Here is a 61,260-nt window from a genome sequence, read left to right on the forward strand (position 1 = left end):
GGATGCTACAGGTGGGTGAAAATAAGGTTGAGAAGTGTGTGATAATGAGCTTCGGTGTGGTGGGTGATCGTGAGCTTCGGTGTGGTGGGTGATAGTGAGCTTCGGTGTGGTGGGTGATAGTGAGCTTCGGTGTGGTGGGTGATCGTGAGCTTCGGTGTGGTGGGTGATAGTGAGCTTCGTGTGTGGTGGGTGTGGTGATAGTGAGCTTCGGTGTGGTGGGTGATAGTGAGCTTGGGTGTGGTGGTTGAAAGTGGAGTTGGGAAAGGTATGCCGGAGTCCGAAAGTAGATTGTAAAATTGAATAAATTCGTTCAGATCAATTAACTACTTGGGAATTGAAACAGATGAGCAGGGCATGCAAACAGAATTTTTTTTTTAAACAAGGATTGAGAAGTTTTGTTATGGTAGTGATTTTTTTTACCAATATAAGGTCAGGTATGATAGCTGTAAGGATGTGTGAATATTACAACTGAATAGATGAGATGCTTGTTTCCATTTACTGATGTAAAACTGGCATTCTTACATTAAAAAAAAGGATGGGACTTCTTAGCAAATATAGTGAATTGATGTAAATCATTGTGATCAGTGTGGAGAATATGTGTTCACCTTGCATAATTTGTAATTAAATTGATATTTCTGCCCTTTTCTTTTCATGCTTTTCTCCCTGTACTGTCCCATACTGTTTTGTCAATTTTTAATGAGGTTTTATCATTCTTGGTTTACAGCCATTTTCCACACTTGAGTGGGTTACCTCTGGTTACCTGATGGCTGCACTCCATGCTGCACCATCTCTTGCAGTCTTTTGTCAGGTTCTGAACTCTAATGTTATATGTCTCAGCCTATCCCCATGTCATTCTTCATTCTTGGCTTACCCCTGGCTTTCCTTCCCTCTACATTTCGGCTCATGCAATTTTTAACCCAATTGATCACGCCCACTCCACAGTTTTCAAATTTTGAAATACATAGCAAAATAATTCAAATAAATGCACACTCAATTAAAATCTCTTACTTTTAGAGGTGTACTGGCACTTGTTTTATACGTGTAACATGCACAAAACTACTTCTTTTAGAAGTCGCCCCAAATTGTGCATAATGGGTGTAAAATAGGCCATCAGTATGGATGTAAGAGTCTGCATTGTGATAGTTTACACAATCATTCCTTTGTAAATACAAATTTTAATTTGTGGGAAGAAATATCAGATACAGTACATACATACATACATACACTAACATACATACATATCTCAACAGTCCATATACATGCTGACTTCCTTATAAAAACAATACCTATCTCGTGAGGTATTGTATATGGAAGTCCGCATGTAGATGGACAGTTGAGATAAATATGTAGCCTCGTGTTTCCCAGCTGGATTCGGTAAAATGATACAACCACCATGTAGTTGGCATGGGTAATCCCTGATGGAGGTTGACGGTGCTTAAAAATAAGACGAATGAACAGGCTATGTGTGAAATAAAACAAAGCCTAGGATTGCTATTGTTGTCCCTGTTTACACGCAGAGGTCCAAGGCTCGATTCCCGACTAGTGAGGTACATAAATACAAACAGTGAGGCCAACACACATAGTAGGTCTCTCCTCTCCTCTCTCCTCTCCTCTTTTCTATCTTCTCTTCTTTTTCAAGGTGAATATTGGTAGCAGCCAGAGATCAGCATCATTGGGCAGACATTATGGTTATGGTATCAGTGAATTGATTGTGCACTACTTGTACATTAAGGGGAAAAAAAGCACATGGGCTGGTATGGTATCAAGTACTCCGTGAGTTTTCTTTGTAGGTTGATCCCAAAATGAATGAAATGGAGAAAGTGCTCAGGGTGGCCAGGTCATACAGGAGAAGGCTATTTGCCTGTATGAACCTCCAATCCTAGCTTCATTGATTTCATGTCTACATGTGCTTATTTTTGTTCATGTTTGTGTATTTTGTGATGGGCAGAGGTGGATGGATGGATGGATGCAGAGAGAGAGAGAAAGAGAAAGAGACCTTGTTATATTAGGTGGCTGATGTCATGGACAGCATATTTTCTTTTCTTTTTTTTTTTTTAGTGGACAACCAGATTTATTCTGTTTTGTTGTTCCCTCTCCATGTCAAGGCATCATGATCTCTAACTGGTTTGTACATCACCCCAGTATCAGACCCCAAAAGTGTCACATCATCTTGCTGTATCAGTCCACTGCTGTTTGGAGGTCTCCTTGTACTTTCATAGTCTTCCATCTTGAACCACTCTTGTCCTCTGAACAATGCTAGATTTTAAATTATCGTTCATCAATTTTATAGTTTGCTTTTTTCTTAGTCTTTTAATTTTCAGTGGAATCTAGAATATTCTTTTCCTACTTGTGGATCGGTTTGTGCATTATTGTTCTTCTGTCACTAACATCTAGCACATTTTTAGACATGCTTATAATTGATGTATTGGAGCAGTGTCTAGATGTGTATAGGTATTTATACTTGAATATATGTAAAGTATGCATTGATAAATTAGTGTAAATGAAATTGCAGCGAGCCCAAAAAATTTGTGAATGGACTTTACATAGATATATGAAGTATGCTTTATTCTTAATCACTAACTCAATTTAACTTGATTAAATCATAAACAACTTCAACTTGAAAGCCCAAGACATCCTTCGCAGATTCGCTAGGTATCATCACCTTGCTTGACGGTCGGAAACAGCCATTATGGTTGAGTGCTATTGATGTGGAAAATCTGAATTATAGGTGTGATGGTTTTTATGCCTTTAGGAAAGATGAGAATTCAGATGACATAGAAGATACCCCTGTATAGTTAATGGAGCACAGTTGTGAATTTCATAGATTGTGACTTGCTATGTAGATTTTCTGAGGTTAAATGTTGCCTTGAAATGTTATGAAGAGGATATGGCATTGGTGGACAAGAAAGAGCAGTGCTAATAGTCTTGGGAAAGTGTTCAGGGACTCATTCTCTTTAGTGTCTCATACCCTTCTTTTGATGTAGGGTGAGTTCCTAGGAAGTAACATGACAGAGTAATGTTATGTAAAAGACAAGTGGATAGTTGTAGTATTGTACTGGTTCTTCTATTCAGTTGGTAATAGTAATAGAGTAACAGTAGTAGTACAGGTATTTATTTTAATGTATTCATTGTTTTTAGTTTTAAAATTTTTGAGGAATTCACAGTTGTCATTGTGTGAAGACAATCACTTTTCAGTGAGAAATTTGACACACACACACATATATATATATATATATATATATATATATATATATATATATATATATATATATATATATATATATATATATATATATATATATATATATATATATATATATATATATATATATATAATTTCTGTATATACTGTATTGTGCAGTGTGCACATTCATGGGTGTCAGGTCAGACATTGCAGCAAAATTGTCTATTTCAGTCTGTATACAATACTTACACATCCCATGAAACCTACAGCCTTCTTGTTTAGGGAACTCTCTTTGGTATGTAATTTTCTCTTTTTTTTCATATTTCTTTTGTTATTATCCATCCTTCCCTTATGTATATACCTCCTAGAACCTGCCTGCAAATTTTTTTTAGTTAAATTTAAAAAAAATGGAGTGGATAAGACTGGAGATTTTTGCGGTTTCTGAAAGTTCCGTTATACAGGTATTATGGATAATTTGATATTGTTTTTTCTGACTCCTTAACACTCGGGTTGGTTTCTACTTTTTGTGGCATCAGTTTGAGCATACATATTTATAAATCCTATATTTTGTATTGATATTGGAGTTTTCTTCATTGCTGAACTCCATATACAGTACTGTACTCATTAGATTTTCCGAGTCATTTGTGGGATGCAATACTTCCCAAGCTGAAACCACCAGACATTTCTCCAGGTCTGAATAGATTTTAGGATTTACATTACCTGTACTTGGTAACCGAGCTCAGTTCTGACTTAAGATTGCCCATTTGTTTTCTTTAAAAAAAAATAAAAATAAATAAATTATTAAAACAAAACAAAAATGTACAGTACAGTACAGTATTTATTTTTCTTCAAATTTTATGAGTTCATATTCCTGTAGAAATCAGTGTTGACTTTTGACTGTATTTATGACTTCATAGATTGATCTCCAAGGTGAATGAAAATAGCTTTATTTAATTTTAAAATTGTTTATTATTCTCATTTTGTGGTACTCTACCAGATTTACTATTCACTCACAAATCATTAAATAATCAGTGATGCATATATCAATTTTTTATTTCTTTGGGAATGACAAGAAGGGATTGTCCTGTTAAGAGAATCCTCATCAAGAATATTAATATGAAATAAAAAAACTCGGGGAAACACAAAAATTCAATGTTGATCTAAAGAACTGTATGGTGATTCCAGAGTTCTGGCTAACATTGTATGCCTCACAGGAGAGTGAGGTAAAATATAATTTAAGAACTCACAATAATGCCTCCCTAGACTTACAGTAAAACCCTCTTAATTTGTACCTCTCTTAATTTGAAATCGCTCATAATTCGTGATTTTTTGCTGTTACGGAACATATATTGCAAATTTTGCAATATCAATATATATATATATATATATATATATATATATATATATATATATATATATATATATATATATATATATATATATATATATATATATATATATATATATATATATACACACACAAACACACAGAGGATTCGAACCCACTAGCCCATGACTGTGGGCTAATGAAATATATATGGATCCTCATGTGTGTGTGTGTGTGTGTTTTTATTTTATTTTTTTTACGGTGTCCCTCATATTTTGTAAATTCGCACAATTCATAAGGGCCAGAGCCCCTATTATTTTCAATTATGGGAGTTTTACTGTATTTCAAAATCACTCGGGTGGAGGTACTGTATAACTAATTATGAGGTATGGAGAGCAAGCACCCAAAATTAGTCACCATAATTGTGCTGAAAATCTGCTAATCAAAAAGGAATTGCCCAATCCTTGTGAGATTCTTTTCTGCTTTCAAAAAATTTGAAAAATTAATAACAAGATACACAAGTGACCTAAACCACTCATGTTTTAGGGAAGATGAGAGAATTGAGGATGCAGAATGGTGTTCAGGCAGCAAACCTTGTGTTTAGTAAGTTGCCTGATGCTCTGACACGGTATTTGTGCACTAGTAATCATAAACATACACTTGTGTTCTGGTACAGAATACTGAATATACAGTACAATAATTCATATTGTTTTCACCTTCGTTATACCCTATTACATAATAATATATACCCTAGTACAATCTCAGCCATCTCACATAAATTAGTTTGAGAACTGATGTGCTTATTTAACACTCGCGCACCATGACTCTACATCTGTGTAAAGTTTTAGTCTCGTCCAATTGGCACTGATGCCATTTGCCCATCCCTCCCCCAAAAAAGTAATTATGACGGGTGAGGTTTGGGCAGGTCGTTCCTTGAACCATTCTCTCTTGGTAATCCAACACGAATTAGATATATGGCAACCCCACCATGCACAAGGATTGAGGACTTTAGTATTCTCCCAGTAGCCACACTAGAATGTGCTGCGCACTTTCCCTTTAGATTTTCTCCCGTTGTCTCGCACACTTCTGCACCTTCATTGTACAGTAATACTCTCCTGTAAAATTGTAAAGTATTGATTAGTTTTTACTCTATTTTATTTTATTTATTTTACATTTCACCGATTCAAATATGTAACTGTTGTTTGTGTGTGAGCTGCTAGGGATGGAATTTTTATTCTAAAATTGCTTACAGCCAAATCGTACATGTTAGCAAAATCTAAAACCACCTTAACATACCTAGACACTTACACTAATCAATGGGAAAAACAGACCAAAACTAAAAAGTAAAAAAAATTTCAGTCTTACTAATACTTATATTCAATTTTTGATTTCACTAATATGAAGCTTAAATGTGTTTGCTTTTTTGTTGTATAAATTTTATTGTGTTTACTTGTTATTTGTTGGGTAAAATATATGTGGTTTGTGTTAAAACTATAATGCATAACTTATGAAAAGTATTTTGTCTTTCTTAATTTTTTTGTTTAAAGTGGAAGACCAATCAGTTTTACTTAGAATGTAGTTGGTTTCATACAAAAAATCGATCTGAATGAAAAGATACAGCTTGGCTCTTCCGTGCCAAAAGGTCACAACTGGCCATGTATGTGAGAGGGATGATACAAATATGGCGGTGCATGAGTGTTAATATTATATTATCTACATATAAAACAGGAGAGCAAACTCAGATTGATTTTTTATTTCTTTAAATACTAATCATTCTGAATGGCTTCTGATATCTATTGTCTCCAGATGCTTTTGAATGACACAGGTCTCATCTTGGGATTGGGCTTTGGTGTTGGCAGAATTATCACATCAGCAAACCAAAGTTGACTTAAATGGTGCTAAGGTTGTGCACTTATGACTACAGCTAGTTATGATAAGCCAGTTTCTTGAGTTGTATGTAGCGTGAATTATTTTTATTGGATTTCTTCCACTGGCCAATGAAGGTTCCTAGGTGTACAGTAGGTTAAAGATAGAGGTACTATTTAAGTTTGTGCTGCAAAAAGTGGAAATCAGCCAGTATGCCTTACCTTGAGACAAATGACTACTCTTGACCCTCTTACCCAGGCATCTGTTTCCCAAGAAATCACATGAATTATATATTGCTTGTAAATCCTGGTGTTTGACTGACTGACAACTGATTTTAATTGTGTATATTTTAGAAATACAGTGTATAGTGTATATAGAACTAAATTAGATTGACATTGTGTCAGGTAAATACTGCAGAAACCTTGTTGATATTGAGAACATGGCAATGATGCAGTACTATTTTTGCTTGACAGTTGGTACAGATGTTATTATTAAGTATACAGTGACCAGACTTGGGAAACATAGTTGTATGGTAACCAGCATGTCTGTGCATGATTCTGAAGGGAGTACAAGTTATCTTGAGTAAAACTTGTGCTGCCTCTTGTGGACTGGTCATCTGTGGTTGTTCATAAAGAGTCTTTGTTTCTTTGCTCATCCTTGTTTGGAAATCAGAGAGATGATCTGGTTCCATAGTTGATGGTCCAAACAGAAGTTGGAGGAGTGTAATCTAGATGAACAGGGTTTAATAATATTTTTGTAGTGTCTATGGGGATGAAAAAAAAACTAAATCAAATCTTTTTTTTCTTCTACCTTTAGACCATATTTTTGTATTGAATATTTAATAAGGATCCTCATTGTCTGAAGTAGTTGACTCTTGGTTTAAATTTTTACTAGTTTCAAGAATTTTAGCTTGAATAGGTTTAGAAGAAAGCTACCTTATTAGTTTTAAAGATAAGGAAGGAGTAAAATGGGAATCATGATATGTGTTGATGTATATGAAACAGGTTTTAGAGGAATTATTGAAATTTTGAAATTTATCTTATTCATTGGTTTTAATTTGTACTCGTTTTACTTCTTTTCTAGGGAACATTGTGTTGTAAGTCAAGATGTAGGTCAAGGGGAGAAAGAATTAGCTACTGGAATTTTCAATTATATTTTTAATTTTAATGGTGTTGGTGTAATTAAAAAGATTTTGTGTCATGTACTTTTAAGTATAAATACAGGTATTGAATGGGGACTAGGTTTTATTAGTCATTATCAGTGCTAATAATGGCTTCTTGGAGGTGAACTTTATTTTTTATTTTTTTAAATTGATAATCTTTTCTTGATGTTTCTTGCTTTGGTTCCTACTTATTTAAAGAAGTTGCCATATTTAACTATTGATATAAAGGTCAGTGTTTTAAGATGTATCTGAAGCAGCTGGAAAATGCCACTTGTCAAGAATTGTATGATGGGGAAGGATTCTCTTTATAGCAGCCTTTGTCATCCAAGCCTGAAGATATTTTTTGCAATTCTTCAAAACTCCTGTGCATGTTGATAAGTGGAATGTTGCTGTGGTCAGAGTGTGAAACAAGTTAATACAGTACAGTATATGAAAAAAAGGCCCTCTGGCCTCCCGTCGAGATTGCATGGTGGTGTTTCCGCTATGTGTTGAAGGTTGCTGCCACATTCCTTGGAGGCTTCGACAGGTCCAGCAAGATTGGTGTCGGGGTGTTGGTCTCGCCTCGAACAAGTTGGACTTCGACTGGTAAGCCACGCTATGTTTTGTAGCTTTGGTCGTGTCTGTTGGGGAAAATTGGAGCCTCAGATTGCAGAGTGGATGCAATATTTTATATTTTTAAATTGTTTTGTGTGGAATGGCATAACAAAAAAGGAGAAAGTTCTGGACTCTGGGTATTGGGATTGGATTTTGTTGTGCTATGCAGTTGGTACTGGGTGAAATACCTTTTCTGTTAACCCTTGCCAGACATTGAATTTATATTACTATCTTTAAAGGTCAGCTTCACTGGAAGCTGCTAGTGGTTTTTCTCTAGCCCATATACATGAGGTAACTCAATATTAGTTTTCCATACGCTGCCATATAAAACCAGATTGGATAAATAGCATTTGAAATTTAATTATTTTGGAAATATGGCTTGTGCTCTATTTGCACAACAAGAGGCCAGGTTTCAGTCTTTGGTGTAAGTGGGAGAGATCATTGCACTAACTTTCATAAAGTTTGGTTACTCTTGTTTTCTGAAAATTGGATCCAGTAAAGTCTTTTCCCCAGGATTAAACCAATCTACGTCATCAGAGATATTCTAATAGGATTTTAGCTATTAGGTGCTGTGACAACAGTTATAAATTAGTACCAGCTTTCCTATAAGTTTAATTTAGCTGAAAATTATTTCATTGCTGATAAGCTGATAGAGTATGAACATGATAAGAGAAGCCTAGAGAGATGTACAGTTTTCTACAGGTATATACAGTACAGGTATTTCAAGGTAACCTACAAGAAGCAGTGAGCTCTTATAATTTTAGCATTTCTCAACCATTTATAGATTATGCAGTAAATAATATTTATAGAAAGTTGATACAGTAGATATGTGAAGTATAGTCCCAATAGTTAATTTTATGAATCTAAAAAAAATCCTCTCCAGAAGATAAAAGAGTATCACCATCTAGGTGAAGTAGGATTCAGAGGCGCTATAGTTTTAATTTTTAAGTAACAATTAAGATACAAGATTTATTAGTAAAGGATGTAGCAGAAAAGGGTATAAAATTTTAAGCATAGTACAACTTAGTCATTGGCATTCTGTACAATAATAGTACTTTAGTTTAAAATGTGTTGATTAAGTCACTGAGTTTAAATAATTTTAAACATGAAAAGATACAGTATAGTGAAATGACATTTGACTGATTTTCAGGTTTAGTTGGTATTGTGAAATGAAGTGAGATAAAAAATTTAGCTTGTCTATGGCAGGTATTTGTGGAATGATTCTGATTTATTTTGAATGTTACAGGAACCTTGATTATATTATTATGATTATGTAATCTTATTATAGTACAAAGTCCCAAATCTGGAAGCCCACAAATCTGATCCAAAACAATGATGAAATTTGGGTAATGTTTTACTTTGCTGTCAAGTTATCAGGAAGACTCGGTCATGTTCAGTTGTGTTAAAAAGTTTGTTTGTATTAGATCCAAATGTTGTAAAGACCAGCTTGTTATATTATGAATAAATTAAAAAAAGTTATAAGACTGTTTAGAGATACAGTAGTAGGATTCTGGGTTAGAAATCAGATAAAATTTGGATGAGTTGCAGGTACAGTTCAGTTGAGGTGGAATGTTTGAAATATCTATCAAGCCGTTACCATGCCAAAATTACTGTAAGCCTAATATTATTAGTTGAGTTTACATTCTTAGGGGTTATGTTTTATGAAAATTTTCTCGTACGAACATTACCCTTCTGTAATACACTTAAAACATACTAAACTTTATTATATGATTTAAATGATGAGGCGAACAGCGATCATGTTTTTTGAGGCCTGCTGGGAATGGGTGGCCAGAAATGATGGTAAACTTTGAGATTTACTCCAAACAAAACTTTTTGAGAATATAAAGGAAAAAGAAATTGAACGAAAAAAAAAAAAAAAGAATTGTATTAAAATGTCAAATACTGAACTACACATCAAGATTTACTTGGAACGAAGCTTTTGATAATTCCTTTGAACAGAATAAAAAATCTAAGTAAGGAAAATGAAAATGTTGAAATTGAGGTTAAACGTGATTTACTTTGAATAAAACTTTTTCGCTGATATATATGAAATTTCATAAATGGTTACATGTTCAGATTTACGTTGAAACATTAGGAATTTTATTGAATGAAAAAATATGAAAGCGTTAGAAATGATGTTAAATGGTGTGAATTACAGTACAGTACACTGTACTAGGAATGAAACTTTTTGGAGTAAATTCTTAAATGATATCCAAACCCCATTCCAACTTTACAAAATTCCATTAACACATCCATTTTCACATGTTTGCTTTGTAAAAAAAAAAATAAATAAATAAATAAACAAACAAAAATAAATGAGACCCCAGCAATCTCAAAGTCATTAGGTTGCTGATTTTGGGACTTTGTACTGTATTTCCCCTTTTAGAATACGTAATGATCGATTTTTACTTATTTGATTTTTGGTTACATTTCATTGCCTCGGCAGATTGACTTCAGACTAAAAACAAATTTGTTGACAAGTTGTGTAATTTTGCATTAGTTTTTGCCTCCTGTCATTAGTACTTGGAACTTTATATTTTATTTAATGTTTTCCTTAGAGTATCTTAATTTCGAGTTGATGACAATAGTATGACTAGTTTACCTGTACTTCAAATTTAAGATATTCTTGCATTAGAATTGTGCCTTTTTTTTTTTTTTACATTCAGCATAGTACAGTGTTCCTTATTTTTTAGAATTAACTTTTTGAGATGACGTGAGAAAAAGGGGTATTTTAGTTTGAAAGAAGATAGAATAAAGGAAGTGAGGTGTTTTTAGATATTTAGGAGTGGATGTATCTGTAAATAGAACATTAGCAAATGAATCACTTAGTTGAGGGAAGCAAAGTACACTATAGCGCCTCTGTATAGTAATAGGGGTATTACAAAATGGAGAGAGGAAATTGTGGCAATGGAGGTAAAATTGGAGGTCTTTAAAGGAATTGTTCAGTTGACATCACAACCTGGGTATGCATATAAAGAGACTTGAGAGCTACATGTGCTGTGAAAAGAATATACATACAGTACTGAGAAATAAAAAATAAAAAAATTACAGTATAGTTGAAGTGCAAATGAAAGAAGTATTTACAGAGATCTGACCAGGGTTTACTAAGGTGTTATGGACCTAGAGAGAAAATAGGAAGTGATATGATGGCAATAAGAATACAGTACTCTGTAAAATTCTCGGGTAGATTGTAGGAGGGAGAGGGGTGAAATAAAATGGGTTGAAAGACTAAAGCCAAAGGGGATGGTGAGCATGGTGTTAAGTGGTGTATGGAATGTTACAGCAGCGAAGAGTGAATGGATGACAGCAAATGAAGTCTTCTCATTTCTGGCCATCCTGTAGTATTAGTGGAACAGGATCACAAAAAGGGGACAGAGGGAATATTTTGTGTAATTCCTCTTATAATGAACATATGGTGATTTTAGGTTAAAATTTATGCAATAATTTTGCTGTTGCAATAAAGATTTCCGGATGTTATCTTTATTTTGTGACAATGAAAAAGGGATAGTGGCCATTTTCTTGTTTGCCTGTCTCTGATTGAATTGTATGTAGTTTATTTATGAGTTCCTTTTCTTTTTCCTGTCTTTCAGAATGTGATGTGATTGGGATGATTTTTATTTATTTATTTAATTTTATTTATTTTTTTTGTCTTGTTGATTGGCTACCAGGATGAGTTTGGTGGTGGTGATCATAATGTGTGGTTGTTGTCCCTATGTGATGGACTGGACTTTGTATCTGTTGTATCCATCATAATATCCTGACTAGCTTTGTGTCTGGTGTTTGAGGGTGGTTTAATGGTATCAATGTATTTATTGGCATGACTACTGTTTACAAATATTTATTTTAAAGATGAGTGTTGGCTTAATTATTATTAGTGAAAGTGGCTGCATTTACAATGGAACCTTTTCTAGTTATTGTTGGCATTGATTTATGGTTATGTCTACAAACAAGCCTGCTTGTAAAATTAGCAATTCAGTGCTCTCAGAAAAAAATTGGCAGCAACAAATGGGGTAGTAATTCTTTTAGAAGTTTGGAAATGTTATACTTATGTCTTGGCTTATTTTGGGTGAATGTGAATCTGATGAATTTATAAGGTTGGGTACAGATTTATTTATTAAGCAGTGATAGGCTGTTACGTATTAAAAATTTTAGAGGACGATAATGGAAAAATTTGAAATATTGTACAAATTTAGGAAACCAGGATTTTAAGATACTGTTTTGAATTGGTATCAAGTATACTTATTAGGAAAAGGTCTATGATAATTCAGATTTTTGCCTGATGTGTCATCTTGTAGGCCATACCATGGGAAAGCCCTGATTAAGGCAGACATTTTTGTTATGGCCACACTAGGTTTGAGGATAGATTTGGATAAGTCAAATGGTACTGTTGTCTAGTATGGTGATACTGATCACAGTGAGGTGCAGCCACTTTATTTTTATCTTTAAAATATTGATGATAAAAGGCAAGTGAAGGTGAATAGCATATTTATATTGTCATGCCAATAATTATTTATGGATTGTTTTACATTCTGATTACTGTATATTACATAACTGGAACTAATTCTATGGTATTATTTCAGGTAAGCTCGGGATGAAGCAGGTGAGTGTGGGCTGAAATGACGTACAGTATAAGCTGCAGGTCGTCTTTTTATCATAGCAGCACAGTGTTTTAACTTTATCCTGTACACTAGTTTCTGGAAATTTATTTTTCATGCTTAAAAGGTCAGCTAGCATAAGGTAAAAGATTTATTAAAATTGTGACTTTACATGGAAAGAAGCACCAAAGTGGCAAATTATAGGTATTGTATCAAGGTTCTTGCACAAACAGCTGCTTTTATGTAATTTTTTTTATCTATATTATATGAATCAACCATAGTGGTAGAGTTATCAAGAATTGTTTTTGTAATTGCAAACCATGACTAAAAGGTATACAGTACAGGATTTACCTGACATATAAAGGAGTTACGTTGCATTCATGGAAATTCATTCATTAAGTGAAAAAACGTACAGTATATCGAATGGTAGAACTCCGGTATTATTGGGGGTTATGTTACGGGGAAGTGAAATTAATTATATATTGAATGGTAGAAACCATGATGTGATTATGTTCTGGGAAGGGAAAATGTTGGTCAGTTAAGGATTTTTTACATAAATTTCACCACTGTACAGTAGCTAAAACAACTATCTGTGCAGGTGGGGGTCGATATGCTCCGAAATTTTACGTGACTAGTGACAGCCCTCATATACCAAAATTTGTCGTCCGTGGTCTCCTGTTGTTTCCCACAAAGTCTGCACAGATAGTTATTTTAGCTACTGTATGTTCCACATGAAAAAGTCAAGAATGAATACATTGGAAATGGGAAACATTGTATGGGCACAGTAGAGCATAAATGTGTTTATGCATCCTGGATGGCAATCATATCCATGTGATCACTAAAAGTTTTCGCATTTTAAAGGTTAATCATTTAATTAACGAAAGTACCATCCTCATATCTGAGGGTTCTCAACCACAGTCCTCCACTCTCAACCTTTTTGGGATGTTTTTACCAATCCTCCACGATTTTGCTGCTCTGGAAACCCAGTTTTTAATTTCATTCGTCCATCTCAGTCTCTGCCTTTCCCTGGCCCTCCTTTAAAATTACAAGGGTGTTAAAATGTGTTTGTTATTTGTTAAAGCAAATATTTGCCTTTAAAAAAAACTTACTTATTTAAAACAAAACAAAAATTATTGGGCAAACATATATTAGGGATACCTGTGTGTTGCTTTGATTAGGATATGGAGGAAGGTAGAACCACTATAGGATTAAAATGTAGATAACATGGAGGATTAAATGATAGAAAACAAGAAAGGAGGAGTAGAAATAAAAAGATTAATAGTTGGTTAAAGTAATGGCAGTTAGCATCCAATAAGGGATTTCAAAGGAGCAAACATCAAGAAAGGGGTCAGAAGGTATAATACTTCAATTGGGAACAGAAGGTAGGTAACATTAAGAAAGGGAATATAATTAGGTAATATAAAGAAAGGGATTAGGTGCAAGTACCATCAAGAAGGGTATGAGAATTGACTAACATAAAAAAAAAGAGGAACATCATAATCTCCTTTACAGTAGAACCTTGATAAATCGGAATAATTGAAACAGACCCCAGTCCGGAAAATGGGAATCTATGGGGGGGGGTTGGATATAACCTTGCTTATCTAAACTGTTAAAAGAAAATCAGATGTTATATTATTACTGCACTTCAACAACTAGGGTCTGTAAGTGTATAACAAGGTTATTAAAACACTTATAACACCAATAAAATAAAATCTGAAACTTTCTGGGTTGAAAATCAGACACAATTCTGTCAACAACTGTTTTCACCAGATGATTGTTATTTACTGTAAAGTGTAAAGCAACCCTGGAATTTGCCTTATGAATTTAGAGAAAACTGTATAGTACTATAAAGATAAAAAATAAGAATTAAGTGTAGGAGTATATTTTATTTGGAAGACGAATGTACATCTGGGAGCAGCAGGCAGAGGGGTAGGGAGGGGGTGTAGCAGGGGTGGGTGGCTGTCTGTCTCCCTCCCTTAAGTTCCTTTTAACATGTCTTTATGCAATTTCACCTTAATGCTCATCATTTAGATTCATTTGGAAACAGGTTGATAAAGTATGTCCTAGAAGAAACATCTTTCCTGTAAAAAAGAATCCCGCACTCAACACCACGAATTGTTTGTTTTCAAGGGTTAAACAGCTGATCGGACTTAGTTCCTTCACCTTATTTCCATTGTAATTTCTCCTGCTATTGGGCAAATTTGAAGCACATTTTATGATTGGAAGCCTTTTTTATAACCAACCCACTTCTGCAGAGTGGGAACTTGGCATTATAGTACAGTACTATACTGTATATGTAGGACTGCCAAGGCTGCTACTTCCTAGGGTGTTAAAGATTAATTGCCTACTTGAAGCAGGTAATCTTTTGATTACCCCTGGGTTTAGAAGTAGATAATATCAAGAAAGGGACGAGACGTAGAATTTATATAAAAAGGGATTTGGAGTAAGTAATATAAGTACAGTATTGTAAATGGACTTGAAATAGGTAACATTAAGAAAGGGATTAGAAGTAGATAACATTAAGATGGGAATTAGTTTAAAATAAATGGTTTGGAAGTAAACATTTGGTTATGGTTTGCAGCTGTAGGAAACAACTTAAAATTTTATGTAAATGCTAATATGACAGTAGGCTAACAGCTGTGCAGGATTATGATACAAATTATGCAATTGAATGATGGAAAAAAAAAGCCATACTTTAAAGTTGTGTTTACAGTAGTTTTATGTTTGACTTAATAATTGTCTGGACTACTCTAATCCCATCATTATGTGGATTGTTTAGCTTCAGGAAACTAGTGCAATGGATGTAGACTACTAGTTATCCATAAGTTTCTGTCTTCTCTTTTGTACTATCTGAATATTCCCCCCCCCCTACACACACTCCTCTCCTCCCTATGTCAATGTATGTAATAAGTCATTTCTATCAACTATATTTTCAGTCTTTGGGCTGCTGAACCTTTTCAATAAATCGGTAATTATTATTACACACACACTCTCACACTCTTTTATTTTGCATATTCATGCAATAAGACTTCTCTGCCCTATCTTCCTGTTTGTCCAATTTAATACATGTTCTAATGAGTTGTGGGTTTGGCCTGTAATTGCCCACGAAGTCATTCATCCCATGCCACCCACCACACCAAGTCATCCATATCATGCCAACCACACCAAGTCATCCACACCATGCCACCCACACCTAGCCATGCCACTCACACCTCGCCATGCCACCCACGCCTCGCCATGCCACCCACACCTCACCATGCCATCCATACCACACCATGCCATTCATACCACATCAAATCATCCACACCATACCACCCATACCACTAGCCACCTATAATATCTCAATTGTATCATACCAACCACTCAGTGATCTCAATACACAACACTTGCATGACTTAAATATGCAGGTACTTTTGGACACATGAGATTTATTTCAATCAATGCATTAAGTTTTTATGAGGTAAAAATGTTATTTGCAGGTTCTTTTAATAAATAAATTGAATATTATTACAAGTTTTTTTTTAATCCTGTTGTAACAGTGAAACTGACATGCTTCATTTAATATACTGTGGTCCCTCGGTTAACGAATTACCCTCCATAAGAATATTAAATTCGGTTAACGAATTCCTCTCAACATGTTTTTGCTTGCTCACCAGCTGGAATATTAGTCCGCCACTATGTAATCGCACACGGCGTGACTGGGTTGATAGGGGTGTTAACCCTTAAGCCCTGGGTTAGGGTGCTGCTGGTGGGAGGGGGGAGGGGGGTAGGCGGACATTCTGGGATGTCACCTGGGTCACGTTGATTGGACATTCTGGCGTTCTGGAACGTCACCCAGGGTCTAAGGGTTAATCAAAGCCGTCCAGTATCACACAACAATGCTTATTCTGTCATACAGGAGTTCTGCTATCACCGATTTATGAATTCGGAACAATATTTGTATAACGCGAACGCTTGTTTGCTATAACGCGATTTTTGCTTACTATTTCTCCAATTTTGTGGTATTAACTGTGAATATGGTAAAGAAGAATATCTCCAAAAAGCGCTCTGATGATAGAATTCCCGGTGATTATCGTAAAAGAAAGGATATAACACTTGAAGAGAAGCTCAATGTTATCAACCTCAAAATCACCCTTCTCCCCCATCAAGTTACATTCATATTTTTTCAAGGTAAAGTGTTAAATTTACTGTATGATTTCATTATTAGATATGAATGTAACATTTATTTAGACTGTGCTATCCTTTGTGTTAGGCTAAATACTAAATTTTTTCGATTTCGAGTAATCTGCACCTAACCCTATTTTCTCCATAAGCCCTGTTATTTCTATTACGCGATTTTCTATAACACGATATTTTACAAGAACACAATTATCTATACCTGGAAATACATGTCCCACCATCAGTTGTAAGTACTAAACACAACAGCACCTATATTTGGTGTATTCAATCACAACATTACTTTAATTAATTTCTTAAATTAGTTTAATCTCATTATCTACTGATGTAGATAGTCTTCACCTTCTTACAGCACATTGTGAGTGACCTTGACATATTCTATCACAACTTACATAATGTTTTTTGGGGCTTATTAGTTAAATCATAGTGTTTGAAATAAAATCCTCCATTCACAGCACCCTCTACTGTTATGATAATGAAATTACTTTCTTGCAAAATAAAACATTAAATGTCTAATAACCTGGAAGAATATGCCACTTCCGGCATCAGCAATACTGTACAAGCTAGACATCCCGAAATAATATCTACTCACGTGTGTCACAGAATGGTGATATATATTACAGGATTTCAAAAATTAGAAGACTTAAAGAAAATGAAAACTGATATATCAACCATCCATTACAATAAAAAATTTGATTGTTAAACATACCTAAATACAAACACCTTAAAAATGTAATGCAAGCATTCAATTACTGTACTACATGAACGACTTGCATCACTACACACAAACCCCACAACTCGCCTTCCTGAGTCTGACCAGACAGTAGAAGACGATGACCTTGAGTGGATAGAATACAGATGGGCGTGTTTAAGGTTGGGTAGCATATGTAGGTGGTGGTGTAGGCTGAAGGAACATACCATCCCATCCATCCACCCACTAACATGCACATCATGACAAACACCCACACCATCCATGACAAAAATAATGTGAACATGGCGAGGCAATACAGTACACTTATTCCTGGAGAGAGAGAGGGATATTGCACAACGATGACTTTATAAGTTCCTAGGAAATGACTAAAACTGTAAAATGCACACAATTCTATTATGGTATACAATTATATAAAAAAAATAAAAATCCAGAAGAGAAAACAGCTGTGAACAGACTGTGGGTACACTAGGTCAGATTGATAACTGACAACTGTCCACACAACACCAACTCTCCATAATCTGGTCGCTCCTCTACCCTTACTTGATAATCCCATGTATGATATTGCTTGCCTCATATGTTCAGAATTCCTGTATGATTGTTTTGCAAATTAGTGAATTCTTTCAGTAGCCTTTTCATCAGTAGCCTAAATGATCAAATATGTGGTCTCAAAATAAGATGTCAGAATCTATAGATAAGTTCTGATTTAGCAATTGACTTGACAAAGGACTAACATGGGTACCTTCCTTCAACACTTGAGTGCTTCCCTACAAGTGTTGGCACTGCTCACTGTTCTCAACATGATATACAAGTACAGTACACTATTTTCTTGATTTACGAACTTACTATTTTCTCGATTTAACGAACTTAATTTGAGCCACCCCTTTCCGTTAAAACAAAATTTCCGCTAAATCGAATTTCCATTATTTTCGCTCGATTTAGCGAATTAGTTTGCAAATGGTGGCTGCATTACACTTTAATTAATTTTTTTTCTAAATGGTTTTAGCTGCATATTTTTACCTAGATGACTTTATTAATACAGTACAGTACCTGTATATTTAATGTGTTAGGTAGTAAATTACAGTACAGGTAGTTTTGTATTATTTATCATTAGCTAGGTAGGTATTTTGTTGTTTGGGAACTGATTTCATGTTTTCGGGGTATGATATTGGGGTTTTCTTGTCATTGGGGAATCGTACCCTATTTTTCCCTATGTTGTTTGATTTGCTCTATGAAAATTCACTTAATGAAGTTTTTTTTTCAGGAACGTAACCTATTTGGCCATTAGTATAGCAAGGGATACCAGTATATGTACATTATTGCAGAGGCGGAAAAGCATTTTGACAATAATGGCAACTGCTAAATAGTAAGACCATTATGACACCCAAAGCATGAGGATCTTAACAATATGGTTTGTAACTTATGGGAAAAATTTATTTACATATTTATCATATAGTTTATACATCATTTCACCTTTTAAGGTCTCAGTGCATCATAATGGTTTGTTGGAAAATTATCTAATCAATCCAGGCAGTACACTGTAACAATTTCCATAAAGTATTACAGTAAACCATCAATAATCTGGATTAACTGATGGAAAGTCAGTTCAGTAGAAGTGAGTGATTCATAACAAGGAGGGAGAGAAAGAGAATTTACAGTCATTTCAAAAATACATTTACAGTTCCCTATTACAGTAGAAGTCCAAAAATCCGGACTGCTTGGGGATTAGGTCGGTCCGGATTCTCAGGCAGTACTTTTAAAATTCAAATTTAAGGAAGAATAAAGAAGAGATGAACAGGTACATTTTGATAGTTTATTCATTAGCAAATATAGTATGCTTCATTTATCAAAACGAGCAGTTTTAAAGAAAAAGCTGTGAATTCAAATTTTATTCTTTGCCTTTTTTATATCATAAATTGTAGACTTTCCAATGTCGTATGTTTCCATTAGAACAGTATTGCTCACACCACGTTCTAGTTTCTTAATTATTTCAAGTTTGTCACTCAATTTCAACGTGTTCTTCTTTCTCTTCACACAACGAAGTTTATCTACTTTAGGAGCCATTATTATGGGCTTGTACAGTACTCTGTAAAAGGAAAGAGTAGGACTCAAAATTACATACATTGTCAGTTTGATTGCTCATTTTAAAGTGGCGACCGCGCGTGGTTGCTTGTTGTCGCTGTGCAGCTGTGGCGCTCACGCATGCGCACATACACACAAAAGCCAGCTAAAAAAATAAATAAATAAATTGAGTTTTCGAAAAGCCCGAATTCTCGGGTGGTCCGGATTTCTGGCATCCGGATTTTTGGACTTTTACTGTACATGTATTTCTATGGTAATTTGACTATTGTTATTGAATGCATTTTTTTTAGGAAAATTTCAACTATGCGAAATAGAAGATATCTTAACTCGAAAAACATTTACAAGTTAACAGGGACTGATAAAGTACAGTACAGTAGATTCGCAACTTACGCAAATTTTTCTTCTCCGGTTTCAACTATACTGTACGCCGATTACCCCGGGGGTTAGGTTACAATTTCCAATTTCAAACAAAAAATTTTCAAAAAAAATTGTCGAGTGCAAACTATAGCATGTTTTAATTCAAATTAATCACTATCTTATAAGAATCCCAGCAATGTAAAGTATATTCTCCCAGGTCAATTCAGTGACATTTTATAAGAGAAAAACTTACTCATCTCTATGACAAATAAATACACACTGGGTAAACCTTGGTGTCGGCTGTCAAAACACTTCACGTCCCCTCCCTCAACCTCCCGGGGTTTTTTGGCCTTACGCAAGGTCCCAGGAACGTAACCTTCGCGTAAATTGCGAGTCTACTGTACTTGTATTTAAAGTATTTGACTGATATGGCATGATGCTTGAGCTTACTGGGAAGAAATGGTTCTAAAACACCTGCTTCCATAAAGTAACCCTTGTACTGTACCTAATCTCCCCCATTTGAGGGCATCGAGGGGTATGGGGAGAGCAGGATGATCAGTAACACTGGTGTAGTGGTCAGATACATAGCCTCCAAGGAGGCATGCAGAATAACAAGTGCTGTCAGACACAGAACCCACTTGGAGGCCTGAACAAATAACAAGTGATGCCTGGCTTAAGGGCATACATTAAAAATACCAAACATACACAGGTGAGTTTTCATGCTAAATTTGTGGGCTTGGCTGTAGTAGTGTCCGAGGAAGTTGTAATGTTGGACTTCAAAGTCAGTCTACGAGAAAACCACTGTGGACGCTCTCTTGCTACCTCAACAACCTGCTTTCCCTGTAAAATTAATTCTTGGTTAAAAGATAATCTGTTCATAGGTATCTAGTGATTTTAAATTTTTGTCAACCCTTTACCCATGAAAATGCTGGGTGTTCAGAATTTATATTAAACACTGCTTTTTCTTCTTTTTAGTTTATATTAAACAATTCTCTCTCATTCTTGGTCTATAATAAATATTGCACTCTTTTATTTTTGATAACACATGCATTAAAGTTTACTTCATTTCATTTGATAACACATGCATTAAAGTTTACTTCATTTCAAGGTGTTTTGTTTTGTCAGGCATCCTGATTAAGTGTAAACTGAGTTACTGACAGAGAAGAGAAAGCATTATCACACAAATCAGAAGGTTAAATAAACCTTTGACTCACATATACCAACTTAACCTCACCAGCTGCTGGGATTTGACCATTATAAGACAGTATGGTAATCTGGAGTACTGTACTGTAGAGTTATAAGTTACTGAAGCTACTGTATCAACAGTCTCCAAATGCTGAGAGTATGATGAACCAAAACATTTGTCAAGTCTCATAAACCATAACATTTATCTTCAGAAAGTGGCTTACATTTCTATGGTACGTATATAATGTGGCTCAGTAATTAAAAAACTTCCCTTTCACTCTATATTAGTGGTGGGCATATTGATAGTTCCAATACCAGCTATATACAGTGAGTTTTGCTATAACGCGTGTTTTGATAACGCAAATTGGCACTAACGCGATTTATGAATAGAGGAACGATATTTGTATAACGCGAACCCTTGTTTGCTGTAACGCGATTTTTGCTTACTATTTCTCCAATTTTGTGGTATTAACTGTGAATATGGTAAAGAAGAATATCTCCAAGAAGCGTTCTGGTGATCGTATTCCGGTGATGATCGTAAAAGAAAGGATATAACACTTGAAGAGAAGCTCGATGTTATCAACCTCAAAATCACCCTTCTCCCCCATCAAGTTATATTCATATTTTTTCAAGGTAAAGTGTTACATTTACTGTATGATTTCATTATTAGATATGAATGTAACATTTATTTAGACTGTGCTATCCTTTGTGTTAGGCTAACTACTAATTTTTTTCGATTTCGAGTAGTAATCTGCACCTAACCCTATTTTCTCCATAAGCCCTGTTATTTCTATTACTCGATTTTCTATAACACGATATTTTACAAGAACACAACTATCGCGTTATAGCAGAACTGACTGTACTTGAAAGCATCGATATTAATTGCTAAGTATCTAGTATTTTGAGTACTTTAGCAGCCAAACATTAAGTACAGTGATTATACTATTACATGTACAATAGAATCCCAGTTATCTGGCACCTATGAGGAGGATTGAGAGGTGCCAGAAAAAGAGATTTTCGAATTATTTGAATGTCACTCTTAAGATTCCCCAATAAATCCTACAATGCTGAGAGTTACAGGTAGACCTCACAAATTTGCATCTCAGAAAACTGGACTTCTTTCGCACTTATTCCACTAGATATAAATGATGTAGCTTAGAAATAAAGAAAATATAATACAAAACTATAAAATAAGAAATATGAAGAACATGGGTGTAAATAGTATACTATATGGGAAGTGAATGTACGTGGAGGCAGTGGGCTATAACTACTTGCCAACTCGCCAGCCCAGCCACCGTGTTTATTGTTACATGTAATGAAACTATAAAAGTTGTTGTAAAATCATTACAATACTCTAGTGGCTTAGAAATGAAGAAAATATAATATAAAACTAAAAAATAAAGAGCATGGGTGTGTACGTGCAGGAATTGAATGTATGTGTAGGCAGTGGGTTACTGGGCTATAACTGCCTGGCCGCGGTCCCTCCCGATGTGACGACATGGGATACACACAACCAACGCAGCAGCCACATGTCTGTGAGTCAGCTGGGTGGCTGCCTGAACTGTGTTATGTTGCCCATAGGATGGTTTGAGTGTAGAAGGATCTAATTTTTTTTCATAATATATGTGCTATTGTATTTTATGATATGCTATGTATCAATTTTATTGTTTATCATAGCAATAAATATGGCAGCTCAACTCCGTTGTGTGCAGTATTCAAACTTACAATTCTAGCTGATTTTGGAGGAATAGAGTGTGTTTATTTTTATTATTTCATTTTGGTGCCCATTAGTTGAATCACCCGGTTGCATGAATACCAGACAACTAGGATTCTACTGTACATGGCTGGGGGGGGAATTGGGAGCAGAGTCGGTGCCCACGTTTGTTGCTGTGACCACTGCTCTGCCGCATACTCCGATTTGTTTTTGTATTTAGTGCTTGCTTAGTGTATTTATCATGGCCTCTAAAGCAAGTAAAGACAAAACAACACCAATGACGACCAATGGGAGAAAAGGAATGGTGCTCAGAACTCTACTAATTGAAGAGAAACAGAAGATATGAGACAGAATTGATACTGGGGTCTCTGTGAATGTTTATCTGTGAGTAGTTAGGGCTGAAGCAAAGTACTTTTTATGATTGGCCAAATTTAAATGCATGCTAGATATAAGTGTAACTAAATATTAAGTGTATTAAATATAAGTGTAAATATAGGTACAGGACTGTAAGTGTAAGCAGATCCCATTGTCCTCCTCCTCAAAATTCATCTGCTACAATGAAAGTACAGTAAGTGCTGTGTAAATGTATATTGTTAACTTTAATTTTGTTTTTGGAAGGGATTTTTCAGCAAAATGGTTGAAAGTACCTGGGGGGGGGGGGGAAATCAGACATAAGTCAGAACTCAATATAAGTTGGACAGTTTCAAGCCTCATACAGTCCTACTTAAGGTTTAACTGTCTATAATTATTATAGATGTTGGCTTAAAGTGGCAACATACTGGGTGCTTTCCTCCAAACATGTTGCCCGTTTTGCTGGCAGTTGGCCTAAACACCCAGCAAGCAGCAGGATTTTGGCCGTTGCTAGAAATGGACAAAAGTTTGGCAGGGATCTTTGCTGGCTGGATTAGTGCTCAAATGAGCTTCATATAATTTCAAGAAAAAATTTAAATAAATCATGAAACAATAATAATTTAAAATATAACACAACGGTGACATATTTCTATTCATTCATCACTTTAAAACTTCTTTAGTATTATTAAATCGTTATTCAGGATCTTCTTTGACCAGTCAGCAGCCGCCACTTTTAAAGAAACTTCACATCGCACCCATTTGTCTTTTCTTTAGCCTTTGCAGATGCCTCACTTGTTTCACCAATTGAAGATCTATAGCTCAATCTTGCAGGCCTCTACTGCAGTAATGGGATCCATGGCAAACCTCGTCTAAACAATTTGTTCTTGTTTTTGTTTCGTGGAGCAGACATGTCAACAAAACATCCCAGTGTGATGCAAATTGTCTCTTTGGTTTGCTGGCTGGACGGTGTTTGCCAAACATGTTAGGAGGAAGTGCCCAGTGTGCTGCCGCCTTTAGTGTTCCATACTACCGGTTTATTTGCCTTGTTTCAAATCTCATCCAGTTCCTCTTTTAATTACAGGTATAAAATTATTACTGTACTGCACTGTATGTTTTCACTTACTCGGTACAAGTATTATTTTAAGGCATTTTGATAGAGGAAGGTTTTCTTAGGAACATATACTGTACAGTACTCGTATTAGCTTTTAAAATGGGGAGTCTATGAGGCAACTGCATCAACTTATGAAAATTAAATTTATGAGAGGCTTTAGATGAATATAACCCTTTCATAAACTGGGTACAGCCTGTGTGTCAAGATTAATACATACTGCAATGCAATTTATATGTGGCTACATTAAAAAAAAATTATGGTGAAGAGAAGTCTAACCCTATTTCAATTTAATTTAACATTGCCCTATTACTCTTTAAGTTAGTACATATATTACCTGAAAAAATCCATCTTTTGTATTGATGTTTTCTCCTTTAAAGACAGGGAGAACCTCATGTTCAATTGGGTTGAGTCCTTGAGTGGAGTTCATTGCCTCCTGCATGGCCTCAGTTATTTCTATATTCTTGGCATAACAGTTAGCTGTAGAGATGACATAACTGTTATATTTTCAAACATGTCATTATCATACTAAGATAATATTTCAGTACATATTTAACTGCAAGAGCAAAATAAGAGGTGAGATTGATGTAAATACAATATCAATGAGGCTACCATCCTCATACCTGGCTTGAGACCACCCCTCTAAATATTCTCGGTCTGTTTTTACCAATCCTCCACGGTTCTGTATCTTTCTGGTGTCTCAGTTTTTAATCTCATTCATCCATCCCAGTCTCTGCCTTCCCCTGGCCCTCCTATCCTCATCTTTGCCCATTAATATTTTTGTTATTATTCCATCATCCTGAATTTCTGTATATGTTTAAAGCATTACTTTACTACCACTAAGAGCAATTGTTTTGTTTCTGTAATACAAAATCCCTCGAAGACAAAATAAATAATGACTTACGGCACAATCGACCAGGTTCATGAACATGACCACAGTCATCACAGGTAAGAAGTTTAAGTATGGGCAGCATCTTCTTATGGCCACTTTCTGACCCAAATTTTCTCAGAAGTCTCCTCTCACGACTTCTTCGACTTTTGGGTACTGCCCACAAAATTCCATCTCCAATCAGTTCTTCTGGAGAATTTTGGGATAAACTGGCTGGTTTTGGCTGCTGTGAAGTCCTCTGATCTACCAGCACTGCTAGTCTTGGATGGGGACCTTAAATTTAGATAAATAACATAAGATTCTTTCAGCTGTATATATGCCATTTTAATAACACAAATTGGTGATTCAGTTACATATCACAAGACAAAAATATTTTAATTATTTATGCAAATTAGTTTCATTATACAATGACAGTAATATTAAGGTCTACACTAGCAATTTGGAGTACTGTATCAACATCCAGTTGGTACTCATACATGTGAGCGAGTAATGCAAAATTAATAAGAGGGTCTCACAAACATGACTGCTCATTAGGGATACTGTAGTATGGATACAGTATAGTAAAGTGAAAATTAAGCCTTTGATACTTATTTTCATATCTGACAACCATGAAAGTAACTTTGTTGAAGCATCATGGTGTGAATTTACATTTTCTGTGGACGTGAAAGTACACCCAGACCGAAAGGGTCAGTTGTAAACAAATGGACAACACATGGCGAACAATGCAAGAATTATATTTGACCGCTGTGAGTCGATCGTTGTGTAGCTGTAAACATGGTTTATATTGACGACTGATGTGCGGGCAAGTTATTCGTTTTGCTGTTATTTTCTTACTCTATTTTCATCAGTGAGTTCTGATATGATAATAATTTCTTGTGAAAATGCTTCTTTTGGTTGATAATTAGGCACCTAGACGCACACTACTTTGTCTTCTTGACGGTAATGCGGCAGTGACGTCTCATCCAAAGATGTAAACAGTTGACATATTTCAAAACAATCCACCACCCAGGCTGGATCAACGGTGATGCTCAGTGTATGCTTATGAACCGTTCGGTACAGACGGCTGCTCTCATGTCCACAAAACACCTAAAATTACACCATATCATAGTAAGTTCTTTCTGTTTAATATACCCAGGGGTCCATCTCCCAGCTAGGTAGGTTTGTTTGGTTAGGTTGGTGAGGTTTTCTAACAATGCATCTGCTGCTTGTTTTTCATATCAACTAAGGTCAGGTTCTGTTTAATAGTTAATATTGACGACTAACCCACGGACTAGTTATTTGTTTTACTATTTATTATCTTACTTTTTATTTGCATCAGTAAATTCTGATATGATAATCATATCTTGTGCAAATGCTTCGTTTTGTAAATAATTAGGCATCTATGCGCGCACTAGTTTGTCTTCCCGGTGGTAATGAGGCAAAGAGAGGAGTCCTCTCTTCCCAGTGGCAATTTCATTTTCAGCATGACGTGTGAAGGTTGTCGCCAATCTTATATGGATATAATTTGTGAATTTAGGGATAAAGACAACAAGACCCTTTAGTTTTTTCAAAGACCACGGCATCATTCCTTGAAATACAAAGTATTTTTCACAGCAATACTGTAAAATAGAACTGGATTTGTGTGCCAAGTCTGTTGTTTCCTTCATAAATCATCAAGTGCATGCGTTCCCGTACACGTCACGCACGTTCCCGTATACGTCACGTGGCCAATCAAAAGTGTTCTTTTTTTGCCACCAATTAAAATGAATTGTGGTTTAAATTACGGTATTTTTTGGCCAATCAGATTCGATGTGATTTTGGGTCTCATATTTTGAAATTCAAATTCATTTCCGACCATGGAAATCTGCGATGGGTGTCACCTCAATTATATTGAGTTGATTGTGCATATTTTGAAAAAAAAAGAAGAAAAAAAACGAACAAGCTATAGCGTTTTTTAGATAGCATGGTGTTCTCCCGACATCAGTAAAGTGTACTAAGTGTAAGAACGAGTGTAAATACTGTCAAGGCCAACATATTTGGTATTGTAGTAACTCGTTCCTTATTCCAAAGACAAAGAAGAGACGTTGGTGTTTATACACCGTCACGTCAGTAACCTGTACTGATCTCAGAATCCGACGAAGAAGCAAAACCAGGCCAATAAGGTAAGAAATAAGTGATTCCATCATATGGTGAGAGTTAGGTTTGGTTTGGTCAGGTTAGGTTAGGTCAGGTCAGGCTAGGTCATCCAAAAAATGGTTAGGTTTATATGTTTGATAATTATATAGGACTATCCTGCAAGCGAAATTGATTGAAAATAATTATAAAAACGCCGGATTTTCATTGTTATACGTTAAAAAAATTTATATTTAAAAAATAAACACTACTTAGCATTTGTAGGTATGAAGAACAGACCTAACCAACCAAACCAAACCTACCTACCTAACCTTACCTAACTTCCCCGGTATATTAAAATGAATGAACTTACTATGATATGGTGAAATTTGAGGCATTTTCTGGACGTGAGATGATACGGCTGCATCGGCACTAAACAGCGCTGGCGGGTTCGTCCTATATATTAACCATATGTTTTTCTAGTGTTTCTTGGTGAATTTTATATTCGCTTAGCCATGATCTTTGTAGGAAAACGTCCCACCCAAAACCCCCAATAACTAAAAAAAAATCATTTTCCGACGGAAATCAGGCTAAATCTCAGAAGACACTCGTTCACGAGTAGGGTTGTCAACAACTGGAATAGTTTACCTGAGTGGGTAGTGAATGTGGAGACGGTGGAAAAGTTTGAAGCAAAATTAGATAAATACTGGAAAAATCAACAAGTATATAATTTTAGGGCACAATTATCCGCCACACGCAGCCACCGTCTGAGTAGAGAAGAGGCTATTGAGCTGGAGTCACAGGCGCGAGCCTCTTCCAGATCATCTGTGAGTATCTGTGAGTATAGTTTTGACTTTCTAACAAAATTGTGTAATGTACTGCAAATTTACCCCACAAAAAGTAGCAAAATTCATGCACGATAAAAATGTTTTTGTTGGCAAAATCGCCCACAGCACTTAGTAAACGTTTACCAAATTTGACCTTTTGTGAAAATTATCAGTTTGTTAAAAATGATTTTTTTTTTTTGCAAAAACCGCTAATTTGCAAATGAAATGAAGGCCAGACTTTAGTAAAACTGTAAAAAACAAAAACAAAAACAAAACACTATTCTTGATGGAGGAATATTTACCCTTAGCCGGTGACGGCATAATATCCATTAGGTATAGTGTTAAAGTGTTTCCCCTTATTGGACTGAAATATAACAAACGTTTGAGTGAAATAACAATGGAAATATTCCCATTAATAAGGCCGGATCTTTCATGAATATTATCTTGATTTTATTCTAACATATAACTCACCTTGTAGTATTAGACAACGAATGAATCTGTCCAATATTTCTTGTGCCACATACAATTTTTCTGCTGCCAACCTAAAGACCTGAGACATGTTTACTGTTGCCTGAGTCACTCTAGCGCTCCAGGGTTGTGATACTCACCGTCTGTTTGAGAAGTTGTAAGTAATAAAGGCATCGTTTCCAAGACCAAAGTACCAAACCTCCAGTGGCGCATCAAGTAATTTTAAATTACACTAGGAATAATACAGGTGGCTTTTAATGTCCTCGCTAATATTATTTTTTTATCCCCTTGGTCGTCAGAGATTATCTATCTATCTATCTATCCATATATACATACATATATATATATATATATATATATATATATATATATATATATATATATATATATATATATATATATATATATATATATATATATATATATATATATATATATGTGTGTGTGTGTGTGTGTGCGCGCTATGGATTAAACGCTTTTTATTCTCTTCGTGTTATATATAGTCAGTAACATTGGTTTTTACCTCCTCTTTAAGTATTTTTTATGTTTATCTTTCTCCATTTTCAATATAAGTATGCTGTAAGAGTATAGATCGTATCTAATGTTATATAAAATATAGAGTGTCATCTGCTTGTAATTTCTGAGTATTCATCTTTCTAATTAATAATATCTGTTGAAATATCTGATAAGAATTAATACTTAAAAATTTTATTAAATATAAATATAATAAGAAAATAGTCTTTATCTGAAATTACAACTGTTATATTAATAATTTAAAAGATGTATAGATTACGGCTGAGCGCCTGCGCTGTAGCGGTCGACTAAGACACCTGAATAGAATCAGTGTAGCGCTGGTCTCCATCGTGGCTGTACGGCCTAAGTACATTGTTCAGTTGCTGTGAGTCTGTCTTAAGTCATGGCCAGCTCGATGCGGGGCCGCGCAGCTCGTCTGTTAGATTCTCTTATAAACCAAACATTGGTGAACTCAACGACAAGGAATATATCCCGTTCGTTTAGTGGAAACGTTATTTGTGGAGTTAACCAAGGATGTTATACATCAGGATTGGCTTCTCAAATGGTAAGTGCAGTTATTTTAAGGGTGACATTTTGCCGGGAAACAGAGCCAGTGTAAGGCCCCGGAACAGGGATAATGAAGCCGGTTACCGTCGTCTGCAGCTTTAGGTGCTTGTATGTTCTGTTAAAAACATCAAAGCAGAATACATTAGATTTATAAAAGGTGTTTGTTATATTTGCTACTGTCTGCAGGCAACAAGAATTGGTGTTAAGGTGAGGAAATGCCGCATTTCTGTAAATAAACCGAAATTTGCCAATGTTATTCAACTCGATCAGCTGATGAGCTTACGAAACTTGCAGACGATATTTGTACGTCTATCTTGTTTACGGGATCACAAATGCATAAAACAGCTAAGGTAAGATTATACTGTAACTTGGAAACCTGATTGATCCGTTTTCCTCACATAAAGCAATTAGAGAGATATAGATAGTTTTAAATTCAATACAATAAAGAAATAATGAGGGTTAGCTTGGCGTAACCTTGGAAAACGTAAATAAACAAACCAAGTGTAAGGACTGGGTTCTCGACCAACTGTGTATTTCCTAGACTAAGAATGAATTTGTTAAAGTCTGCATTAAAATCCCCTTGTCCCTGGAAGAATTAGTTAAGCTATATTGTTAGAATGAAACGTATTTTGATCTTCTCTGTACTGAGTGTAATTCCATTGTCAGTAAATATCTATACAGGTATAGGCTGTGACATTTGCCGTTTTTAAACCGCCGAGTTGGACGGGGTATCTCTTCGGTGAATAAAATCGGGTGCTACGATAGTATGCGGTCTACCGAGCTGGAGTTGTGTCTACCAGGACATTTATGCTGTAGCATCCATTAACCTAACCTAGGTTCAGAAAGGTCAGGTTAAGATATATGTATTTGATGAAGTTCGGTGAGGTGTAAATAGTTTAAATATCCCGGTAGACTGCATACTATAGTAGCTTCAGCACGATAGACTGCATACTCTAGTAGCTCCAGCTCGGCAGACCGCATACTACAGTATGTGTGGTTGTGATGAATGAAGACAAATAGAACATTATATTAGGCAAATTTAACATGACAATTTTAGCATCTTATTTTTAAAATTCATCCTTTGCTAGAAAGGAAAAGCAGCAGTATCAATGATGGTCACTTTATAGTAGAGGACATAATTCCTTATTGTTTTTGTTGTTGCTAATGGTAAATTTAGACAAAAAAGACTATATTCTTTTGTGGCACTTTTGGCGCATTTTGCCCTTAACCGAGATATCGTGAGTTGAAAATCTGAAAACTGCGAGAAAATTTCTAATCTTTTCAAATATATAACGAGCAATAAAGCTACTACAGTATGTCGTACTCAGCGCAGTGATTCCTGAACAGGGGACGCTGTGAGATTCCAGGGGGTGGGGGGTCAACATAAAATAAAAGGTTTTTACTTTCAGACCAAATAAATGTTATGAATTCTATTATTTGTCATTGCACTTGAATATTAGGGGATGGGAAAGGTCAAAGGTTAATTCTTGGGAGCACGGAACAAAAAAAGTAATCACACAGAGTTGAACTGCCAGTTACGTGCAACACTAGAAGGTAAGGCAGATAAACATGCTGTATTCTGTAAAATTATCATGAAAGAGATAGACATACTGTATTCTGTAAAATTATCATGAAAGTTGTAGGGTAATATTGCAGTTTCACTCTCAATTGGGTTAGAGCAATTTTGGGTTCACCAGAAGTTTTATCTCGTCAGTTGCAAAAACTTTTTCTAATACCATTTCCGTCGCAAATGGATAATAAGAGATGGCAAATTCACGTAGGAAATTAACGTTAGTCTGCAGCCACCGTGTTTCGTCCTTTTGTTTACAACTGACTCGCTCGGTTTGAGCATACTCTCACGTCGAAAAGAAAAAGTTAAATTACACCATGAAGCATCAACGAAGTTGCTTTCATTGGTACCAGATATCAAAATACATAATTTGTTTTAAATATGGCGGGGGGTCTTGGGAGGCAAAGCCCTCTTGGAAGTCAGGTAAGGCGAGGTAGGTTTCTTTGGTTGAGGAGATAAATCCATAACGAATGATTTCCGACGGAAATGAAGGTTAAATTCAAATGGTTCACACCAAATACCACGAGAAAATCATAGATTTCTGGTCAAAAACAAATTGGTAGCGACGATGCAGTTTTACCAGTGTTATTTGGTTCAGCATATACATTAGAGTCTACTGAGTAGACAGTGCTGGTTGATAAGCAGTAGTAAACCGGTTTAAAGCAGCACTGGTGTAAGCCATGTAACACAACCACAAGAGGGCATTAAAATTTAAATAAAACTAAAAGATGATAAATATGACTCGACCTTAGATTCTAAATCATTCGTCTACGTTTAATGCGGTTTGGAAAACGCTCCTGTTGACCCTTTGAACATGGGTAATGAGCCACCTCTGGTTTTGCAGCCTTCAGTATTTAGGACTTAACTTTCAACACTGTACAGTGATTCTCGATACAGTAATATATTCTGGTAGGGAAAGTGATTTCCCTCTGTAATATTAAAGTTTGTCTTAACATCCTCACAAAAGGGTTCAAAGCTCCAGTAAGGTCGTAATGAATTGAAGGTTTGAACCCAGCCACCAATTTTTTAATCCAGAATACAGCTTAGGCATGCTTAAAAAACTTTACAAGCTGAGATTTTTAAAAAAAGTACCATGAAGTAAAGTGGTGTCTGTTTTGTTAAAAGGATAAATTAAAGTACAGTTAGTATTTCTGTAACATTAGCTGAAGATATATACTGGAAATAATAATGGTTGCTCCTCATGTTACGAGGATGGCCGGCCCTAGGGCCACCTAGGCATGAATTTGTTTTAGGTGTAGATTGTCGCTGTCGCCAACACAACAACCACGTCCTTAACGAGTTGCATGACCCAGTGTCAAGGAATAGTCCGAGAAGACAGGACAACTCGCCAACTGGCTAACCATTACCCCGGAACATGATCCGCATATTGATTAACATTCAGGTTCCCAATTACTATTGGGTAGCCAGATAAATGACGTAAAGAAACTTGCCCGTAGTTTCACCCTGTCCGGGGATCGAACTCGGGTCCGCTAGACAGCGAGGCGAGCATGCTGAACTGTAGTTGACCATCCGATGAAAGATTGTTCGTACATTTACCATTCAATTTTTGGGTCTAGTTTCATTTACATAACACCAGTAAAATTTACTTACTGAAAACGACAATTCGTATAATATTATATTAACATAATTTGAACTGAATACCGACTTGGAAAACTTAAATGTTGTTGTCCAAAGATAGACACTGTTTTGAGCGAGTTATATTCCGTTTATGTGATACTAGTGGAAATTTTGTTTGCAATACGGTATTGGTAATGCCGTTTTGTATCATGATTCCAGTAAATACGCCTGGAAGTTGCCTTTTTATAGAATTACATTAAAAAAATTATTACTTATATTTACACTGCGAATTAGCGGTCAGAGACTGCTGTGTGTGGTTTTCAGTTGGATTACTGTTTTTGAGGTCTTGAATATGCTCCTGTTGGGTGCTAGTTTAGTCGTTCCAAGTATACGGTAGTACTAACCGAGTATGTAATATATATATATATATATATATATATATATATATATATATATATATATATATATATATATATATATATATATATATATATATTTCATGTAAATCCACAATGAAAACGTGGATAAGGTAAATCTTGATAAAATCACACGGGAAAATGGAAACAACGGAGCTCCGTTGTTTCCATTTTCCCGTGTGATTTTATCGATATATATATATATAATACTTGCAATAAAGCAGTCTTACATTAAACCAATATTAATGTACCCAAGAATGACTAAATTAATTTATATTACTCTACTGTATAAAAGAGCGTACTCATCAGTGTTTACATTGGCTGAAGTGTGAAATCACTCTCGGTGAAGTATGTGACTGTAAGTGGACCATGTTATTCGTAGCCAAACAGCATTAATAATAGTATCTTCCTAATTATACCTTTTATTTTTGATGTCATATACTGTATGTATTATACTGTGCCGTATATGGTAAAAGTGAGTCCTAGCAATGAGCCCTTATGTACCGTACAATATACCACTTATAGTTTTCCCCATTCAGATTTTACACCGTCAAGCGTTATCCCAAATACAGTGTCAAAAGTGGCGTTCCTGTAGAGAAAGGATTAATGCTGGTCCTGTTTTCTATCCTGTAATCCTGCCCTAACTTACAGTATTTTATAGGGTCTATGTATTCACCTGCACTCCTACACCGGCCAGATAATAGGTTTATTCCCATACTTAACTTGATATTGTTGATCCTATCTGTCAAGTCTACTGCACCTGGAGACACACCCATTTCTTATTTCTCATATCCTTGTTGAGATAAGTACGGTTAATGCTGTTTACCTTTTTTTTCGGGATCCACTCGTCTTTCTCCTGCTCCTTTCCCTCACATCCGCCCTCTGAAAGTGTGAGACGGGGATTTATGCACTTTACAGTTCTTGATTTCTTTACTGTACAGCTTTTATCATTTTCCATTGGCTAGGGGAATTATTTTAAACACCATTCTTTCCCAGTCATGCATTCTCCTGTGTTTGTTCTAACTCTTCCTCTCAAACGAAGCCATAGTTGCTTTGAGAAGATAACAGAGGAGAGTTACAAGGTTTTCAGTATTACCTTAACCCCAGGAGCTTAATGGGGCACAATTTCGTATTGGCATAAATCAGAGCTTGACTCAGCCAGTGGTCCATTATGTTGAAAAAATTGAGTTGTGACACTAAGTGGGGTGAGATTAAGCAACAAGTTCCACTGTGTATGCGTGTGTATGGTCAATAGTGTTAAAAGAACAGTTAAAGCTTACATATTGAATGTAATTTAGTGTGCTAGTTAATTAACCTAGAAGCCAGTTGGTTGTTTGGATGAGAGTATGTGGTGGGTGAGGGGTAGGATGTAAATGAGTGTAATGGATGAAAGAGGGTGGGTGGTGTTTGGATGACTATGGTGGGGGAAGGCATTGGCCGTGTGTGGGGGAGGGTGTGGGTGGTGTTTGGATGACTATGGTGAGGGAAGGCATGGGCCGTGTGTGGGAGGAGGTGTGGGTGGTGTTTGGATGACCATGGTGGGGGAAGGCATGGGCCGTGTGTGGGGGGAGGGTGTGGGTGGTGTTTGGATGACCATGGTGGGGAAGGCATGGGCCGTGTGTGGGGGGAGGGTGTGGGTGGTGTTTGGATGACCATGGTGGGGGAAGGCATGGGCCGTGTGTGGGGGAGGGTGTGGGTGGTGTTTGGATGACTATGGTGAGGGAAGGCATGGGCCGTGTGTGGGAGAGGGTGTGGGTGGTGTTTGGATGACCATGGTGGGGGAAGGCATGGGCCGTGTGTGGGGGGAGGGTGTGGGTGGTGTTTGGATGACCATGGTGGGGGAAGGCATGGGCCGTGTGTGGGGGAGGGTGTGGGTGGTGTTTGGATGACCATGGTGGGGGAAGGCACGGCGGTGTGTAGGGGGGTGATCATCTGGAAGTCACGGCTGAGCGGGATCGCCACCGGTGCTGGCCGTGGGCTGCTGTGAAAGCAGCTCAGCTGTACGGTACTGACCATCATGTATCCGGGGAAGGAGGACTGTACGCACCCCGCCAGGGCCTCTGCAGGTGTATACGCGGCCCCTTCCTGCCTAAGATGCCCCTTGTTTGCTTCTGTTGGGGTTATACCAAGACCCGTAGTGCACGCATCATAATCACAGTTGTTTGTTGATTAATTCACGCTGGATAACTTGTACAAATATAAACTAAATGCGCTTTGATGTATTCACCAATACTTTCCCCTCATTGCAAATTAAACGTTGAGCGACTCCTACTGTGTGCATCTGTGTCCGATTACCTGTAGCACGTCACAATATTTTTTCTGATGTTTGTTACCTTGCCATCTTGGCATACACCTATTGATTTAAAATTTTTGGTTCATATGCCATATGCTCGTGGATGAAAAAACAAACAATCATGTACTAAGAACCTATTTAATTTATTTATTTTTAATTTACTTCAATTACAGTTTATAAGCCTATAGAACTTCCATTTTTTTGGCCTGTCTTATTGTTGCCGGCCCAGTACCTGATGAACCTGTCTCAGCCTACGGGTACACACTTCACCTGCCCCCCAAAATATGATTTCGGGTGTCTAGTTCTCGTAGATGTAACCAGAAACTCGGTCCGTATTGTCAGTCAACTATGTTTTAAATGCTTGTATCAGTCATCTATAGGCTGTGTGAATTAACACTGGAAGTTATTTATTGTGTTGTTCACTTTGGCACATTAATACCAAATGTTTACATAGTTGGTAGATGATGTGTAGTTGGGGAGGTGCGTTGCGTCATCCAAGGTCAACACCTGTCTGCCCTACACCATCTTTTTAAATAAATAAATATATATATATATATATATATATATATATATATATATATATATATATATTTTTTTTTTTTTTTTTTTATGCGAGGTGTAACGGGGTTATTGGTGACTAGTTTCCCCAGCTTCACCAGGTTTAGTTGTAATAAAGATACCACACGTAGCGGTAAAGGGGTCCTACCTCAGGTTATTAAGAGACCTCAATTTGTATATTTTTTTCTTTGTGAAAAAGTTAATATTGACCACCTGTGAGGGAGGACTGACTCCTGTACTGTGCCAGTGGCGCTGCCAGGTGGTCTGTCTCCACTGTTTATTTAGTAGGCCGGGGTGGGGGTGCAGGGTGGAATGGACTCTGGTGAAGGCAGAGCGAGAGGCAGTCGGTGGCGGTACAATACGACTGTCGGTAATTGTGGTTGGGAGCAGCCGGTGTGTGATCCAGCCACCTGACTCGCACTTAACACTGGTAACTCGTCTCTCACCATAACACCACAACCACGCTGGGAAGTCTTCCTTAGATGACAAACTTGGCTAACTGTCTTGAACTACATAGCTCGCGAGTAAGTTGTACCAATAGATGGACTCAAATTCATGTTGAATGCTTCAGTATGAATTTGAGTAATGGCATGTACAAACTGGACAATTTTGTAATTAAGAAGATTTGTAACCAGGTGAGAAGGTTGGGTCACCTTACCCTCTGACCTGACTACCGACCGTTGCCGTGCTATTTAAAGATTAGTAGGGTCATTACCTAATACCTGACCATTGTGGACCTGGTCTCACCCTCCTCTGTATATATACACCTTGATTTGTACTTTTCTTTAGTCTGTACTCACCCCTGAAGATCTGAATTACACGAAAGCGCTTGGGAACTTCGTGTTTTCTTCTTTCCTTGTGGTTATCAGCATATACCTAGATCACGCGCACCTACAGTGATTTACTTGCATATATATATATGTATATATATATATATATATATATATATATATATAGGCTTAAGTTACATCGTGTATGATACCGGTACAGTACATGGGAACGATCGCAATGTACAAAAACCCATGTTAAAATGGTTAAGTAGTAATTATAGGGTTACTAGCATTGTTTGACTATCTGTTATGCTACATTGTTTGCCGTTTCGTTTCCTGTATTGTCCTACGGTCTGACATAATTCACCGATTAATCATCATTTGCTACCGGTGTTGTTTTATTCTAACATGTGGGCGTGTTGTGGAATAGCACCGTTAACGAGTGATAAATTTCAGTGGTGATAAAATCTTTGTGTACCTTCTATATACAGTAATTTTTTCATCTTGTCTTCATTAATAAATCCCATAAGACATGACTTATTGACGTTTTCCATACATAAATTTAATAATACTTCAACTACAAAAATGTCAAAACAATCATTCTCCGTCAGATGTATATATACAGTATACAGGCTTTTCAGGACCTTTAAAAGACATCTTCTAAACATTTCAACGTTTTGAAGGTTTCTTGGAGCGTCAAATGTGAAAGGCTTGTGGTGGATCACTTTATGAACGGATTAGGAACGTCTGTACACTTGGAGGTCTAATAGATTCATTTTAAACACAAATGTTATGATTATTATGAGCTCTCCGCGGACGAGAGGGTTCATTGTGTTAAATCTCTCTCTCTCTCTCTCTCTCTCTCTCTCTCTCTCTCTCTCTCTCAAAAAAGAAAAAAGAAAGAACGTTTGGTAATTAATCCTTAGCCTCTGGTAACGTCTTCTATAGGGAGAGTTATGCCAACTGTTCAAGCAAATTCGATTTACAAAATGGCAGCTGATTACAATACCCTGGGAAAAACGTAGACAAGTAAGCTTGGTTGCAATAAATTAAAACTTAGAGCTTGAGTAAGCAGCGGCTTCTATACGTAGGACGGTTCACAGCATGGCGGCACCTGGTGGTATCTCCCCCTTTGAAGGCGTATATCTCTGTGTTCGGTACCGGGTATTAGCCAATATAGAACTTAAGTACTGTAGTTACTTCCAGAAGTCGTAGGTTAAGTTTCAGGCAGGGCGAGGCTTTGTAAGTTGCTTTCGTTATATTGTTTAGGTATTTAGTTATGGAGATTCTGAGAAAGTAAAATTGTATCTGTTCTCCAGCTGCAATATCATTCTCCTCTCCTCTCCCACGTTTCATTTTCCCTACTGCACAATAATCTATTTCTGTTAAGTTTATTTCGAGCTGTAACTAATATAGAGAGTAAACAGCAGGTTGATGTGGTGTACAGCGGGAGCCTCTACCATCGTTAGACCCCTCTCTCCTCACCATTCTGCCTTCTTTGTAGAGAGAGAGAGAGGTGAGTAGGAAGATTAGAGGTGGAGGATGGAAGTTATAGCTCTGTACAGGCACTAGACATCCTACCCTATCCCATATATGTTTTTTTTAGGGTCATATTCCACCGACCCTACTGGTGGATACTGGTCTAGGGAGGTCGTCTATTGCCCTTTCTCCCTCCCTCCTAGCCTATCTGCTTTCTCTCCCACCCTCCTAGCTTGTCTGTCTCCCCCTCACTCCTAGCGTGCCTCCCCTCCCTGCTAGCCTGTCTGCCTCTCCCCACTCCCTCTCCTAGCCTGTCTGCCTCCTCTCTCTCCATCCTAGCTTGCCTGCTTTTCTCCCTCCTTGGTTGTCTGTCTCCTCTCCCTCCCAGCCTGTCTGTCTCCTCTCTCTTCTCTCTCTCTCCCCTCTTCTCTCCTCCCTCCATCTTCTCCTCTCCTCCCTCACTCTTCTCCTCTCTTCCCTCTCTCTTCTCCTCCCTCTCTCTTCTCCTCTCTTCCCTCTCTCTTCTCCTCTCTTCCCTCTCTCTTCTCTCCTCTCTACCTCCTGTATAGCCTGTCTGACTCTCTCTTTTTAACCTGTCCTTGTTATCCCTTCCTGCCCCCACCAGGACCTGTGACCTACATAGTTTCAGATGGTTTCACGCCCTTACAGCTTATAAGATGAGGGTGATGTAAACTAATACAAAACATAGAAGTGATAGTCCCACGAGCTAGGGAGGTTAGCTGCAGGCCTGGCAAAAAAGGGGGACTCGGCGTCTCCACGTTCTGTTAGGGCAATGGCATGCTTAATGAGTGTTGTGTAAGTTCATCCCTTGACATCCACCGATTTTCGCCGGGAACAAGCGAGTAGTATGATTCTTTCTCGATAAATTTGAGTTTAGTGGTCCTTTCGGGGTGTGGAGACAACACTTATCCCCCATTTAGACCCATTTTTTTGTACATTGCAGGTTAGGGTTTACCTAAATGGGTCGCTTTAGAGATTCGCTTGTAATTTGTCATTCTATTAGACACACTGGTAATAATCTGCACACTAGCTAATCTTCCCACCTTCAATAACCCCATAATTCGATGTAGGCTGGTGATTACGTTTTCCCACATCACTTGTTGTTTAAAAAAGAAGATAATAAAAGTATGTAGGAGAAACATGAGAACGAGTGGAGTGAGGAGGCTAAGGGTGGTGCGGGGTCAGTGGTTATCGTAGGACTCGGCTCCTCTAGCATACCTGAGCCGTTAATTCTCCCGCCCCTTGGTGAACCACTGCTGGCACAGAGGTATAAGAGTGGGTGTCGGAGGGAAAGTCCTTTTGGAGGTAACTGGGACTCTGATGCAGTGTGGGCTTTAGGGGACGTGGCATAGATCCCTAGTGAGCCTCTGAACTAGTGGTGGGTATGGGTGACAGTGTGAGGGACCTTACCAACGTTTTAACAGTATGTTCATAATACTGAAGGGTGCGCCTTCTGTCCCAAGGGTCGCAAGTTTAGTTTTAAGAAAGTGCCCAGTCCACCCAGATGAAGATGTGGAGGTGAAGGCAGTTGAACGGAGTGCCAGTCACGCTTCATCCTTGCTTACCGAAGGCTTAGTATACTGTGGCAGTATTCACAATGTCCCTAATGGGCAGTCATACCAGTATAAACCACTTTTACTTTTAATGATTCTGAAGTGAGCAACTTAAGAATTGTGAATATTAGCGGGTAGTTAAAAAATATCAAAGATGCTAATATTTGTTTTCATTAGGACATCTAAAATATCAGTTGTCTTGCAGCCAATGATTAGTCGCCGATCTGGCAACGGTGTGTGTATCATTAAGTAAAGTTTTTGGTTAAGAATGTATTACCAGGTGTTATTCAAACTTACTTACAGTATGTCCGACACATCTCAAAGACTGTTTTGTTGACACCAGAATATTTCCTTGTTCTTTCTGTGTAAATGTTAATGGAGTTCATGTGTGATCTCTCGTGTCTCACTGTAGAAATATACAAGATATTGTTGGATATAATATGATCTGAATATTTAATGGTCTACTCGACGGTAGCCTAGATGAGCTCGCAACAGTAAAGTAAAAAAAAAACGCCCATTAATCAGTCGGTTGCTTTAGATTTGTACAAGACATTTATTGATTTGTACAGGACATTTATTGATTTGTGCAGGACATTTATTACATACAGTGAACACTTTGTAGTACAGCTCATCACGTAAATGGGGGAAATAACTATTCTTGAACGTCACTACTTATATAACGCCACCCCGAACCTGTTGTATTGGGTTGAAGTGATGTGCAGTTTGAACTAGGAATTTATTTTGAATGTTAAAGGCTTGAACAAAGGAACATCTTCACCTAGAAAGTCGCATGTTTTAACGCATACTTTATTTTCCCTGTACTCCAGTCCACGGAATTGGTTGTGAAAGTTGACCCAGCGAACACACGCGTTGATATTCACACCGGTACTCATGCTGATGGCTATAATTATTTTGTTTAATCTACGAGTAGCTTAGATCGTTTTAGTCCACTGCAGACTAGTAACATCAACTCAACAGTTTCACGAAGCTAATGTCTTCACTGTTTAATAATTTTCATTTACTCCTAAGTGGCCTCGGTGTTTAGTAATATACCTCATATAGAAGCTGTATGATTTACCTGTTAAGAGGTAAATGAAATTGTGTTTGGTGATTTTCCATCTGCTGACCATAGGCTCTTATTCTCCTATGCAAAGCAAAAGATGATAGTGATGCACTCAGGGAAGTAAGTTAACAACATTAGTTGAAAGTTCCTGGCACAAGGCAGTGCTGTAGTGGGTAATTAAACCTTCCATTGTGATTCGCCTATTAACACAGTTTTTCCCGGTACATATATTTATAGTTTGTATGAGTGTCTGTGTTCCTGTAAATGAATACAAGAAAAGAACGCCTCCGTATTTCATCCCCTACGTCTGCTTCGTTTTGTTATGTGGTTGTTGTAAATGGTGTTCGCCAAGCTTGTGGTGCCACGATCATTCTCCACACTGCGAAGGCCTAAGGAGACCTCCTCAGCTTACCAGGTACTCAATATAAAGTAACAGGGGCGGGATGCAAAGGTACTGTACTGCCTTACTTTTCATTCGCGTACATCTGACAATCAGTGTGGGGAGGCTCGTGAACCATGAATATACTAATAATAATTATCTGGTGGTTTCTCAACTCACTTTCTTATGATCAACCTCAGAATTCATGCGGTTTAGTAGTGTCCGGTGCCTGTAATGTAGTTTTATTATAGCTACTGATAATAACGACGCTGGAAGCACATGCCAATACTCGCCTCTTAATTTTGTAATAAATTCAATTTAATAGCAAATGCTTAACGGGAGAACGTGGACAACAGGGTTTTGACGCTATGCAGTACATTTTATCCGAAAACAAGGTGGGGTGAAGGTGGGTGGACCGTTAGGGGCAATGTTGGTACAGTACTGTATATACTATGACTATGGTAAGCAAGCAGGTAACGTGGCTGGCACTGCACTAGCCCGCCACCTTCGCTTCTCCATCTGTAAAGCCAGGTAAACATTCACGGCTGGGTAAATGGAGGATGTTCCGGGCACGAAACCGTTATCCTTAAGACTGGAAGCGGGTGTTGTATCCTAGCTTTTACGAGGGTTAGGTCTTATGCAAGTACACACAGCAGTGTGGTCACTACGGAAGAATGTGTATCCTTCTCCCAGCCTGCTCACCCGGCACCAACGTAACATCCCCTGCACCTTACTGTGCCTTGGACGAGGTGTTGAGACGTGCTGTGGAAAGAGGCGGTAAGGTCGCCTCATTCATCTTTCACATAGGTGCAACTCCTCGAGCGTAACCACCATGACTCGGACAAATGTGTATTCTCCCTTGAGTGACTAGGACCTACCAGAATGTATAATGGTATTCCGGTTTATCGTTTTGAATAGACGGGGACAAGTTTAAGGGAAAGAGGTTACTGATTATCATCGGTGTTATGGAGGGGAATAATGGTGCCGCCACCCGTTGAATGCACACACATGAGTGCTCACAGGTGGCTGAACTGATGGCAATAAGATATCGGACAATAACAAACAGGTGTGTAAAATGATGAGGAAACTGTCTTATACAACACCTTAGGAGGAGCGTCACGGGCGATGATATGGATGACATCTTCCAGCTGAGGGTCAACGACCTGACTCGGGGTCCAGGAGGGAAGGGCGGCGCGCTCCTACCGTAGACCGTGTTTACAAAACTCCTTGTAGCGTTAGTGTTATGATTCCCTGTGTGTGTTGATAACGTCACTGTACGCACGCTCTTTATAAAACTACCTGATTACATTTCTGGTTTGTGACGTAGGCCTCATTGGTGTGTGAGAGAGTGAGTCGGTTGAACCAGTAGATACTTTAATGACTTTATAATAGTAGACCCGTCAGAGTTTAGAAGAGTCAGAAGCGGGAAACAGGACGATAGGTCTCCACTTCAACTGTCACAATCCAAGTATAAGAAATAATGGACAATAGACAAACAGTAAGAACTTTAAGAATAATACAACACAACGTAAGAAACTGGAAGACCGAGAGAATTAACCTAAGTAATATATATCAAGAAATTGACCCTGACATTATACTAATAAACAGTCACGGTGAGACAGACAACAACATAAAACTCTTTAACTATTATGTAAACCAAAGAAATAAATCGGGCGAGAAAAATGACGGAGTAGCTATAGCGGTTAAAAGAAACTTAAAATTTAAACTAATCGATGACTTCCAGGATGAATTTCTAGCAATAAAAATAAATACAACTCAAGGAGACGTAATTATTGCTACTACTTATCTGCCACCGAGACGACCCTACTTACCTATAGAAGACCTATTAAAATTGGCTAACAATAGTCATCCGATGTACATCTTAGGAGACTTTAACGCCAGACATAGGATTTTTGACAATACAAATAATAACGTCGTGGGAAACGCCCTTAATCAATTAATAAACCTAGGGAAAATCAATCATCTAGGTCCTAACTTTCCAACCTGGAGAAATCACAATACACAATCGACACCAGACAAAATTTTTACCAACAACAAAGCCTTTTTCAATTACCATATAATACAAGGACCTCTCACAGGCAGTGACCATCTGCCAATTATACTAACACTGTCAACAAGCCCCATACAGATACCAATAAAAAAGAGACTGAAAATGAGTAAAACAGACTGGGACAGCTTCAAAGACGACTTAGGTAATCACCACTCGATTAACCTACAAGGGAAAACAACAGAAGACATAGACTCAGAAATGGACAGACTGCACTCAGCAATAAAAACATCTATAACCAAACACACTCCTACTTCACACTTTAGAACATTACCCAACAACAGACTACCAGAAGAAGTTAAATTAATCCAGACCCATTACAATGAAATAAACAGGTATATGGAAAGACACGGCAGTAACAGATGGCTATATACGACACAGACAGCACTACAGATAAAATTAAGAGACGCATGTAAGGAAGCAAACAATAAAAAATGGAATGATATTATAATGGCGGCTGACATGACTAAAGACACAAAAACATTTTGGACTTCCATAAACAAGATGATGGGGCACAACAAGCAAAAAACACCATACATTAAAGACCAAAATGGAACAAAACTGCACGAGGAAAATGAACAAGAGTCAGCATTCAAAAGGGAATGGGTAAAAGTTTTTAAAATATCAGATGAGGAAAATGAAGATTTTGATAGTGAACACGAAGAAAGGATAGAAGACGAAATGGGAAGACATATACATAGAATCACCCCAAGGCAATATATAGACTATAACTTATTACCTAATAATCAAATAATAACCATGGGAGAAATGATGCACTGTCTGAGGAAGTTTAAGGAAAAAGCCCCCGGGCTCACAGGTATTACACGAAATATGATCATGAATCTACCTGAAAACATTTTAAAAACACTATTAAACATTTATAACGCATGCTTAATAACTGGTTACTTTCCAGACAAACTAAAATATGCTAAAATGATATTTATTCCTAAGGAGGGTAAGGACAATAAGGAAATATTAAACTACAGGCCAATATCTTTATTAGAAATTACCGGGAAACTATTGGAAAAATTTTTAAATTCAAGTCTTATAGCCTTTTTAACACATGGGAAAACTAACAACAGACAACATGGAATTATGCCCAATAGAAATACCCTAACTGCAACAGCTATAATAACGGAAATAATTGCAATAGAAAAAAGCAAGGGTAACCAGGTCAATATAATTTTAGGGACGTTTCTAAGGCTTTTGATAAAGTTTGGCATTTAGGCTTAAATATAATATTAAAACTGGGACTTAACGAATACTTGCTAAGAATATTGTGTAACTATTTAGATGATAGGAGAGAACAAATTCAAATTGGAAACTTTATGGGAACTATGTTTAATCTTGAGAGTGGAGTACCTCAAGGAGGATGCCTTTCTCCAACACTATACAGTATACAATTTATACTTCAGACACACCTCAACCTACCCCCTTTAGCGAATATGTAATGTTTGCTGATGATATTACTCAAATAGCATCATACCCAGGAAAATCAACCCAATTTATGGCACTCTACACGGTAAGAGCGATAAAAAACATAAATGATTTTGAGAAAAAATGGAAAATCGGGACAAATAAGAACAAATTCAAGATAATACCAATAGCCAAGATTAAAACAAGTCCAGTAATAGTCGACCAGGAACTATACCCATACGACACTGAAGGCAGGATGCTTGGATTAAAACTAACAAAAATAGGATATATAACATACTTAAAAGATAAAGAACGACAGGCAAGAATAAGATTATCAAAAATAAAACGCTTTAAAAACCTTAGCATTAATAACAAAAGAAAGATTTATATTGCCCTTGTCAAATCAATTATGGACTACCCACCCATCCCATTGAACACCCTTAGTAAAACGTGCATTAAAAGGTTACAAACAGTACAAAATATAGCCCTCAGATTTATATATAACATAAAATATACAGACCACATCAATAATGAACAGCCACACAAGAGAGCAAACCTCTTAGCAATCAATGTAGAAATACACAACAAAGCTGCAAATATTTGGAAAAAAGTGACTGAACTTAACACAGAAACATATCAAAACTGGATAAATAATATAGGCAACGAAGAATTCCAAGAACACAGTTGGTTTAAATCAGCCAGGAAGAAAGTAATTGAACCATCTCCTGCTCCCAATATACACATAAAACATTAATAGAGAATAAAAGATGAGTGACCTACCAGCTCCACTAAGAACCTGGCAGGCCTCTCCATACAGTGTACCTTTAGACTAACACAACTAACACTTAACTAACACCTCAAAAAAAAAAAGTGACTACCCTCCCAGTTACACAAGGACCTGGGCGGGCTCACTAACTCCAACAATAATAAAAATAATAATAATAAGCAGCATTATATAAATAAACCAATATTAATACAAAGGTCTGACGACCCAAGGGAGCAGAACAAAGATAAAACACCAATAAGAAAGATGAAGCGATCTGGTTGAGCCCAGATTCTTTCTACTCCTACTGTATTTCAGTTTCACCACTTTTCCTTCAATCCCTAATAATCTTCTTTCACCTCATAACTAAAGACTTCGTATCGTAGTATGTATAGTCATGTTACAAGCAGCGTTACCCGGATATCATTCTCTGCTTCCTGTTTGAGATGCTTGGGTTGCAGGAAATTAATGGGAGAGGGGGTCCTTTAGGCTCGGTAACCCGTTAGAGGCAATACGGTTACAACTCGTGTGTGTGGTTTATCCATTCACAGATGGGTACACCGGGTGATAACCAGCAATCCTTAAGGTAGGAGACGAGCGTTATATTATCTCTGATTAATGTCAGTGAGCATCTTTGTGGGTAAGGTCCCAGATTTCCCACAGTTGTGACTGGTAGAAAATAGCGAAGTTAACATGAGCACTGTGATAGTACCAGTAGTCTATATATTACAATGTTTATCTTTAAACCCAGAGCTGGACTTGTTTAAAAAGTCAGTAAGGAGGTTAACATTGAAAAGTTGATACGACCCTTAAATATAAAATTTAAACTGACATTCTAGAAAGTAGCAAATGTAATGACTGTTCTTAATGTAAAAATCCCATTTAGTTAAGAACATTCAAATATCGATATACATTGGACAGAAATTTTAGTAGTATAGGATAGGGCCTATACTACTAAAATTTCCCATACTATGGGCTAATTTTTTCACATTTTGTTAAACAAAAGAACCATATATTTCGGACATTAACTTATTGTAGTTTGTTGTTCTTTAATGTTCTCAATATTAGTTCATTACATTTAAAATTAATGTTTTCGCCAGTTTTATCCATCATGGTAGGAAGACGAAGCACAATCAGCTGACAGGACCACTCACGGTACTTCTAGTGTAATTTTATAAACCATATTTACGGAATTGTATAAGTTGCAGTTGTATAATTTATTCTTATCGTGTGTTTTGACTCTTTATTGTATATGTTATCCCTGCTAATGAAACTATTGTACCGTACCTCACTATTCGGGTTAGCATTGTTCTTTTCACTCCGGGGATCATGATTAGGGAGATGGACGCATGCAGATGTAGTAGAAGGTATAAGAAAGCAGGGCGAAAGATATAGGCTCTGAGCCATACAAGTAGGGACAAAGGGAAGGGAAGGGGGCGTAGCAGCAGGTCGTTCGCCCCACCAGCCGCGTTCAGTCATCGCCCCCCCTCCTACAACTGTCCTGGGCTCCTCCCCTGCTCGTGCTTAAGGTAGGAACCATCCCCAGATTGTGCAGCGGACACCACCACCACCTTGGATCACGCCATTGCTAGTGTCCCACATTTGTTATTACGTTTTCTCTTTACCGCGAGTTTTGTAGACCACCCCTATTGTGTCTATCGTACGTTGGTGTTGAAACTTTAATCGTCTCTTCACTTTGCTGATACACTAAGGCTAAGCCATAGGTTGATCACTTTATTGGTTTACTTATTGTCAGTTCCCTCCCTACAACCCAAATACCACACCTGTCCCACCCCACCTGTCTCGACCCCCCCCCCTCCCTCCCGCTGACAACCGTTATTTCCTGTTGCTTATGATAGGTTACAAGCTGCGGTTATAGAAGAGAACCCCGATATATTGCTGCAACTGTTACGCCTCTCTCCCGGATGTGATCTTTTGCGGTAACCTCCATGCCGGAAGAAATGTTTGTTGTGTCTCGTAAAGGTATTTCCGTGAATGGTGATAAGTATTTATTATGGACACGTATACCCGTAGATGCCGTGTTACTTGAGGAGGAAGTAACTAGGGTGTCAAGTCAAGCGGTAAGGACGCTATGTCAGTACTCCGTGTCTCTAGAAAGTCACCAATTATCTACATGCACTGAGTCATAGTCTTAATTTTACAATGAATATTTTTTTTATTGTTACATGTGGCCCTCCCTAAACGCCGGAAAGCTTAGTTTACCATTTATAGTAGTACTATACTTCTCCCGTAGCCTGTTGTTGACCCTACAGAAGCCTCAGATATATATGTTGCATCAGTGTCACCTCAGAATGAACTTACTTACTTTGGGTTGTGATAGATGAGCCTCGTCAGTCAGTCCAAAAACTAATTTGCCCATTTTGAAAATTAACAACTTAAAAAATATTATACATGTAGTGTATAATAGAAGACGTCGTTTTTATTGTACTTAGAGAACAACAAGTTTTTTGTTGTCTTAGATTTCCACCTGTGTACTGTGTTATATATTATATTTTTGAAGTTTTAAAATGATTCGGAGAATTTATGGACATACTCTGTGTGTGTGTGCGCGTGCGTGCTTGTGCTTGCGTGTGTGTACTGACCGGGTAATATTTAGGTGTATAATCACCTTCCGTTACGTTCTTTGGTAGAAGTGATTTCAGAGTAGACATGTTTGCCTGCCAGTTTCTTTGCCGTTTTTTAGTGAGTAATATACAAACAATATGAAAATTACAAACTGACTGACCTCATTATATATAAAGTAATTTCAGTTTGTCACTCAAAAGTAGACACAGTTGCTGTTGGTTGTAAGCACCTGATCTTATCTTTTACTGAAATGCTGCACTAGTATATTCTAAAGTCCTGTAATACGTCTTATCAGCTGTCCCGTCACAGAAGCCAACACACGTGATGTCAACAAACCACCAAGTTAATCAGTTTATCCTTCAGCTTTATCAAGTTTCTCGTCTACCTTGAATTTCACGTATAAATATTACGACGCTTGTGCCATAGTTTCTGGTGGGGGTGGGGGTAGGGGCTGGGGCTGCTCTGCATAAATTTTTAACTCTAATAAAGAAAACCTCTTGGGAATATGATAACCAATATTGGTCTTCATGGAACTATATCTTCGCAGTTTTCCAGGTGGCAGCAAAAATGACTCGCATTTGCAATAACGTGAATTCCACCTGGTAAATGTTATGTAACGGAGATACGTTAATCCCTACGCTTAATTTCACAGAGGGAAAAAACAATAGACAAACACTTGGAACTTTAGGAAACAACTTGTATAGAGATGAAGCTACAAACTGTTTATCATGACAACTCTAAACATAACGCCATCCTACGACATTGTGCTGCGGATATATTGTCTCCTTCCCGAGTTAACACAGGTCTTATCATTTATCTTCTTATCGCTTCATATCTCTATTTCGTCATAAATTTTATTACATTTCTAGATAAACCGTAACTATTAAAAAACAGAACGTAAAGACATTCATTTTAGTTTTAAAAAATTCATCGTCACCATTGGGTGTGTGTGTGTGTGTGTGTGTGTGTGTGTGTGTGTGTGTGTGTGACAGTCAGTCAGTTGTCGGGCACTAATTTATCATTCAGGATTTTGCGACCAAATTCGGTTGACGAGGTTGATGGAATAAGCTTTGGGTCATCTTAAGTGGATTGGTTGTTCATAGTAACTACATGGTCATGGAAGCAGTCCTCAGTTATCGCCAGCATCCTCCCCCATATTGATGGTTGTAAGGTTAAGAAGTCCATCCAGTGTTGATATCATTATGTTCATACACCAATTAATTATTATATTAACTTCATTATTTATGACTGGTATATCTTGGGAATTGTTTTGCTCAGTGAATTATACCGAATTATAAAAATGGTGTGCCTTTCCTTACGTCTGTCTACCCAGCAGTTTTTGGGAAGTTGATGCCTCGTCGATTTGGAGAACTTCTTTTGGGGTAATAGGTCGGTAGTCCGTGTGGTGGCGAGTTACAGTGTTCTTGGGTTATTCCTTAACACTGGATCATACAGCTCGTTAACTTAAGGTGTGTTTGTTGTTGTGTTGGCGACAATATCTGCTTCTTAAATAAACGCCTAGTGGCCCCTAGCCCGGCTGTCCTTAAACACATTAGGGGCAGCCATAGGAGGCTGCCACAGCTAACAAAACACCCATGAATATAACTGGGTGGTCGTCAGTACTCCTTCATGTTTGCCAGACGGGAAGTTACGTGTCATTTTCTATACCCAAATTTCTTCGTGTTTTCAGTAACGAGAAAAATTCATACACAGAATAAAGAAATACGCATCTGTTGTATAAATAACTGATGGTGTGTGTCCAGGTTCCTCGGTGTAGTAAGCTGTGTGTGCTAATATTCTTGTATCTTCCTTATCATGATTTGAGCACAGATGTTCACCTTCTTAAAGAACATGAAGTATTAGAGGAAGAGTTCGACCACTGTCTCCCATCACTCCTAAAGTGGTCATGTTGGCAGATGATATTAGTCATTAAAAATAATTACCGAGGCAGAATTGAAGCGGAAATTATTATTTACACAAGCTTGGTTTAAGCTTACGATTTAAGTATTTGATAATAAACATTATTGCTTAAAAGATGATGATTATTTAGTTACAATTAGTTTTTTAATCATCGTACAGCTCAACACACTCTTTCTTCATGCATACTATTCAATGTTGCAGATGTTGTTTTGGCAAAAATATATGAAACATTATATAAACCCAAATATATGAATTAAAAAAATCTAAACGTAAATCTGTAATAGTGTGTTCATAGCTTTACCCACACAAATGTATTCTAAAAACTCTTGACGCGCACAGTCCAGTTCAGTAAAAGCTCGGAGTCTTTTTTTTTGTCCCTTTCAACACTGTCCGGTTATGTACGGTGACTCGTCCATGTAGAAATACTCACGCCCGTATTATTAAATATCTTCCGTTGAAGAGGGTCGTCGTGTTTCAACTCGAGTTTTAAACTAAACGAGTCCTGAGGGACACTACAGTACTTAACGGGGTGGTGTGGCGGTAAAATTAACTAATTCCAATATTATAAATTTATAATATTGGAATTAGTTAATTTTACCGCCACACCACCCCGTTAAGTACTGTAGTGCGGTGTCCCTCAGGACTCGTTTAGTTTAAAACTCGAGTTGAAACACGACGACCCTCTTCAGGGGGAAGATGTTGTTTAACAATATGGGCGTAGGTCTTTGTGGCAGGTTCTTTCTGGTGGTGCAGGTTTTACCAAACAAGTCCACCTGAACCTTTTTGTACACCGCCCCTCCCTCTCCAGTTTCCCATTCAGTCTCTCGAGAACTCCAAGTGGGTGTTGTGTTGGTTGGTCGTTTGCTTGTCTGGGCGATATTTCAGTCACTTTATGACCTAAGAAGTTGAAAGTTGTACACAACAGTAATCAAGTGCTCAGGCCATACCATTTTTAGTTTTGACTTATTGTATATTGCCCCCCCCCCCCTCCCCCGTCTTCAGGTATTGTTTGAGGGGGGGGGGGTGTACTGTAAAATGAACGTACCACATCTTGTTTTTGTTTCCCTTTTAATTCTAAACACTGGCCGCTTTAGAACTCTGTGGAAAGTTTGAGTAATTAGGTAAAGAATATCAGGCGGTATAATGAGTATTTGCGTGGTGTCGTATGTATGTTAATTTTAATGAGCTTTAGTCATCTGGCCTTCTCACTTCAGTAGCCTACTTGTGTAAATTTCTCATTTTCTGAAGTATTTATCCGATACTTTAATTAAACTTTCACTGGATGGAATTATTTACAACTTGTTTATATTGAAGGTTGAATATGGAAGTGTCTTATAGGCACATCCAGGATTTTCATAGTTTTGGAGAGGAAAAGTTAACGGGAAATTTGAGAAAATAGTCTTTTGTTTTTAGAAGGCGACAGAATCATATGGGTTTTAAATACTCGGTATGTATGACAAGTGGATGTGAGGCTACACCTCGACAATTTCGTAGTTATATCTTGGTGTTGTGTTTAGGGGCTTCAGCGAACAAGGACTGTTTTCACTTTTCAGAAGCCACCGTTTCTAAACTGGAAAACACAGATTTTCAAGGATTAAGAAAGATCTCTCGCTGTAGATACAACTCTCACCACCTGTCCTCGGGTTACTAGTTCACACCCGGTCCAGATATAGATACCGAACTATATTTAACGAAATGAGGGCGAGGGCGTGCAGTACCGGCCACACTGTATAAGTAAGTCTTTATCTATAGCGTGTTGTATCCGCATTGATCTTAACTTATGTAGGAGACAATTTTACTTCGTACTGTTAACCCTTTGGCTCGTGGAGGTTTCCCTTAGGTGAATAAGATCGTCTGGCGGTAGGTGGAATGAAGGTGCGACGTCGTATCGTGGTGCTCGTTCCTGTGTACCTGAATCATATTGGGTATTTAGTTGATTTATAGCGGATATATTAAATGATAGTCTGTAATTTTGTGATACATATACATATAGTTAGATGTATATACTATTTGGTACATGCTTATGGGGATATTGGTAGAAGGGTACGGTACAGTGCCGTTAGCGGGGGATGGGGGGGTGTACTGTAAATATACATGCGGTTGTTGCGGTAGAACGGTGCTCAACCAGCAACTGGGGTGTGAAATGTGCCAGTAGCCTCTCCGCCGTCCCACTCCCGTGCGCCACTCACCACACTTTATTTTAATAAAAGCCTGACCAAAACAAATGTTTGAGCATTTGAGTCAAATCCTTGTTAAAATTACATGCTTTTGCCAGTAGTTATTTTGAGATATTCACAGATGGTGACTGTAGCCCACATATGTTGAGGGCAGGACATCTGATACACGAGTCGTGTGTTCACACCTGGTGTTTAGCTGTTAAATGTTTCTCACCAGCTGACATAGTTTTCTCTGGACATGGATGTCTGTAACTGAGGAACAAAAGTAACGCAATGCGCTCAGGAGAGACAATTTAGGGCTAAGCAAGGCCTAGGTTCGTGAAGAACTGGTTGTTTGGGAGAGCAGTGGGAAGGGGATATGAAGCAGTAATGGATGAGGGATTAAAATACACTGATTAAGTAGCGGTTAATAATGATTGATAAAACAGGTAACGACTACTGTACAAAGCTACAAACCTTAATTTTTTGGTGTCCTCGAATCTAGTTATCGGGTAACCAGACAAGGGTCTGGCCAGAATATCTTGAAATTCAACATTGTGATTTTATAAATGCCGAGACGTAATATTGCTCTATGGGAAGCAGCGGACCAGTGGATACAGCGCTCGGCTTCTGTCCTGAGGGTCGCTGGCTCGATCCCGCGGCAACCTAGTCTACCCACCTGTAAATGGGTACCTAATTTTGCTATTACGGAAGTGAAGGCATTGAGTGCAGTGCCGACCACACTGTCTCATTGAGTGCCGATAAGTTAGTATACAGTGTGCTGCATCCACACACGTGTGAAGAAGGTATACACAATCTGAATTTACTGCAGTTAAGGTGGAGTTTTAAGATTATTATAGAGAGCAGTGTGGAGTGGCGAGTTCGGTGGCTGCTACTTTCATTTGTGAACTGTGAGGAAGGTTAATACAGTACTGCCCCGCCACCAGAAACTATCGTCATTATCCCTCCTGTTCCTAAAGCTGTTGTACAGTTGTTGTTTTTCGCTATCTTTTTTTTAGATAATTCGATATATCTTCATATTACTGAAAGTGTCTGATCAAATTTTAACTTTTTCGGAATGAAAATTTTACAATAAGCTTAGTTTTTTATAAATCCTCTTATTAAATGCTTGCAGGTTTTGCATTTGACCTAACCCAACAGTCAATATTAAGTACTTATTCTGTTTAATAATGCAAATAAAGCTAATATGTTTGTTCAGTAGACAGTACAGTATTGGGTAATTGTGCTCGTATAAAATAATTTTATTTCCTCACTCTTAGGCAGTCAACTTCATCGTAAAAAATTTTGTGAAGGAAAACAGATGCGTATTTTTTTTTTACTTAAATCTTTCTTATAGTGCTGAGAGAGACTCACATCTCAAAGTTTATCTAATGTTAACAATTTGTTAAACACCAGAATAGCTTACCGTAACTGAATAATGTTGATGAAAACAGAAAAATACCATCTTTGACGGATATTTTTACTTCAGAAATATAATACTGTACTGTACTGTACTCTCACAAACCCATACATCAAGGACTAACAATTTCACGTTCTTTTTCAAGCCTTACGTTGATGCATATCTGCTTTGTATTAATCTCTTTGTAAGGGATATTCATGAAAATAATTTGTTCCATCTTCAATATTTATCAATTATAAGAGACTGGGGCTACCTTAGGTACTCTTATGAATATGATGAAATTCTTTTGTCATAAAACTTAGTGACAAGCTTTGAAGGTTTGTCATTCCCAAGGCGCTTTCTGATCTTTGACTGGATAAGATCTAAGTTTTGGTGATCTATTTGTATTCTTTAACCAAAATATCAACGTTTGTAAAGTTCAATAATGAAATATAGGAAAAAATTCAAGTATCACTGATTGTACACAAGAAAAAATACAGACTATACTTGTATTGTAGTCCCTTTTACGAGATTTTTTTGACCTGGATACATTACTTTAAATAGCACGGATGTTCCAAAAGTCGTATTTTACATTTTTAATTTATATCACATTTTCTGGGCAATGGAGATTTTGTAAATTATTGTGGTTTTGAGCCGAGAAGAATTAAGATGAAAATATATTTTTTTTTAGGTTAGATAAAAATTAGCAACGCATTGGTACTATGTTTTGTACGCATTTAAAGATTAAAAACCCTTCTTGGAGGGAGGGAGAAACTTGCTGAAAACAGTATGGAGGGAAGGGAAGGAGGGAGGGAGGCATAAAAATGAAAGCTCTTCTGCACACGTCTACGATCTCACCTTTAAATGTCAACTTAGTATCACCGACACTTGACTGTATAAAATGAGGACTGAAGTTTAAGTAAAAAGTGAAAAGACGATGATCTGGCACATTTGTCTCTGCAATATATTAAATTCAACCGTCTGTTTAATAAATTTATTTTCAGATAATGTCAGTTACAGGAAAAAACTTCCCCATTATATGTGTATAGGCAGGGGGCATTAATACAAGCATACGCGTATAATATATCCAACACACAGAGAAGAAAACATCCTCCTCTCCATTTATAATTTGCAGTAGTAAATTCCTATACAAAGCATATTCCCTGCTAGTCTTTCCGCCTTTCAGCATCTAGCGTCGTATGTCGGTAAAAAATCGGCTTAATTCCTATATTGCATCTTGAAAGTAGTAAGAAGAAGCATGTATTCCTAGTGCCGTGATAAGTTATTAGACCTTATATTAACTGTATCCTAAAACTGGTAGTGTGTAAGCAATGGTTATTATGCGCGATTGTCAACCAGCTTGCACTATGTGAAATTGCATTAATGTGACGGTGCTCCATGATCCTGGCAGTTGAGGCACATGGAAGACCTCTTTGTTCCGAGTATTTAAAAGAAGAAAAAGTATCGGCTTTTGGTTGAGTGTTTCGTTTGTGTTTTTAAACACCGAAAACACAAACACACACACACACACACTGACAAGTATCGTAGTGTATTTCATGACTTGTAACATGGGTGTGGCAACAGTTACAGCGCATAATTATATAATAACTCGCGGGGTACAGCTATATTTTGTGCTCATTACAGAAATGTTTCTCATTGAGGCTAACTGAATATATCGAGATTTTTTGTATATTCAAACGTGGTTTGTGAAATGCATACAACTTATTAAGCTTAAGTTGTCTTTCTTTCTGAACATGACATTTTTCTTTTAACCTGATGGTGATTTTAATGAAGTGGGGTGATAGCATGAAAGGATATGGGTCAAGTGAAAGGTGGAGAAGGTGACTTGTATCACAGCGGCACAAATCATTGTCGCCTTTTGCACGAGTTGTTGCCTTAGCCATGACCGTCATCATATTTATGAAAAATCGGTTTTGCATTTTATTGTGGATTTTTAAATACTGTTACTTACATTTTTATGGGGATAGTTGGTCGGTTGTAGTTACTATCTACAGCGGTAACTCGTTGATACTGCTTTACTTTAACTAAGATGGATGACCAAAGGCACACGGCAGCGATGATCTGTGTTCTAGCTGTTTTACTTGTACACCTTAGATAAGAAAATTGAAGATGAATAATTTAGGTATGTACTGTACTGCATGTAGTAAAAGATGGTTTAGTGCGCTACTTATAAAAACATTTAATTTGTATGTGAATGAAGATATATGAGAGGGTGGGCTTGGAATTCCATAGACGAGAAGTATAAGGAATGAAGGAGACAACGGGAAGTATTGTCTTCAGTAAAGGAGCGTGGCTGCTGGAAGGATGGCGAGGTGCGGGAGTCGATGACACTCAGGTTTCTTGAGACACCTTGCTTGAGACTATCCTGATAGCTTTTACGTTGTCCGCCAGCATTTCGTTTGTCGTTCTTTAGAGGACTATGGATTAGCTGCTTTGGCACTACAGTTATCCATGCTGGTAACGTGGTTGTAGTTGGTCATGGATAATGTCATCCTCGATGCTCCTACAATTGGTGAGAGCGGGGATACTGGAATTTGTCCTCTTGCCTTCCCATCTGTTCCAGTTCTGGCATTGATGTTAGCGAGAAGTACAGTCATATTTTCTCTGGGGATAGACGTCAGCATTATCAAAGTCAGCATAAAAGGCCTACCTTACGGAGGACAATATATGTATTTATCCAACACGATGGCTGCTTCATAGAGACGAACTTCTCACAAACGTTGTGTCCATTCAGCTGTCACATGTTTAAAAACCCTTGTTGTCAAGTGGAGACGACTCGGTGCTCTTGTTGGGTTACTTTACCTGTAACGTTAAGGAAGAAAAATTTGAAGTTTCACACACACTGAATGCTGTAAGTGGGACATGGGACGCGTGTCATCACTTTCTCTGTCATGGGAAAGGTGAAACTTAATCTTGTCTGTAAAGTTTTAGGGAGCAGGTTGTTAGTGAACTGATCAGAAAACTTAGTTTTGTGAATATTAAAACAAACAAAAACAGTTAGAACAAATATTTCAAAGGAACAATTGATTGGCTGCGTTGTTCAGCACCATGACCACCTTGACTGACTGACCCACTAAACGAATTCTTCCAGTTCACAGAGCGGGATCCTCACGCCAGCAACTTGCGTGATCCACAGGTTCATTTACAAATGGATCTGGTGATTGTTTCTCTGTCAACCTTCTTAATACACTAATGAGAAAATTTATTTTAAGTAGAGAGTTTTGGTAACATATTTAAATTGTGAAGAAAATCCTTTATATCGAGGATCCGTTTTGTGTGAAACCTCCATCTAACGAGTTATATTGAGATGAAAGTCCATTTTGTCGCTGATTCGTTAAATATGAAACCAACATATGAAGAATTATATGAAGAGGCGTCCGTTATACAGGGTGTTCCGTAAATACCTTTCATAAATCAGGGTATGTATTCCTTAGACAGAAATAAAGATAAATGACTATATAACCAAATTGTCAATTCTGAATAGTTTCAAAGTTACAGCATATGAGAGGCTTGGAGGGAATGTGATGAAACCTACAGTCACCAGAAATAAATCTCCTTGAATTCTTTTTGTGGGGTCACATAAAAAGCAAGGTGTATGTTACATTAGTCCCAAACCACAAGGAATTGTGGCGCCGTGTGCAGGAAAGTGTGACAAACATTCGTAACACCCCTGAGTCTTTGAATGTGTGCGACGGGCTGAAGCCTGCATTGACCAAGAGGGGCGGAACTTTGAACATTTGCTCTAAAAGTTAATCCCAGTACAAATCATATGGCATTATTATTGTTAATGAATGACAATAACAGCAGTGGAGGTTTCATTTACACCCCATATACTGTAGGTTTTATCATATTACTACCAAACCTGTCATGTGCTGTAACTCTGAAACTATTGAGAATTGACGATTTGGTCATTTAGCCATTTGTCTTTATTTGTGTCTCAGGAATAAACCCCCTGATTTATGAAAGGTATTTACGGAACTCCCTGTATAGAGGTTTCACTGTAGTATGATGGTACTCTGCCTTAGTTGCCCTATATCTCGAGTACGGTAACTAAATAACATATGAAAATTAAACAGAGTCGAAAACTTGAAGTGTAAGGGGGAGCAAGATCTAAGTAAACCAATAAGCGTGTCCGAGGTACCCAAGTAAATATTGGAACGAGAGTTTTTTTATACAACTTTTATTTTTCATTTTACTAAAATATTTTATTTTATTTAGTGTGGCTTGATATTTCTTTAACCCTCTTTCCTATTTTTTCGTACCTTCTTGGTTATAATTGTCTTACGACTTGGTGAACTTCTTGTACTCTACGTGACAGGGAGTGACGTACGTATGAAATAAGTTCTTAATGAAGCGTTTGCAAGTATTAACTCTTTATTGGCGGAAGACGATAAGCTGGTGTAAACGTGTGCAAATCTGTCATACGAATCAGTGAAGTCTTATGTAATTTTAATATTTTTTAACCGTGATTTTTTTTACTTGATTTGATTTAACCTTGAAATTGCTCGTAATTGTCCTTTGCACCATATTTTTCTGTGTTCTTAATTATCTTCTTAACAAAAGTGTGACAAAAAGTGTAAATAATGGTGGGTGAGGAAGATCCGTGTACACTGTTGGAGTCAGTACCTGGAGCGTTACCATTCTGACGGTTCTTATTACTTTTTTGTGGAAGAAGGTGGACAGCGGCGAACCATAGCGTGCTTTTCAGTGGTCTCGTTTGTGACATCTGTGGGTTTTAAGTGCACGTGATGTGTGTCTTATGTCTATGCACCTATTGTCTGTGTACGTATTGTGTGTGTGTGTGTGTGTGTGTAGTTTTATCATCCTCGTTCTCCTCACCATCAAGGCTGGGATTATGAATAGTCCTGTCCTTTATATCCGGAAATATTTGTTTATTTGGATTTGTCATCACGTCACAGATGACATAGACTTCAGGTCAGTACAAGTAAAGGTAAGGTTCAGTATATCTAGTTCAGTGTAGGTGTTAGGATAGGCCCAGAATATAATTAGGGTGCTGAAGGATAGGATATAAATTGAGATTCGGATGATTTGTCCTCTCTTGACTCATCTGGCTCCCATGTACTGAAGCAGCCATGGCTCTACTTCCGCTATTCGTATTGGCGAATCAAAACACCAAATCATGTGCTCAGAACTCCGTATGTCCATCTAGCGTCGAGCGTGTGTGTGTGTGTGTGTGTGGAGAGAACAGCGGGTGTTGGAGTAGCAAGAGTACCTGGTGACCTCAGCTAAGCCTTTCTTTGGGAAAGTACGCCTGCTTGTGTGTTTATCCCAGGATGGACAATAACATTCGCATGTACTATCGGCTCGACTGTTACCACGTTAGATTTTTTCTTCCGTACCAGATCCTAACCTAACCCAGACCTTATGTACATTTCATATTAATTAAAGGAATATCGTTGAAGAAATTATATAGGTATGGCTGTTTGTCCTGGGAAAAGCACCACACTTGCCTAAAGGATACCTCACCTGGGCCTGCGCGATTACCTCTTGCCATAAGTTTATCTTCCTTCATTTTATTTATTTAATTTTTTGGGGTAAAATATGTTTGAAAAATATTGCCATAAACAGCATGTAGTAACGCTGTACTGTATGCGGTAAAAGGTCAAATCAATGTGTAATTTATATGCTATTATTTTTATTATTATTATTATTGTTGTTATCATTATTCTTATTTGTATTATTATTTATTATTATTTATTATTATTATTATTATTATTATTATGTAAGGATAGTAATTCCTGATATTCTCCCAAATTTGAGGTGATTGTATTGATGATACGAAAGTAATATAGGAGATAAACTATATTTTGTAGTAATATTATTTCAAAATTACGATAACTATTTGCTTAAGAACGTTACAGCGGGTAATTTTGACAAAGTAAAGTGGTTAGGCTTTTTGTAAGTGGTAATGTGCCTCTGTATTTGTTACAAGAACGGTTATTACATTTTGTGGGTGATAGCATACTTAGCTGGCCTAGTAATAAGGCCAGGGAGGAGCTCACCCGAAGCCTACTTGGTAATGGCTGAGGAAATGCATTCTTGTGGCGCACACCCACCCACCGCTGTTAGGCTTATCTCACCACCGACCGATGGACCCTCCAGATAATCAACCCGGACTCTCTTCACAACACTAGGTATTTGGTATTAATTGGTAGTATAATATTCGCTAGTTATGGGGTATTATCAGGGATTGACATTTTCTAAACATGAATATTTGTCTCAAGAATTTTAGTGTGTCTGGCAGCTTTAATTTAATACTAAGTACTTACTAGAAATGTAAGTGTACAATAAGTATCTTTAATTATCAGATTCTGGAGAAATATTTGGTTTACTTGAATGTTTCGAGTTTGTTACCGTAATCACTAATGCTGATAAGTTCTCCATAATTGTTGTTTGGTTGTATATTACGTAATAGTTGTTTAACAGCAACACTTTCTTCATGCCAAGTGCTATACTACTCACCGTGGCTGAGTTAGATAACATGACACGTGTTGGAGGAGTAATAACATGGTTTCTCACAATTCCACCAATTAGCAGATGGTTGTGGAACTTAAGTGTGAAGAATAGTACACTTTACTTCTTGCGAGTTGTTTTAAGAACAAACGATATATGACAAGAAAAGTGTGTGTGTGTGTGTGTGTGTGTGTGTGTGTGTGGAGAGAGTAGTTCCTCGTTTACGACGTCAGTGAGAGCATCAAGTCGCACACAGGTAATGAGTCTCCCGTCGCCCAGCAGGGAGGCGGCCAGACAGGCCTGGTAGATACCACAGTAAGGGAGGACAGTGCTCCAAGACACACACCATCAGAGGACCTGGTGACCTTGGCGGGGTCAGTCATGGTGTCTGAACAGTATGTGAACCCTCTCACCCCTACCTGCCAATTTTCACTCTCGCCACTGCCCCCTCTACCCGTGTCCTGTGTGATCAAGTGGCCATAATAACGGGGTTCGAATCATCCGGAATTCTTAATAATTATAAATAATTTTTTCTGCTACGCTTAGATGGGATTTATTATTATTATAATTATTATTTCTTATAAGAACATTTTCTATTGTTTGCTCATGGTTGACACTCGGTACTACTATAGTATGCGGTCTACCGAGCTGGAGTTGGTCTACAGAGATATTTGCACTATATATAGTATGCGGTCTACCTAGCGTCCATTAACTGGAGAAGATTGTGGATAATCTGATCCACCGTGGTCACAGGTGATGGTCATTAATACATGACCTGAACTATGGTTAGGTTACGTTAGGTGAAATTACTTGTAACATGTAAAATTAAGTATGTGACATTGTATATCATTAAAGAATGTGACGTAAAATTGTTACACGTAATATTCAAAGTGTACATCGTTTACTCAAGAAATTGTTTAGCACATAATTTTGTTTATTTAAAAAACCAAAAGAGACCGCAAGTTATAGTGTAAATATCACGGTATACTATAGTCACACCTGACACTGTATT

At 37.3% G+C, this 61,260-nt stretch overlaps 1 protein-coding gene across 1 annotated transcript; it reads right to left on the reverse strand.

Moving 5' to 3' along the window:
• Positions 1-19,825: 19,825 nt before the first annotated feature.
• Positions 19,826-28,837, reverse strand: LOC121853804 (39S ribosomal protein L32, mitochondrial-like). Its single transcript, XM_042348177.1, has 4 exons — positions 28,689-28,837; positions 25,315-25,572; positions 24,748-24,890; positions 19,826-20,892 (listed from the first exon to the last, which is right to left on the reverse strand). The coding sequence occupies exons 1-4, from the start codon at positions 28,774-28,776 to the stop codon at positions 20,770-20,772; spliced, it is 612 nt and encodes a 203-aa protein (XP_042204111.1). The 5' UTR covers positions 28,777-28,837; the 3' UTR covers positions 19,826-20,769.
• Between the last annotated feature and the right edge of the window lie 32,423 nt (positions 28,838-61,260).

The sequence above is a fragment of the Homarus americanus genome, unplaced genomic scaffold, assembly GCF_018991925.1.
Source record: "Homarus americanus isolate GMGI-L3 unplaced genomic scaffold, GMGI_Hamer_2.0 scaffold18703, whole genome shotgun sequence".
NCBI classification, from domain to species: domain Eukaryota; kingdom Metazoa; phylum Arthropoda; class Malacostraca; order Decapoda; family Nephropidae; genus Homarus; species Homarus americanus.

Bases quoted from the DNA above. Each gene is read 5' to 3' on its own strand.
- LOC121853804 (XM_042348177.1), bottom strand. From the start codon at position 28,776: ATGTCTCAGGTCTTTAGGTTGGCAGCAGAAAAATTGTATGTGGCACAA. The intron at 25,573-28,688 runs GTGAGTTATATG...TCTAAATTTAAG, and splicing joins TCGTTGTCTAATACTACAAG to GTCCCCATCCAAGACTAGCA. The intron at 20,893-24,747 runs GTAATATATGTA...TTAATTTTACAG, and splicing joins CAAAAGATGGATTTTTTCAG to GGAAAGCAGGTTGTTGAGGT.